We start from the raw sequence: 72089 nt of genomic DNA on the forward strand, positions 1-72089 counted from the left end.
CCAACTTCAATATTCTCATATTTTTGTGCCCATTCTTTCCCAATTATTTGTTTGTCTATTGGTATACATGTATGTTTATTCATACTGTTTGTCAAAATAACGAATGAATAAAATGTTTGAAATATTTTATTTGTTCATAACTTATTTAATATGACAAAAAGATGACTGCATTTTGTTTTATTTCACATCATGATCACTCATAGAGCGAGACTTGAAGAAGTATAGTGATATAGCCACAGGTGTTTGTCTGACTTTCTCCTACCCAAGAGGGCATGTGTTTGAATCCCAAGTTGGAAAACACAGTTCAAAGGTCAGTTGATGTATCCTGATTGCAGGCAAAGAGAAACACTCTATGATGGGCACCTGTAAAATAGAAGATACATAATTCTTTACTATTATCCATAAAACGTGAAAGTTGTTAGTAAAATAAAAAAGAAATGGTCTACCATTTTTTCAAATACAATTCTTGATAATATTTCTTGTAAAAGTACACATTTATCTTAAGAGATAAAAAAAACAACAACACTACAGTACAAATTTGTTTTGTAAAAGCCATTTCTCAAATTCAAATGAAATGCCTGCCTTGACAGTGATATTTTGTATTATGATTACATATATTGGTAACAAATCGGTAGTTTGCAAGAAGCAGTAGCAAGTATTTTCTTATTTCATACTATGTTATAATGGCAATTGCATCTGTTTTTGAAAGACTGGGTCTAATAACAATAAAAAATCTAATAATAATCCTACTCCCCGATTACTGTTTGCATAGTTTTTGCAATAGTTGGTTTAATCATATGCTGAGATATACAGTCATACCCAATGCTTTTCAGTGCTGCAACACTGCATCTCAGATGACTGAGCTTTTCTTTCAAAATATTGCCTGCAAAGAAAAACTTAATAAATCGTATCAATAACAAACAAAGAGGATACTGTAATTGACAATAGGTATACCTATTTGTAATGACAAATGCCATTTGTATACCGGTTAGTATATAGAATTGTATATTAAAACATATTTGAGTGTGTAAACTTACATACCTTAAGGAAACAGTTCAAATAATATTCGCTAACTAAACTCTTTCTTAAATTTGTACTTCCGGGGTTTTCAATCCTAAATGTGAATTCCAATAAAGTGCTCATTAACCGATAGTATAAAGCAACTGTAGCAATGATTAATTAACATGGATTAATTGATTACAGGCATGAAGTCGATAACTTTCCATATAAAGATATATGAGATCCAGAGCTGCGCCCCCTCTCAAATCGTCCAAGTTGACGTTTTATTACAATCTAGGAGACAAAGAGTAATAAAATACGCTCAACATGCACCATTTTGGACTAGAAATTGCTCAAATTTTCTTGGGGGAGCTTGTAATCCCCAGACCCACTCCCAACACTTCAAACAAAATAGATTTCGGTTCTGAGGGAGGGGCACAAGTCAAAACGTCACGCCCATTAGTTACAACCCCTCTTAATACAATTCTTGCATCCGCCCCTGGATATTACTCAAAGTGGATGTTTATAACTCAGATTGAGTACTAAATAGCTAAAGTTTATTTCTTAAATTAAATTTATCTTTTAAATCAAATTAACATTTTATATGTACATCAATTTGGTTATGCCTTTATTGTGAGCACCTTTTCTATGAAAAACCTGATATGACAACCTCAGTGTGTATATACCACGTGACAAATTGCGTCATAAATGCTACGTCGGAAGACAATATTTTGCTTCGAATGAATACTTCAAACAAATATAACTACACTATTTCTTCACCATTTTAAATGAAATAGCGCAGTCTATTCCGCGTACGGTCTTTTACCAGAGTTTGATTGAGAGTTTAGTTTCTTAAAACACTTCGACAAACTTTTTCATATTACGGCCGTCTGACGAAGCACTGTCAAAACATTATTTTGGAAAGAGGTTGTCGAAGTGTTTGATAAAACTAATCACCTTATCAAACTTCAATAATAAAACGAAGGCGGGGCTCTTTAAGTGGCAAAGACTGCCCTTTGTTTTATTTAAAATGGTGTAGTAAAAGAAATGTTATCTTTGATTTAAGTCTTTATTTTAAGCAAAATGTTGCCTTCCGACGTAGCATATATGGTATACACACACTGAACTTGTAATCGAGGAAAAGATTCTATTAAAACGCAAATGCCTGCAACGACTTTAGAAGAATATAAGCATCTTTTCTGAATTTTAAATATTGTAAAATATCATTTATTGTATTACAGTATGACATTTTATAGTGCTTTAAAATAACTCCCAATAACTCTTAGAAGTTCTTAGCTACATGTATAGTATATATAATATAGTAGGTCTTAGCAGTATTTTGTATCTCTTGGTAGTTCTTAGCAAAACTTGGTAGCTTTCAGTAGTTCTTAGCAGTACCTTGTATCTTAGCATTACTTTGTAGCTCTTAGTAGTTCTTAGCAGTATTTTGTAGCTCTTAGTAGTTCTGGTAGCTTTTAGTACTTTTTATTAGGTCTAAGTAGTTTCTTGTAGCTTTAAATACATTGTAGCTCTTCATGGCTTTTAACAGGACCGGAAAGAGACAAACAAGCAAACAAAGACATGCTTGATACAGTATATCAGTTTTTCTCCCGCCTCAGATAAAGAAGATAAAAAATAACCATTTAAGTGCTTACTTATTGTAAAATGCCCATCATTTCTTTGCATTAACACATGGCAGTGAATCAAAGCACGGTTATACAATCGCATACCATTAGTTTCCATCCATATATAGGTTCTGAAGCTGAATGTTAGTAATTTCATAAACAGGTTACACATGCTGGATCTACTTGAACTATTTGTATTGTTTTCATATCGTTTTTGTCCTCGTACATCGGATATGGTCATTTTACCGAATACAATGTGGTTTCGTTCAACCAAATTTATTTTTTCTTATTTAGAGGTAAATGCGACGTAACTACATGCCCATGCCTTATGACACTTAATTTCATTTAGAAAGTTTCTGCTCAGTGTGTCAGCAACTGGTACTTGTTAAGATTGGTAATGTTTGATGTCAATATCATATTTCTGTAGCTGAAGGAGCATACGCTGTAATCGTTCAGGAGCGTGTTGATTGATTTTTTGAACATAGAAACTAATGGCAAATGATCAGTGTGCACGTTAACCGTAAACGAAATGGTGGAACCGCTTGCAACAAACAAACTAACATTTCCTTCTCAATTTGTGCATTGTTTACCTCAGTTAATGTGAGAGGTTTGACGCATATGCATGTGGCTTCCCGTCTTGCATTATGGTTGCTCCTAGACCAAACATGGATGCATCGGCTTGCAATGTCCATGGGTTGCTTTTGCCATGGTAGTACTTGAGTTGATCCGGGTCTGTGATGATTTGTTTTATTTTGTCAAATGCATCACTTTTTTGAGTTTGCAAACATAATTCAACATCTTTTAGGAATTTGCTGTCTCAAAGCCAGGTTTTGGGGCAAATCTAGACAGATAGTTTACCATACCTCATATGTTTACAAGTTCTGATATTTTTTGAGGCTTCATTTTCTGTACATGCTCTGTCTTTGACACTGTTTCAAACTTTCTGATGTGAAAAGGCGGCCATAGTAGTCTGCTTCTAATACCCCGACCCCGAGTTTGGCTTCGTTAAAACGAATACTAGTACACTGATCGTGTGACTTCTTAAGAACTGCAATCTTTAGAAGATGGTGGTCATGTTCCTCTGTAGATGACCCATATACAAGTATATCATCCGCGATGGCAGCAGCCTCACTAAGACCATAAAACAAGTTTTTCTTTGGACAAACAGATCACCGCTTGACCTCATACCAAAGGTATCGACATATCGATGCCTTCCATAAACGGTGTTGAAACATGTAAGGAACTAGGACTCTCCCTCCAGGACTCTGTCATAAGGTACAATGCCCACAAAACACTTATAGCATAAGCTTTGTGAAGTACTTTGCACCTGAAAGCTCAGACAATATATCATTTCTTACAGGGTACTGTGAACGTTGATTAGCCTTATTAAGTCACGCGGGTCCAGACATATACGAATTTGGCCATTGGCTTTTTCGGTAACGAGCATTGAATTAACACAGCCAGTGGGTTCATTGACCTTTTCGATGACACCTAATGACCCCATGCGGGAAAACTTGTCCACGACTTTTCTTGTAATGCTATAGGGACATTTCTTGCGGATGTACCTGAAGCTTTATTCTGGGATCTAAATAAATCTTGCATTCACCAGCAAGCAGACCAATGCCATCAAAAATATCATTGTATTCCTTTAATACCATGTCCTGGTTTGATCTGGGAATATGACATAACTGTGCACGTGATATTTGTGATTTCAAAATCAACATAAAAGTAAACATTCTTTGTTTTCCAGTACCAGGCTGAGTATACCTTAAAATAATGCAAACATTTATATCCAATGTGCTAGCCTGCCTTCGTATGCTGAAAGCCTTGAATGTGAAATTTCCAGAAATGTCTTAATGCCTATGTCACTAAAGGTTTTGTATGGCAATATATTCACTTATCTCCCAGTATATATCTTGAGTTGTACGGGCAAATTGGAAGGACCTACATATAAAATGTTTGCTCCTTGCGATGGTGAATGCATTTCTCTCAGTTTCTTTTTAGCATATTCAAAACTTTGACATATTTGAATAGTCATGCTCAAAACCAAATTTTCTCCCACATTGCCGATGATGAGCTTTTCTCGGAGTTGCTGTGATAAGATTCCAAACACAATACTATCCCTGATCATTTATTTACTGTTTTTGAAATTGCAACCTTTCACCTTTACTCTCAAATAGGTCAAGAATTCTTCGAAAGGCAATTCTTCCTGTGTCATATTGTTGTAACGATACCGTTCAAAAAGCGAGGTGGGAGGGGGAGGAGAACGTCAAATGTAGGTGTTTTTGATTGCTTCACAAATAGCTGACACATTTTACTTTTCGGATGCTGACAGTTGTAGTATTTTGTCCAAGTCCCGACCCTTTTCACCCATCCAAAGTTGCAAAACTATGATGTGTACATCATCATCCTTCGCTTTAATTGGACCCTTAAAATGAAATTTCTGTGTTCTGAAAAACTAAAATGTTTAGTACTTGTAATGTCGTCAGTGTAATGTATATAGCAGACCCAAAACGGGATGGTTTAATGTAGCTTTATTACATTCATACTCATACGCACACGATCTTGAATCTCATCAATCACTGAACTATCAACATACACGCAACTGTTAGCCAGAGGCGGGCTTATCATATACTTATCAATACTTGGCTCTGATTGGCCACTACAGTACTTAAGGGGAGCTTTCTCCTAATGGTGTTTGATGTCGTGAAGCCATATAGGAATGACGTCACCATTACGTCATATGTACTTCCGTTGTGTGTAAAATTCTCAATAAAAAAAAATGTTCTTATGATTGATAGAAATGTTTTCACATGCTCAATACACTGTAAATCAAAACTATCATTATTCCTGAAACTTTTATACCTTTAGTATCTATTCTTGCTTGATTTATCATTTAGAGTAGAGATTAAAGCATAAACCGCTGCCCTATAGTTGAAAGGTCATTTTGGAAGATCTGTCTGGATCTGGATCTGGATGTATACGCTGCAGAGCCTTTCAGCATGTACGCAGCGGGAGAGAGAACACTTAGTAAGACTGTTGGACTGCTCTTCTGAAGCAGTTCACTGTATCAGCACACACAATGGAAGGGTCCAGGTTATTCCACTCGGTGAAAGTCTTAGGTAGGAACGATTGCCTAAATTGTTCAGTTTTACAGTTTATATGTTTGTAACACTTTGAGTGGTTTATTGCGTGTTTTTGCACTAGGTTGTTTGATACAAAGTCTTTAAGATTTCTGGGTTTAATCAGGCGTTTGCCACTAATGGGGGTCAGATAGGCATTTGCTGGCATAGCTGGCACCTTTCCCTCGGTCATCTTGTAGAGGAAGGTCAAACGTGACGTTCGTCTTCTATCTTGTAGTGGTGGCAACTCAAGGGTCTTCAGCATGTTCGTCACACAGCCTGGATCACGGGAAGAGTAGTCGCCGGTTATAAATCTCGCAGATCGGCGCTGTATCTGTTCAATTTTGTCGATATCCTTTTGGAGGAAAGGGTCCCTGTCAAGGCGGACGGTGCAATATTTAGAGTTTGTTTTTCAAGTGGAGTGATTTTTCTTAGGAATAACTTGACCCCCCTTTTTTGTTGGCTTAAAAGGTAATTTAAAGCTTGTACTTAAAGAATATATGTGGTTATCATAGCCTGCATTCGCTCGAAATGCCTTTAAATGTTGTCTAAAAATTGTAATTTTACATTGAATTATATAGGGAATAACAATGGTGGTGTGTAACCTAAAGCTTAGTATTATCTTCCATGCAATTGGTAGATTGACTATAGAATGGAAATTGATTTAGTAGGGTCTGACTTTGATTTGTATTAACAATCGGAACACCTCGGCCAGTATTCAAAAGGAATTGACTATCTCGAAGTTTGCCGGAGGTGACCGAGTTGTTACGAGTGCTGTAATAATTAAAATAAAAACGTTGACTGCTCTCAAATTGCAGCAGTTGACTGCAACCAAAAATGACGTCCTATTTGGAGCGCATGACAGATTACTTCAAAAACAATGGAAAAACTCGCGAATTCTCTGCACATTCTTCAAAAGTTCATTCCGTTGCATGGAATTGTGATGGAAGGAAGTTGGCATCTGGTTCCTATGATAAATCAGTGAATGTGTTCCACCTGGATAGGGATAGATTAGTGAGTACGGGAACTTACTTATGTTTCGGATAGTTCTGGTAATTTGTAACGGTGAAGTTAATTAGTAGAGTGTACAGACATTGACTTGTTCACATTAAATGCCACAAAAGTTAAAGTTTATATATATTTATATTCATAAATGAAATGTCACCTAGATATTGTGTGATCCATTCATGTGTTATATAATTTTACCCTTTACTAAAGACCCCATTGGAAATAAGTTGAATAACTTTAATGGGTTATCCTGTGTTATATATTTGTCACATTGAATTAAATCTTTATTAACGCACGTATGTATCAAAGCATTCTAATGATGTTGTGCTTTAGTATATATATCATCACTAATACTTTGTTAATCAGTCTGTGTTATAACTTTATGAGATATTTGGTTTGTTACTAGGACATATATATGCACGAATAAATCTATCTATCTATCTATCTAACCAGTTTAACGCATAATGGCGAAGCAATAATGCTCCTTTATCCATTTCTGAATGATTGCGCCAACGGGTCCCCCTTATCGATTACTGCATGATTGCGTCAAAAGGCTCTTTATCGCTTCTAACATGATAACACCTAAATGGGCCATTGTGTTGAGGGTCATTAATTTTCTAGTCCATATAAACAGCTGCTTCATAGTCTTTGACAATATTTGTTTTGGCGACTCTATGTATCCTTAACACACTTGTTGTTTTCCAAGCCAAGAATGACAGTTCCCAGCGCTTAGAATATTGAGCGGAAAAATAACAGGCACCTGCTAGTTAGTTCCAAAATGTTGATCTAAATTAGCGTTTCATAAAAAACTTAATTTTAATCAGAGAAAGGTATTGGCTAAAAATAAGTAATGCTTAACTTTAGTGTTTCTATTTAACAGCGAAGTGTTAAGTATTGTGGATTTACAGTTAAAAAGTATATTTTACATTGCTATGAATCAGTTCCCTAAATGAACATTATTGTGGCTATTAATTTTCATACCTGTTGCTTAGTGATGGGCCAATTAGCAGGTATAATCGATTAACGGCTAGAAAAGCCCAACCGATTCCAATAATCGATTGTGTTTTCTCTGAGTCGATAGCGGGTACGAATACTCATGGGTATGAACGAAGATTTCCGAATGGGAAATAACTCTGAAAGCGCGCAAAATGGCCGCTCTAGCAGACGGCAATAGAGAGTCGGAGATATTTAATTTACCACCGACGAAGGACAATTTGAATATGAACATCGCCATTTGTCGTCTTTGTAAAAAGACTAACAAAAACACCGGTTAGTTGAATTTTTTGAAATTTCCCGTTCAGTATTTTAATGTCAGGCTTCAGCATTATATTTTGGAACTCAAGAGCTGTGTTTGTGTAATCATCATTAATGTTTCGCTAATATATTGTCCCCATTAGAATAGAAAGAAAGTGTGCCTGTCCGAAAGTTTAAAGTATCCGAAATATCAGACATCATTAATGCTTAACGGTTAAAACCGAAGTATGCCGGCAAATGGTCAGCCAATGAAGCGTTAGTATTTCGTTGCAGTTATCCAATGAAAATTGATTTAACATCGTACAGTTAGGCACAACTGTCAATATGGCGGCGCCAATAGCGTCAAAAATTAAGTTCGAAAGAATTAGCAAAACTTTGATAGATTTTCGTATTTTATAACGGTATGTCCGATTGAATCTATCTGTCGACAAGGGACAAAAATGCTGTGACATTTCTATATCCATTATTATGTAATATCGGTGGAAAGAACTTAATTTTTTATGCAACTTGATTTTTTCAGTGACATTCAATGTACATGTTAAAGTGTAAAACAGTTTTTTATGTGAATAATGCTGTTGTTTTCTACTAAATATCTAGAAAAAATTTATTATAAATAAGTTGTAAACTGTCTTTGTGTTTAAATTTGTTGTTTGTTTTAAAAGGGATGTTTTTTTCATAAATAAAAAGTATCAAACTTGAGATGTAAGGGTGTAAAAAGAGCATGTATATAAAGCAGAAACAATACTATAACACCAGTCACAGGGTTTCCGCCAGGAATTTCATAAGGCATGTCGGAAGGGGAGGGTTTGGGAGGGGTGTCCCCTCTTGACGTCGATTTTTTTTTAATGTTGGTATCCAAAATGGTGCAATTTCCTGCATTTTAAACAAGTTTACAGTTATGTTCCTATGATTTAGAATTACCAACTCAAGTCCGATTAACATTAAAAATATTTGTGAAAAAGTTTAATGGTTTCTCTTCATTAATTATTGGTATTTCTCAAGTTTTCCTACAATACAATATCGACGATATCGATCGACTCCAAACTCCGCGCAGTGTTACTTCCCTTGCAGTACAGTAATTACTGTACTGCAAGGGAAGTAACACTGCGCGGAGTTTGGATCGACTCATGTTTCGTTTAGTGCGGGTATTATTTATATTGACACCGTTGACGTCACAGCAAAACGTGTAAAGCACACTGCATGCTGGAACACAAAAGAGCCCGGAGCAAAGTGACTGCTCGTGGGTGTATTCGTATTTAAAGCTGCTACAGCTAATATTTTTAAAGCCGGGTCGGCTAAATAATAACTTAAAGGGAATGTAATGTGCATTTTCAGATTTATTTATCTTTTTTTCTAAATAAATTTATAAAAGAACAATAAAATAATCAATGTTTAATAATAAGCAACACAAAATATAACTTTACACTTTTAAACTAAAGACGGGAACGCGACTCAATTACATACGACGACATAGCATAACCCTTGTTTATAATAACACAGATATCTTCACACGGTTCTCAATACTAATTTAATAATTGGTTAACAAACGGACTCGGGATTAAGAAACAAAATAAAACGACACATGATTTATGTTACCGAACTCAATTAAGACATATTGTTTACTTTGCGTTCATAGATGATTATAGGGATGAAGGTCGCAATAACGACAGTGGTGTTTTTCACACATTCCCATTTTGATAAAGAATAGGAGGAGTTTGGTTTATTGCACTGTTGAACCTCACCGACACGCCTTCATGCTGTCGTCGATCCTGAATGGCTGATACAAATGCCGTATTAGTCCCGACACGCCTTCTGGCTGTCAATCAACCGTTGCAACCGTTGCAATCGCAACAAAATTGTGTATTGTCAGAACTGATGATTGTTTTGATAAGGGTTGTCGCTAAGCGGATTAAAGCATGTCGGCATAATTAACGCATGTCGGTAATTAGCCTTGCCAGCGGAAGGCACGTCGGGCCCGACAAGCCATAAACGGCTGGCGGAAACCCTGAGTCAGTTCTCACAAATGCCAGCTATGTATACACCAGATTGTAATTTAAGTTCTTTACTTTTTCAAAAGATCATTAGAATTTAAGTAAAACAGTCACTTTTAAGACATAAATATCTTAATAGAAAATTATGAAAATAAATAACATTTAACCGATTATTTTTCCGATATATCGCATTGGTTTGCTAACCGATTCCAACCGATAATCGGTTGCAGTTCTCCAACCGATATCCCATCACTACTGTTGCTTATTCGTATGCAAGGAATGCATTTTTATGAAGTATAAACATCAAAATATAAATATTCCCGCTGAGGAAAACTACCATATTATACTATGTATAGGAAGCTAGCATAGATAAGACGCAGGCAAAAAATTTGGTGAAAAAAACGGGTAAAAACCTTTAAAGGGGCTGTCTCACTTATGATAAAATAGTGAAAAAAAAGAAAATTGTCGAAAACTGACATAAACTTGGCATCAATGTGTACAATGCATTGAAACTTACTAACTGAAGTACCACATAGTTTACAATTTATTTAAGTTTAGCAGTTATTTCGTATTTTTCCATTAAAAAAGATTACTGGGTATGTCTACCAAGTAGAATTCATTCCTTATGCGTGATTGGCTAGTCAGTGTTATCACGTGATATTACTGAGGTAGGTGTATTAGTATAGCTTAATTATGTCACCCGATTAGAATAAGCCTTTGTAGCTCAGTGAGTAAGACGCTGGACTTCAATTTTGACGACGCGGGTTCGAACCCGATCTCCGACACAATTTTTTTTTTACATTTTGGAACTTTTTTTTACAATTATGATATCAAAGCATAACACATTCTATTAGATAATTGTCCTGAGATTCGTTACAGAAAACACTTTTTTGGTGCCAATCTATGGCACAGTCCCTTTAATATATAAGATAGGACGCAGCGGAAAAATGTCAAAACAGGAGCCGAAAAATTTAGGTTGGTAAAGTATTTATAACATATATCAAAGTAAAAAGAATGAATTTGTTTGTATATAAGGCGTATTGCGATAAATGTCTTGTGTATTTCCGTAGTTATCGTCGTATTTCGGTAATTTAGCATATTTCGGTAAGTCCAGTATCTGCCATACTTGTTTTGACCATATTTTTTGGGATCGTGAAAATGGCTAAGGTCAATATAAACCATGGGATATTAAATTTTATAGAAAACTAATGTGTGTTTCTTTGTTTATTTCATGTAAATTTATACGTTAGGCTAAAAAAAAAAATGGTTTGTTTCTGGTTACATGCCCCAAAAATATTGGGTCGGTAGGTATGTTTTTTTTTTTTTTTTTTTTTTTTCTGGCAGTCAACTTCAACATCTTCTCTTCTGCCATGTAACTCACCGAAAAGGTATTTTATAGGTTGTCCTTCTTCTACACACTTTATTTGTTTGAATCCCAATGCACAATGAGTGCAAGCACAGGGGTTAGTGCAAGGGTATACATTTACTGCAATCAGGCATGTTAATTTCGTCGCCATTCCGGTCTACTCAAAGGGCATTTTGTTGTCAGAAAAAAAGGACTAATGCACCGGTTGGTGCTGGAAAAATATCTAGTTGTGAAATTTAGCAAATGGCATAAATTTCAGACAATTTTTTTCATGATACCGAATTTTTTTGGCAAGTGATTTTTTTTTGCAATAAAATATTTTGAGTCGGTGGCAAATAAATTGAGTCGGTCGGGTAACCAGAAACAAACCTATTTTTTGTTTAGGCCTTAGACACAATGCGCAAGAACAGTAACAGTAGCAGAGGTAATAATACAGTTTTATTCTGTCATCCTGATGACGCTTTTCTCGTCTTCTGATGGTGTATTGTATACAACAATGATACAAGTCTTAAAGTATGCGTGAATGTTCTCAAAAAGTCAACACCCTCAGTTAAGTATTTAAATAGTGGTAAAGTGCGAACAAACAACCATACCATCGCAATAGTTTTTTGTTCTATTGATGTTTTTCTAATGACAGACAGCGGGTGTCTTTCACACCTTCCCACATTTGAAACGATTTGATAGTGACAATAATGCTTCTTTGCGGTATGCACATTCCTTTATTATCATTTTAAAACAGTAACATACAGCAAAATAGTTTGTAAAATATCGAAACGTTAAAATTGTGAACAACATTTAATTGATATTTACATTATATCCTGATTTTCCGTTGCCGTTATAATTCAATCCAGTTAAAGCGCTTGACTCACATCAAATTCTAGTGAGACGCGTCCCTTTTATAAAAAGTAAACACTCTTGTTTGTTGTTTTCAATTTATTTCTCAATAAATCATTTTTAAGTTAACGTTCAACACATTTCTGCATGTGTTAACCTGTGTGATTTTACCTAGGTCAGTTGTTCTCTTCGGTGGACACATTGTGATACAAAAGATACAGATCGGACCAGGATTTGATTTATAGCAGAATAATCAGAACAAGTTCCTGAAAGAGTGTTGTTGTGATTGAATAAATGTTTTTACAAGTTTTTAGCTCGACTATTCGAAGAATAGGTGGGCTATACTACTCGCCCCGGCGTCGGCGTCTGGTTAAAGTTTTAGGGCAAGTTGGGATTTTCACTTTAAGTCCAATACCCTACATTCAATTGACTTAATACTTCACACAGTTGTTCAGGGCCATCACATGATGAGGTTAGATAACTCCATATTATTCTTTACACAGATTATGGCCCCTGGTTGACTATGGAACTTAGGTTAAAGTTTTAGGGCAAGTTGGAATATTTATTAATAACTTCTATATCCTTTGTTCAATTGACTTAGACTTCACACAGTTGTTCAGGACCATCACACAATGAGGTGACATAACTCCATATTATCCTAAATACAAGTTATGGCCCCTGATTGACTTAGGTTAAAGTTTTAGGGCAGGTTAAAGTTTTAGGGCAAGTTGGGATATTCACTTAAAACTCCAATACCATTCATTCAATTGACTTAATACTTCACACAGATGTTTAGAGCCATCACATAATGAGGTTAGATAACTCCATATTATCTTTTATACAAATTATGGCCCCTGATTGACTATGGAACTTAGGTTAAAGTTTTAGGGGCAGGTTGGGATATTGTTTAATAACTTCTATATCCTTCATTCAATTGACTTAATACTTCACACAATTGTTCAGGACCATCACCCAATGAGGTTACATAACTCCATATCCTTAATACATGTTATGGCCCCTGATTGACTTAGGTTAAAGTTTTAGGCAAGTAAAAGTTAAGGGCAAGTTGGGATTTTAATAAAAAAACTTCTATACCATTCATTAAATGCACTAAATAAAATTCAAAATTATTAACGACAATCTTACAACAAGAAACATAACTCTGTTTTAAGCCTAAATACAAATTATGGCCCTTGATTTTTTTTTTTTATAATATTTTTTTTTATTTCCTTTAAAAGGCATATTTGTATATTCTAAACCACATTTTCATAATGGGAAATCAAGTTATTTGAATGACTTGTGTCATTGTTTGGGCGGGCTGGTGGGAGGGCAGCATCAAAGTCACCTTATGTATTGAATAATTTTAGTTAGGTTTGACATAAAGAGACCAAACTTGGTATTATTACATCGTTATTGTATTCTAAGTCAAAGTGGCGTAGTCGAGCGCGCTGTCTTACGACGGCTCTTGTTTAATTTCTGACCACAAATTGCAGGATCATGATCAGACTTTCGACAAAATTTTATCAGGAATGGTCCTATTAAGGATGGCAGTAACAATCAGGAATATGTGACTTAGGCATTAGCCCTAACCATAATACGGTTCATCTGCTCCAATCATACTTCACATCAAGAACATCATTTATGAAATTGTGTCACACATTTATACTTTTTTGCTTGAAGGGCAAAATTGCACTTGTAGTTAAATGGGGATAATATTTGTATACAACTTTATTGCCAGAAATAAGATTATAATCAAAACAATTTACTCAACATTTATATACTATACTTTCTGATGACAAGTACAAATTTTTTCATTTTTCATGTTCCTGTGACAGCTTTTTTATGCCCCAACAATAATGGGGGGCATTTAGATTTGCCCTTGTGTGTCCGTGTGACCTTTCATCAGTAAGAATTATGCGAACCTGTGTCGCTCGAAACTCCAAAACTATTTCACCTACAGTCAAGAAACCTTAGTGGAATGTTATTAAAGTCTGCATTCAGTAAAACAAGAGCTACGTCCCTTAAACTAGCAAAAATTGGCACTTCTGGACTCCAGAATTATATTACCTAGAGGCACAAGAAAGACTATTGATGCGAAGCATCAAAGGGCGCCGTTTAATAGTTAATGCATTTGTAATATGTTGAAAAACAAGGAATGTCAAGGCCAACAAGCATATTACAATGCATCGAACCGCACCCATGAAATTCTCAAAATATTTGTATTTCTGCTTAACAACATAGGCTAAACCGTTGAAATTGAAGAGTTTCAAGTTGAACATTTCATTAGGGGTGTGGTACATTAGTGAACACGACAGAATTAGGGTGCTTGTGCACTGTACTTTTTGTCATTGCCACCTATCCATATACCATGTTTTATTTCAATACCATGAGTATTTTGAAAGTAATGCTCTGGTCAAGAAAAAGAGCCAAAGGGCAATAATTCTGTAATTAGCTGAAATACAGATATAGTCATTGTGCACTGCACTTCCTCTTGTTGTGCTTTACCATTGAATGATGTTTAATGAAATTCCTAAAAGTAGTTTTCTTGTTATGCTACAGACAGGAAAAGGAACAAAGGGAATAACTCTTGCAATTTGCTGAAATAGAGTTATTGTTCTTGTACACTGCAGTTCTAATCATTTAGGGGGAGGGGGCAAAGTCACCATGCTGGAATGACAACTTGAAGGGAAGAATAAGTTTCCTGATTATAAGGGGAATTCATCATGAAGAAGTGACATGAAATAACAATTTTTGTAGTACTTTAATAAGCATTATCATTTCGTATGAAAGTTACAAACATAAATAGAACATAATTATTGAACTGTTATATAAAAAGAGAACATTATTTACTAGATGAAATGCATATAACATAACATGCCTTGTTTTTAGCTGTTTAATAATACTAAAATGTATGAAATTGGACAAATTGCATAAAAAAACTGGTCAATGGAGTTATAATGTTAACTCCTCCATTTACATGGTAAAGAAGAGTTGAAAATGGATGTTTTTAGTTGATAGTGATATTAACACAAAAATAGCATGTGTCTTATATAGGACAATGGCAATTTTTTTTAAATATGATAAAAATAACGCATTCAAACTGAATATGTATCAGACTATGCATGAAAGAAATAATACTGTTTCTATTTTTCACAAAGGTTTTGAAATACAACAATGCACATATAAGCATAAATAGGCCAAATATGCACAAAATAATAGTAAACAATGTGTGAAAGTGATACTGAACACTTAAAATAATTTCTTTGTGCATTAAATGAATATATACCAGAAAAGCAATACTAAATCAAGTCCAAAATGTATAATAACATGAAGAACACCCCTTTATGAATATCTTCATAACAAATCAGAGTACATGTAAACAATAATCATTTATATAATAAGTATCAAATGTGTCTCCTTTAAAGTGTGTTTTCATTTGCATTGAATTAATATATACCAGAAAAGCAATTATTAAAATCCTTAAATGTATAAGAAACTGAAGACAACAAAGAATAACAAACATTTATGAATATCTCCAAAACAAATCAGAGGTCACCTAAACTATAATAATTCATACAATTAGTATCAAATGTGTCTAGTTTTTGTGTCGCCTGAAAAGACGACATATAGGGGTTACTTTTGGCGGCGGCGTCCGCGTCCCATTTTCGCTTGTCCGGGGTATATCTCCTAAACTATTAGTGGTATCAAATTGAAATTTCATATGTAGATAGATCTAATTGAGGGCAAGTGCAGTGCACAAAAACCGTAACTCTTGCATCTATATGTTTAGAGTTATTGCCCTTTGTTAATTTTCATGCTTAAAGTTTTGTCCGGGGCATATCTTGTAGAATATAAGAGTTATTAACTTGAAACTTCATATGTAGATAGATCTCATGGAGGGCAAGTGCAGTGCACAATAACAGTAACTCTTGCTTTCTTAGTTTTAAAGTTATTGCCCTTTGTTAATTTTCATGCTTAAAGTTTTGTCCGGGGCATATCTTGAAGAATATTAGAGATATCAACTTGAAATTTCATAGCTAGATAGATCTCATTGAGGGCAAGTGCAGTGCACAATAACAGTAACTCTTGCTTTCTTAGTTTTAAAGTTATTGCCCTTTGTTAATTTTCTTGCTTACGTTTTGTCCGTGGCATATCTCGTAAACTATAGGAGGTATCAACCTGAAACTTATTCCGTAGGTATATCTGATTGAAGGAAAGTGCAGTGCATAATAACAGTAACTCTTGCATCTGTATGTTTAGAGTTATTGCCCTTTGTTAATTTTCATGCTTAAAGTTTTGTCCGGGGCATATCTTGAAGAATATAAGAGGTATCAACTTGAAACTTCATAGCTAGATAGATCTCATTGAGGGCAAGTGCAGTGCACAAGAACCGTAACTCTTGCTGCCATATTTTTAGAGTTATTGACCTTTGTTAATTTTCATGCTTAGGTTTTGTCCGTGGCATATCTCGTAAACTATAGAAGGTATCAACCTGAAACTTATTCCGTAGGTATATCTGATTGAGGGAAAGTGCAGTGCGCAAAAACCGTAACTCTTGCATCTATATGTTTAGAGTTTTTGCCCTTTGTTAATTTTCAAGCTTAAATTTTGTCCGGGGCATTTCTCGACTAAAAGAGTTATTAACTTGAAACTTTATAGATAGATAGATCTTATTGAAGGGGATCGCAGTTGACTTCAGTATTTATTGTGCTCATTTTTGCTTATAAAACCAATTGCTTGCTCCTGGCTTAACGTTGTTACCTTCAGTTCAAATGCCACCTACACTTGAAAGTTAAATGGCAACATCATTGTCTATAAATGAATAAAATGCCAATCTAACAGCTATAATGTCGACAGTAAATAATTCGTCAGGCGACACATCCGACTCGCGGAGTTCTAGTTGTGTCTTTCATTATCTTTAAATGAGCATCTTTAAAGTGAAACTCTTATTTGAAATCAATACATATAACAGGGCTTCCATTAAGAATTTGAAACTGGAAGTATCAACTTCCTGTCCATCAATTTTGGAAGTTTTACACTGAAATGTGGATGTTAAAATCTCCCGAATACAACATCTTTTTCCACTATTTTTCAATTAGAATGTTAAAAATCAAGTAATTTGTAACTTTAACTCGCCAAATTCAAAGACTTATATTATAAGAAATCATTTTATCTTAAGACTGATTGAATTTGTGACCATAAAAGTAATATTGACACAAGGTTTGAATATTTTGAACTTCCATGCTTTCTACTATGGTGGTTTTCTTCAAAATTATGGAAGTTTTTGTACTTCATAGAAATCAATTTTGAAAGTTTTAACCCATTTCTAAGGAGCAATATACTTCCAAACTTCCTTTAATGGAAGCCCTGCATATAATTGAATTTATAACACACATCAAATTGACTGATAAAACAATAACCACTTACTAAATATTGCATTTGCTGAAATATTGTTTACTTATTTATAACAAGCTTGTGACCCTGTTTATAATAGCAGAAAGCATGACAAATATTAAATGATTGGTGATTGCTAAAAGATTTACTGTGGTCTTCTATAGTATCACAAGGCAGAAATACCATGTTGTATGTTCATAATTCTTATTAGCAAATTGAACTCAAAATGCTTCATTAGAAACATTGTTGTTGACATCTATCAACCCATTTTGAAAAATCAAAACAATAATATTTATTGTGAAAAGTCTTGTTTGGGAGTAAGAGTGCATCTTTAAAAATAGTTTGTGTTTTTTTCACTTTATATGAAATATGTACCAATTCAATTTGACAAATGAGACAAAAAATTTAAGATAGGAAATAGAAGTATTAATTGTACATCATACAAAACAACAACAAAAATGACAAAGCTCAATATAACAGGAAAGCTATTTGAAAACAAAAATCATTAAAGGCCATAATTATTTAAACTGAATTACGGTATTTAAGTAATACACACTTAAATAAAAGCTTTCACCGACAACATAGTTATTATCAAGGTACACTAGGGGACTTTTATCCAAATTTTGAAGATATTTTACCGTGAATTAAAAAAGTTATGCAAGTTTCATTACACCCAACCCCAAACTCCAAGGGCTACAAAGAGCGACAAGTAAATATTTTGTCTATAATTGATTTTTGTTTCACATTATCAGATCTTTAATATGAAATAAACACAACAGTTTCTGGTGAAATAAACTTCAGTTAACAGAAAACATAAGTTCAACCGAACAGCATTATTGATACACATGCAAAAAAATCGTTTTGATTGATCTTGTGAGTCTTCTGAACAGAGCAGTATTTCGATGTTTGAAAATATAAAGCAGTTTTATAAATTCATAAAAAATAATTAATAATAAGACAACCTGCTGAAATCATTTTAAATATTTTCTATGATGTCTAATGAACAATTTAAAAGACAATTTACGATAGTTTACCGTTCAATTTTGAAGAAAATATACATAATGTCATGTAACCATACATTTTTATAGCTAATAAAATGCTTAGAAATCAACCCTTTTCTTGTAAAAATTGATAAAGCTTTATTGGACTTATTCATAAAATGTAATCATTCAAATGAATGAATTTTACGTATGATACTAACTCAGAATTCAGATTTAAAAACAATGAATGTACTTTCAAATTAAAATATGTAAAGAAACAAGAACACTATGTACATGTAGGCGGTAATGCCCCTCCAAAAAGGTCAGAGTGAAAGTTCTCAACTAATTTGTCTTTTTAATATTATAACATGTAAACAGTCTCTGTAGGTAATCGATGTCTATTTGTTTTATTTTGTCAATGGTATTCTTACATTTAGAATTTTTCACAATAAGTCTTCACTCTTCAACATTTGAAGTTTGGTCTGTTCCCATGCGTTTGTACTTGTAGTGTGTGCACAGATGATAATAACTCAATGCTGAGTCAATGCTGATTTGGTTTTTATGCCCCTTCAGGTTCTTTTCCCATCTATAATGTTTAGTGCTGTAAAGGAAAAAAAAATGTACTTTAAAAGCCTTTCTAACTTATTAGTATAGATAATAATACTGCCATACATATACAAAATAAAATATAAACAGTTTAATATTTCTCGACATTATTTAAAAAAGCAAAAACAAGCTGACAAATACTTATAGTTCTATGGTAAAAATTAATAGCACCTAGCCGTTTGTTTTCGAAATAGTTTTCAGTAAGGTTAAGGTAGTTCGCGAAGAGTTTTGTTTCCGCAAGTAGTATGCATAACCAGCATAATGTTCAATGAATGATAAACATAGCAACTTTTGTAATCATTCCAAAAGCGTTAACTTTTTATATACTTCAAGTGCAAAACATACTCGATAGCGCCACCACTACTCGACAGCGCCACCTCTAGAGCAACAGCGCCACCACTTTTATAAATATGTGCATTTTTCCTTTTTAAGAAGTGCTTATTAGTTTTGTTGTGTTCCAGCATAGGTACTATACATAACAGTTATGTTTGCATGCGCGAGAATGTTCTTACGGGGTTTGTAAGCACCGAAATGTACTTGCTATGCAATCAGATCTCAAAATATGCACAAGTCCAATTCGGGAGAAAAGCTCCTGGAACCACAGTTTGCACAATATTGAAACGAAATAGTAACCAGGCTTCAGTAGAAGTGTTCTTACACGGTACCTCATTCTCCGATTTTCGAAATATGTCCGTTAAATGAAAATATCAAATAAAATATAAATCATACTCACGTTTGTTCATGTAAACATAGGGCACAGCTCCACCACGGAAGTGTCAACAGCTCTTTTTCTTTGCACCACTTTAAAGTGGTGGAGCTGGCGTTAAGAGGCCGTGAATATGTAGTTTAAACCTTAAATGCTTATACAGAAGATAACTTTAACACCATTCTCCAATGATAAAAATGATATTCTTATATAAAGCCTAATAAAAAAACAAAATAAAATAAAATAAAAAGCCTACCTACCCTACCTATTTTTGAAAAGGTTGTAACCCTAATCAAACAATTTTTATTTTAGGCCTTATAATTTCACACTTGTACCCGAACGGATGTTCCAAAATAAACAAACAATTGCCAGGTATTAAAATTTTCGCAAGTTGTAAAAATTGCAATGAAGGCAATTGGTAAGGTGTGAAAACCGTTTAACACTGTTAATGCATGACCAATATTAGTTGATATAGGCATGTTAGAAAATAATTATGAGAATTAAATGACGAGAAGTTATTTGTGAGAAATGTAAATGAGTAATAAAAATATGAATAAACACTTCCATATCGATCCAACATCGGAATCTCTGAAAAGAAATCATTTTTGTCACTTTGCTTTGCAATATGGCCATTTTGTAAAAAAAATCGATTTATTGACATTTTCTTTTACAGCCTTTGAACATATGAGCGATTTCCACAACGCAACACATAATTGGTGTCTTAGTAAAGAGACTACTTCATACTTGAAACACACTGAAATATATTTCATAACAGACTGGATAATTAAAAATCGGGTCGTTCAAAACATCGGTTCCCTCGAGGTTTAAGCTCGGTCCCCTGTGACCTCGAGCGATCGCAGTTTTAATGTAGTATTATAACACTCATGAGATCTTTCTGGATTTGATGTTGTGGAACTCATAATTTTGATGCGAAAATATGGAGAATGGTAAAAAAAATGGCCCATGCTTTTGTGACAAAAGCAGTATATTGTGGCATCTGTGTCCTATAAAATCTCTTGTTTGTTTATGATTCAATAGTTAAATGTGTATAACCTCCAATAGCTGACAATGTATAACCTCCAACAGTTGTATGTGTATAACCTCCAATAGTTGACATTGTATAGCCTCCAATAGCTGACATTGTATAACCTCCAATAGTTGTATGTGTATAACCTCCAATAGTTGTATGTGTTTAACCTCCAATAGTTGTATGTGTATAACCTCCAATAGTTGACATTGTATAACCTCCAATAGTTGTATGTGTATAACCTCCAATAGTTGTATGTGTTTAGCCTCCAATAGTTGACATTGTATAACCTCCAAGAGTTGAATGTGTATAACCTCAAATAGTTGACATTGTATAACCTCCAAGAGTTGTATGTGTATAACCTCCAATAGTTGACATTGTATAACCTCCAATAGTTGTATGTGTACAACCTCCAATAGTTGTATGTGTATAACCTCCAATAGTTGTATGTGTATAACCTCCAATAGTTGTATGTGTATAACCCCCACTAGTTGACATTGTATAACCTCCAATAGTTGTATGTGTTTAACCTCCAATAGTTGTATGTGTATAACCTCCAATAATTGACATTGTATAACCTCCAATAGTTGTATGTGTATAACCTCCAATAGTTGTATGTGTATAACCTCCAATAGTTGACATTTTATAACCTCCAATAGTTGTATGTGTATAACCTCCAATAGTTGACATTGTATAACCTCCAATAGTTGACATTGTATAACCTCCAATAGTTGTATGTGTATAACCTCCAATAGTTGTATGTGTATAGCCTCCAATAGTTGACATTGTATAACCTCCAAGAGTTGAATGTGTATAACCTCCAAGAGTTGACATTGTATAACCTCCAATCGTTGTATGTGTATAACCTTCAAGAGTTTAATGTGTATAACCTCAAATAGTTGAAATGGTATTATCTTCAATATTCCAGTCGAAAGATGTCACATTTAGAGGACATAGTGACAGTGTTGACCAGCTCTGCTGGCATCCCAAACATCCAGACCAACTAGTTACAGCCAGTGGTGATAAAACAATTCGTCTTTGGGATGCAAGGTCAAACAAGTCTATAGCCACAGTCAATACTAAAGGTATGGTTTATTAGATTTTCATTTAAGCTTGATTATGAAGATGACTATAAAGCCAATACTAATCTTGGACAAGTCCATTTCCTGCTTCTAGTACTGGTATTCAATTTTAGGTGATGAGAATATGCCCCTGGTGGATCTTAGTTTAAATTGACTTGTTTGGGAGGTGGATGTATACCACCTGACCAGTCTCTCACTTGAAACAGGCTAATTCTAAGATTTCTTAATATTATATAGTTTTAAATTTCAACATTCAATTTAAGTTAATGCATTTATGACCTGAGAGGTTAAAATGATTGAAGTTTAGTAACTTTGATATTGCATAAATATTTTAAGTAATATCAAAGAGTGTAAATTAAATTTACTAAATGAAATGAATTTTTCGTGATGTTAGAGGAGGAAACTGATAGCAAATCTTACCAAGTATTCTTTTGTGATTGAATATCTGAAATAATCGCCAGCATTAAAACATTGAAATTGATCGAATCGTCTGTCTCAGGGGAAAACATCAATGTTTGCTGGTCACCAGATGGTAACACAATAGCTGTGGGAAACAAAGATGACCTCATCACATTTATTGATGCAAAGACTCATCGGTCTCGACTTGACCAGCAGCACCACTTTGAAGTCAATGAGATCTCGTGGAATGTTGATGGGGACTTGTTCTTGATGACCACAGGGCAGGGAAATATACATGTCCTCAGGTATCGTAGTACAGTAACGTTATGCATGATAAAATTGGTGTTATTGTAAATTCATTAATATAAACTATTTTAAAGATAAATAAAAAAAAACATGTCTAAAATGGAAATCAAAAACTAGTGTATGTATTTGAAAAATGTGTATATACAATGATTGCCAGATAGTGTATTACATGTTGTGAAGGTGATATTGCTTTTTAAAAGTTCTTAATTTATGTGAACAGACTTATTTGGATTACAGTTACCCAGATGCCAAACCTCAAACTGTCCTAAACGGTCACCCTGCCAACTGCATCTGTATAGAGATGGATCCCAAAGGTGTCTACTTTGCTGCCGGAAGTGCCGACGCTCTTGTTAGTATCTGGGATGCTAAAGAGCTGGCGTGTGTCAGGACTATATCGAGGTAATGTTTATTGCAGGAGTTAAAATTGAATTTGGAGTTTGCCTTAATGTGATCTGATGCAGTTGTGTGTTTCATGGAATTAATTTTGATTGATGTTTGTGTTTATATCTGTGCATTGTCGCCATTGTTGATTATACTTAATTTTGTTGATAAGAAAATATAAATACTTTCGGTAAAGTTATAAGCATTGAAGTGCATTGTATTGAAGTCTTATTAGTTGCTCAAAACATGCCACAACTGTCTTTTACCATAAAACCAAAACATCCAACTACCAACTACCATATTGCCAAAAAAATCCAATTACCAACTTTTACCATTTTACCGAAAACAACTCAATTTTAACCATATTACCAAAAAAAAAAAAACTACCAACATTTACCATATTACCAAAAACATCCAACAATCATTTTTTACCATATAACCAAAACAACCAATCACCAACTTACCATATAACCAAACGCATCCAACTACTAACTTTTACTATATTACCATCATTTTTTTGTAGCACATGTTTCATCAATACTTTCCCATATTCCAGGTTAGAGTGGCCTATCCGGTCCTTGAGTTTCAGCCATGATGGGAAAATGTTGGCATCAGCGTCAGAAGATCTCATTATTGACATATGTGAGGCAGACACAGGTAATGGTTGGTGAGGTCAACTGGGCCCTGTTACCTGCCAGCCTGATCCTATACAGCTAACTCAAACTCAGCTTATGATATATTAATGCTGAGGCCAGTAAATGCAATTTTGTATAAACAGTCATATGAAACAGCTCTTTAAAAAGACAAATTTAGTTTGAACATATAAATACTTCCTTGTCCAAATATATTGAGATGTGGTTGAAAATAAGGTGCATGAAATGTGATTTCTGGCATATTGAAGACTACAAAATAACACTTGTTATGTACACTTTGCGGACTCTACACTTAACAACCATCAATATTTAAAACAACTTTCCCCTATTCTGACATGTACTTTAATGTTTTGATCTTTCAGTTTCTGCTTTGATTATCTAAACATCCCCGCCGATAGCAAATTAGAGGAAAAATAAACAACTTAAAAAAATGGATAAACAGTTAAGGAAACTTTCATGATGCAGTTTGTGGATTCAGAAATTGAGAGGTTTTAATATTTGTGGGTGCTTTTTCAACAAACTTAGAAATGCATTGAAAGCAATGACTAAAATCAGTGGACAGATGTTTTACCTTGGAGATCATATTCAGACTTTAACAGGCTTCAACGTTTTAAATGGAACATATATTCCCAGCTCAAGTGAACAAAGCTATGGTTAAAAACTACCTTGGTGAACGTATATGATAGGTGAATGAAAAAAATTGTATTTAGCAATGGTCAAAACGTGATGTTAATTTTGCAGGTTTTAAGAAAGCAATGGAAGGTCTGCATTCTTGTTGTCTATTCACAGTAACACTCCCCTCAAATATTGAGTATTCTTTGTAAGAGTCTTCATAAGGTTTTTACCTATTCTTTATGAAAGTTAAACGGACAAAAAAATGCACAAAAAGAGAATGATAAATAAACCTTCCCACTGTGTATGTACACTGCGGCTAAAATTTAAATAATGTCTTCTTTATTTTGGGCACAAACATCATTGAATACTTTATTTATCAGGCCAAGTTTGTAGCTGGGCTTTTTATTGAAATGTAACTGGACAAAAATGACTCCCCTTTATTATTTTTATCTCAAAATTACATTACATGCTTAGATATGATTATTAAGTGTTGAATCCCTTTACTGTTTCTTTGTTTTTGTAGTGTTGTGATCTATCTTAATAATGCATCAAAAGCTGGCTTCAGCTAGCTGTATGTTCAGATGTGGGATCCAACGAAACGAAAGATTTGCAAACATTGTGTTGCTTATGCTCAATATCGTCATTATACCCCCGACAAACGAAGTTTGAAGGGGGTATATTGGAGTCACCCTGTGGTCAGTCTGTCGGTCGGTTTGTCGGTCGGTCCGTTGCAATTTACCTTGTCCGGAGCATAACTTAAAAACTACTGGATGGAATTGGATTAAACTTCATACAATGGTAGAGCATAATGAGAGGAAGTGCAGTGTACAATAACCATAACTCTGTTTTTGCTTATTACTGAGTAATTGCCCTTTGTTACTTTTTTTGTCCGGAGTATAACTTGAAAAGTACTGGATGGAATTCATTGGAACTTCATACAATGGTAAAGCACAATGAGAGGAAGTGCAGTGTTTAAGAACCATAACTCTACTTAGCTAATTACTGAGTTATTGCCCTTTATTTTGGTCTTTTTGCTGTCAAATATTTTTCCAGACATTAACTTGCAATCTTCTAGATGGAATTTATTGAAACTTCATACAATGGTAAAGCACAATGAGAGGAAGTGCAGTGCACAAGAACCATAAACTCTATTTTAGCTAATTACAAAGTTATGGCCTTTAATACTTTTTTCTTGTCCCGAGCATAACTTGAAAACTATTGGATGGAATACAATAAAACTTCATACAGTGATAGATCATAATGAGAGGAAGTGCATTGTACAGGAACCACAATTCTATATCAGCTAATTGCAGAGTTTCTGCCCTTTGTTACTTTTTCTTGTCCGGAGCATAACTTGAAAACTATTGGATGGAATTTAATAAAACTTCATACAGTGATAGATCATAATTCATAATGAGAGGGAGTGCAGTGTACAGGAACCACAATTCTATTTTAGCTAATTACAGAGTTACTGCCCTTTGTTACTTTTTCTTGTCCAGAGCATAACTTGAAAACTGTTGGATGGAATTTAATAAAACTTCATACAGTGATAGATCATAATGAGAGGAAGTGCAGTGTACAGGAACCACAATTCTATTTCAGCCAATTACAGAGTTATTGCCCTTTGTTACTTTTTTCTTGTCCGGAGCATAACTTGAATACTACTGGATGGAATGTAATAAAACTTTATACAATGGTACAGCACAATGAGAAGGAGTTCAGTGTACATGAATCATTACACTATTTTAGCAAATTACAGAGTTATTGCCTTTTTCTGTGGTTTTTTTTGTCAAACTTTTGTCCGGACAGTAACTTGAAAACTACTAGATGGAATTTCATAAAACTTCATACAATGATAAATCATAATGAGAGGCGGTGTTCGGGGGTATTAATCACTTTCAGTGATAGCTCTAGTTTTCATTACTTTCAAAACTTTGATTGTTGTTTCGTAAATAAATGTGAATAGTCTTTTCTTGCTTGAAGGACCACTCAAGTTTCTCATTAAATACATGTACGTATAATTCAAAGAAATCTTTGATGATGAACAAACCCCATTTGTTATTACAGGTAATAAGATTTCGACAGTTCAAGTCGAATCTCCGACATTCACCATTGCATGGAATCCCAAGAAACCGTTGCTGGCGTTTGCTTGTGATGATAAGAGTGACAGAGATCGGGATAGAGATGCTGGTACAGTCAAACTGTATGGTCTTCCTGGGGACCATTAGAGTTGGGTGACTTGTTGTGACTGCAATATGACCCCCTATGGCATAGGATCTGAGGATGCCAAGTTGACAATGCGATGATGTAAGGAGCTGGCTCAGCTAGGGAAAACGCAGTTAGAACAACAGACTGTATGCAGAAGTGAAACTGATTCTATGACACAATTAAGTTGTAAAAGCTGTGTTTATTTAAGCTTTGAATGGTTCTGTGAATGATACCATATTAGTGAAGATCTGGCTCTGGTCCAGTAACCTGATATGTGTCAGGTGACCACTGAGTTTATGGTAACCTGTACTGTCCATTGATAGCAACATGAATCTGATATTAGGCAGGTGGTGTGCCATCAGCTATCTATAACAAGAAGTACCATATGTGTCTTTATAGTGTGAATGCCATAATAGAGGAGCTGGATTTCTTTTCCTGGGCTTTTTCACAGATTTGTGGACATTAAAAATTCTTATCCTGATTCAAAACATACTGAAATTGAGCTTCTTGGCTATAAAACAATCAGTTTGTGAACATTTGAAACTCTTATTGTTACTATCAACATGTTCCAAAGAGTACTTCTTTGATACTTATTCTTTTTTAGTGTAAAGGTGCACACAAAGTGCCTGTTAGGACAAATACACAAGCTATTCATGATGCTGGGTAAAAGATGTTTTTGCCCTTTAAGTCTTGAACAATTGTGAAAATATATTTTCAATTAATTTCTTCATATTTCAAAGCCAATTTTTAGAATGACCAAAGAAAGGAATATTTCTTCTGCTAGTTTGATTGGATTTAGTTGAACTATGGTATTGAAAGTTTGCTATAGATCATATTGTTTATTGCACAGTTTTGTATTATGTATATAAGGTATGTGAAACAACATGTAGTATTTTTAAAGTTAACTTGTAAATTCAATGATAGTAATAAAGTAAAGAAACAATTCACAACTGCCTTATAACATATTTCAGTTCACTTATTTCAAATCGATAAGAGGTGAAGGCTTATAGTTGTGCCATTCTGTTGAAAACTCATTCACTATGTGAGGAAAGCATGAAACTGTATTACTACTCTTTGTAGAATTATGTCTGTTTCAGAGAAAAAATAGCCAAGTCTCATCATCCAAAATGGCTGTAACCATGCGTTTTCATGTTCAGCATTTCAAAGGGTTTTAGTGGTTGGAATTTATTGGAAATATCTTGTTATATACAGTTATCTAATGGTTATGTGGGTAACATTATAACCATATACATTCATCTCATTGTTATGTGGGTAACATTATAACTCTTTACATTCATCTCATGGTTATGTGGGTAACATTATAACAGTATACATTCATGTCATTGTTATGTGGGTAACATTATCACGGTATACATTCATGTCATTGTTATGTGGGTAACATTATAACCATATACATTCATCTCATTGTTATGTGGGTAACATTATAACTCTTTACATTCATGTCATGGTTATGTGGGTAACATTTTAACCGTATACATTCATGTCATGGTTATGTGGGAACATTATAACAGTATACATTTATCTCATTGTTATGTGGGTAACATTTTAACCGTATACATTTTTCTCATGGTTATGTGGGTAACATTTTAACCGTATACATTTTTCTCATGGTTATGTGGGTAACATTATAACAGTATACATTCATGTCATGGTTATGTGGGTAACATTTTAACCGTATACATTTTTCTCATAGTTATGTGGGTAACATTATAACAGTATTCATTTATCTCATTGTTATGTGGGTAACATTTTAACCGTATACATTTTTCTCATAGTTATGTTGGTAACATTATAACAGTATACATTTATCTCATTGTTATGTGGGTAACATTTTAACCGTATACATTCATCTCATTGTTATGTGGGTAACATTATAACAGTATACATTCATGTCATGGTTATGTGGGTAACATTTTAACCGTATACATTTTTCTCATGGTTATGTGGGTAACATTATAACAGTATACATTTATCTCATTGTTATGTGGGTAACATTTTAACCGTATACATTTTTCTCATTGTTATGTGGGTAACATTTTAACCGTATACATTTTTCTCATGGTTATGTGGGTAACATTATAACAGTATACATTTATCTCATTGTTATGTGGGTAACATTTTAACCGTATACATTCATCTCATGGTTATGTGGGTAACATTATCATGGTATACATTCATCTCATGGTTATGTGGGTAACATTATCACGGTATACATTCATCTCATGGTTATGTGGGTAACATTATCACGGTATACATTCATCTCATGGTAATGTGGGTAACATTATCACGGTATACATTCATCTCATGGTTATGTGGGTAACATTATCACGGTATACATTCATCTCATGGTTATGTGGGTAACATTATCACGGTATACATTCATCTCATGGTTATGTGGGTAACATTATCACGGTATACATTCATCTCATGGTTATGTGGGTAACATTATCACGGTATACATTCATCTCATGGTTATGTGGGTAACATTATAACAGTATACATTCATGTCATGGTTATGTGGGTAACATTATCACGGTATACATTCATCTCATGGTTATGTGGGTAACATTATAACAGTATACAACCATCATTTATTTGATGGTTATGTGGGAAACCTTATAAACGTATACATTCATCTCATGGTTATGTGGGAAACCTTATAAACGTATACATTCATCTCATGGCTATGTGGGTAACCTTATTAACGTATACATTCATCTCATGGCTATGTGGGTAACCTTATTAACGTATACATTCATCTCATGGCTATGTGGGTAACCTTATAAACGTATACATTCCTCTCATGGCTATGTGGGTAACCTTATAAACGTATACATTCATCTCATGGCTATGTGGGTAACCTTATAAACGTATACATTCATCTCATGGCTATGTGGGTAACTGTAAAAACTGCTATCCCGAGGTGGGTGGGATGACGTCTGAACTGTTGCCTGAGGCCGATCATATTTTTTTCTTCATTACATATCTCAAATATATAAATACAATCTATTATTTTTTACTGACATGAAAGCTTTTGATTTGTTTTGATCTGAACTTTTCAAGGGGAGGTGTCGGCTCACCTAGTGTGAACATGTATGGATGCCGCTGGTCAACATCGAACCGTCTGAGACGGAAACAAACAGATACCTATTGTTCTTGTTTACATCAGTTTTCAATATTTTAGGTAATGGATTTAGGAAGTCTCACTTTGGACTTTTTTCATTTGTAACGTTTACTACAGTAGTGTTAAAATATAATTGTTGATTGAAGAATTGATGGTGAAAGTGAATGTTGAATTGGAGCTTAGTATAATTTCTACCATCGAGTCAAAACGTCCCCACTCAAAGTCAAAACGTCCCCAGTAGCTAGTCAAAATGCCCCCACTAATATTTTATTATATATTGTTATTAATAATAATAATATTTACATATATAAAAAACGAATTTGGGCAATTTGGGAGTTATATACGTAACCTACTGTTCTTTGTTGTTTACAAGGTAGATAGAAATATATTATTAACGAATTTATTACTTTGTTTTCTTTTTTCATTTAAAATGTCTTTAGAATTCTCATTAATTCAAAGAACCCACAGATCGATGTAAGCCTCATTAGTTTAACTAACCGACGGGTTTGATGTACCTTAATTGAATTAAATTAAAGAAGTGTGATCGCAGTTTGTAGATTTTAAATAATTATATAGCTTGGCCTCATTCATTCAAAGAAACCGAGGTAATTGAAGTACCTTAATTGCATTAAATATACAGAACAGAAAATTTATTTTGAATTAAGCATATAAACAGCTCATCGTCGCATTAGACAACATACACAATAAGCATACTCATACAAACAAACAATAAATAGATGAATAAATGCATGAATCATTATTCAATTTCTATATATAGTGATAGAGACAAACAAAACAACAACAGCTTTCATCTCGCCTATAGATACCTGTGAGAGTGTTCACTCCCTACTCTCCATAGAGGAACGTTTAGGCAAATGTTAGGCAAAGGTACTTTAAAAGAATACAGTGGTTTAATAACGGTGCTAAATAGTTTTAAGTGCAAAGATAACAGTACAAATACAACTAATCTTAAGACATATCCAAAACACATGGAATAACATCCAGTACAGGGATATAAATATTTCTAGAAAAAGCATATATGTATTCAAACATAATCATTTCTTTCTTTGAAAGCTTTTAAACAATAAATAGCTGGTTTAACCAGAAGAGATTTATCATCTGTTTGCAGTAGAGTAATACATTTTTCCATACTGAGTGTCTTGAATAGTAATTTGGCAAATACCTTCTACGAATATCAGCATATAGTGGACATCTTAAAACGAAATGGTACTCCCCTAGAACGTCCCCAAAATACATTTCACTTATGACATTTTATATTCATATTTTAATTTTATACATCAATCAGTTTGGGTAAATGTATATATATTTTTTTAAAACAAGAAATACATGTAATTATTTCCCAAATATGTATTTGATAACAGGCATAATAACAATAATGATAAGAATTATACTAACATCGACTACAATGATACTAATAATACAAATTATAATAAAACTATAATGAAAATAATGTTGAAGGCAATACTAATAATGATAAGACTAGATAGCAATACAATTAACAGTTAATCTTCATCCTCCAGTTCCTCTGTACTGAGCACTGATGTCCATATATCACAGATTCAGGAGCCCTGACGTGGAGATGTCCCCGGCCGTGTAGGCGTTCCTGGATATGATAGGATATCATACTAATTAATGGAAATATTAACAGCATGAAATGTACAACTCATTTCTTTGAACAAACATATTTAAAAATATATTTTTTAGTCAGATGAAGATGAAATAAAAAAAAACAGCGTCCCTGAACAATGAAAAAGGGTGTGACATGGGCCACGGGTGTCCACTTTAGTGACACTAAACAGAAGTGGCCTTGTAAACACAATGGCAGGCACGTGCCTTAACATAATATATACAACAATGATGAAGGTTTATCAGTATTTGACAACATGTTGTTAAAAGCTAACAATTGCGTTTTGCAAAATTCTTGATCAATAAAATATGGTTCATGTAAACCATCAAAAAAGCCAATTGAACGTGTATCTATGCCATACTACTACATTCAAGACAACATAATATTTTTGTGACTAAAATAAAATAGCGATAGGAGATCGGAGACTAGACATTTACCACAAATAATAATAATAATGAAACGTGGTGTATAATCTCCACTAACCTGAATTGCACGTTCGGTGCTGCCATTCCTCACAGCTTTCACACTGGATCCCATGCTGATTACGTCGCACGTTGTTCCCACATTGTCAAACACAAATAACTATATAATCCACACAAAAAAACATTCATAATTTGCATGACACTATTAATATTTAATCCTCAAAATATTTCAATGACAAATGCTGTGAATATTACTGTAACGAATTAGTAGTACGACGCCAATACCCAAAGGAAGGGATTCATTAGGAACATATTAAACATATGTCACACTTATTGCAACAAACTGCTATCATACTTTACAATTAAAGGCCATGATGCATAATTATTGCAACAAACTACTATCACACTTCTTTAGAATCTCACTGTAAATGTTGAAAAAACTAAAATTGTTGTATTTATTTTAGAAAAGGCGGTAGATTGTCACAAAATGTTGAATGGAAATATAAAGGTGTTATTGTAGAAATCGTTAATTATCTTGGTGTTGTTTTCTCATCTGGTGGCTCATTTGCTCAAGCAGCTAAAACTTTAGCTGGCAAAGCTATAAGGTCTATGAATAGTTTATTTGCGATTATAAAAGATACACTTGCCCCTGTCCATATTCTTTTTAATCTGTTTGATGCATATGTTATGTCTATACTTAATTATGGATCTGAGGTATGGGGATTTGGTAAGTATGAATGTTTGGAAAGAGTGCAAAAAAGGTTTTGTAAATGGATCCTCAAAGTGAAAAGGTCGACAAATACTCTTTCGCTATATAGCGAGCTGGGCCGGTTCCCATTATATATTGAAAGATACATGCGATGCATTAAATATTTTGTTAAATTGTTTACATGCAAATCTAAGAATTGTATTTAAGAACTATCATTTTAAAGGAAGTGAGTGAAGTAGAACTAAATCCTATTGTCATAAATTGGGCCTCGAATGTTCGAGATGTATTACAACGCTCAGGTTTAAATGATGTTTGGTTATTCCCCGAATCAGTGAATATGTCTGCATTTGTACCTCTGCTTAGAAATAGATTACGAGATATTTATATTTCAGAATGGAGAGTGGGTATGGATAGCTGTAGTTCATTAATTATATATAAAGAATTTAAATGTAATTACCAAGTTTCTAAATATATTTCTTTATTGGACAATATCAAATACAGACAAGTGCTTGCACAATTACGGCTATCTTCCCATAGCTTAAATATTGAAGTTGGCCGACATAATGGTATTGCAAGACATGATAGAAAATGTACCTATTGCAACCTTAACGATATAGAAGACGAGTACCATTTCGTTTTAAGATGTCCACTATATGCTGATATTCGTAGAAGGTATTTGCCAAATTACTATTCAAGACATCCTAGTATGGAAAAATGTATTACTCTACTGCAAACAGATGATAAATCTCTTCTGGTTAAACTAGCTATTTATTGTTTAAAAGCTTTCAAAGAAAGAAATGATTATGTTTGAATACATATTTGCTTTTTCTAGAAATATTTATATCCCTGTACTGGATGTTATTCCATGTGTTTTGGATATGTCTTAAGATTAGTTGTATTTGTACTGTTATCTTTGCACTTAAAACTATTTAGCACCGTTATTAAACCACTGTATTCTTTTAAAGTACCTTTACCTAACATTTGCCATAAATGCTAATGTACAACTAAAGTCCTTTCACACAACAGCACTTCAAACAAACACCAGACCTTTCCTTTATCAAGAAACACTAATTGCTAGTACCCTAGTGTGTGATTATAATTGAAACAACAAACTATAACAGAAGTGTTTAATATTTCGTATAACCTTTCGGTTATATTTTGTAATATTGGCTTTGTTGCAGATGCTTATCAAATTTTGAGGTTGTCACAAGAGGGCTTTTTCAGCTCAAAGGTAATATTTTGGTTACCGCTTAAATTGGCAGCCGAAATATAATATTCTCAAGCGCTTGTCTTTACCGAAATGACCTACATGAACAATGTTTTAACATGTTTTCATGGGATACCTTGATATAACAACGTTGAAGGAATAATTCTGAAGGAAAACAAGTTGTCAAGTTTTTCTGACCAACATTTTTTTTCTGTTGTTAGGTCAACTTTTGCAAAAGTACTTGCTTTAATGGGACAAGTTGTGGGTCTTTGTCTGTCGTATATTCTACCCAAGCTTCATTTTAACGAACACACATTTGTAGTTCCTTTGAATTGTCTACCCGAGCTTCAATGTATCTAACCGTTTTATGGAAAATACATTACAACTGTATGTTGTTTTCCATAAACACGAAGAACGCAGCATACTGCATAGCAGTGTAATAGTGCATGCTAACTCTACATACGGGACAGAAATTGTATCGTGTTTTTATAATTTAATTGTGTTTATCTTTCTATAATTATGAACAAAAACACAGTTGAATGTGACGTCCATAACCATGTTTTATAGAAAATGAACAAGTCTTTGTTATACACAGTACACTATATATCGGTACGTATATTATACAACACTTATTCATATGCTTATAACAAAAGACATTCTAAGTAAATGTATTACATTAAACATATATATATATGTTTGCTGCATAGTTTGAACAAGTTTTTTCATAAGAACGCTCACAGATTTAATCATCATGTTTATAATGGTACTCTTAAATACATTGTTATTTGTGCACACGTTTCAATTGTACAACATGTTTAGGCTCACCTCCATAACTACCCCCATATCCCTCTCTGTAGTCTCAATATGGTACATTAACACCAAACTGCGCTCCGCCAATGAAGCCACCGTAGGGTCCCTGGATGTAACCTACGCGACCGACTCCTCTAGACCCGTATCCTTCAATATAACCCCCGCGGAATCCATTTGTGCCTTGGCGATAACGATCTTACACAATATTAAATGTTCGTATTAAAAATTTAGAGATTTTGAAAATATGTTAAATTGTATAGAATTATAAAACAACATTTATTTTGTTTTAAAAAAGTGTGTACTTTGTCCAAACGAGAGCAAGTGTTTGAAAACGATTGAAAAAAAGAAATACCATATCGCTAATAAACGGTATTTTTATTTTCATTTCCAAAGAAAATCTACAGTTAAACGTATATTTTTTTTTTAAATTAAATCATTTTGACGGATAACTTGCTGTTTCAAAAGTAAAACTAAATTTTGAACAAAATGAGATCTCTGTAACTAACTACAATTGATAGTAAAGTAGTCCTTTAAGATTGTATTTGTATTACTCAGGCTACAGCATAAATTTATTTGTTTGTTAAGAAGAACACAGTAACTGAATCAAGTGCTCTTATGAATACAAAGATACATATTAATTATTAGTGCACCTCTCTATATCTGTATAATTATGTATTTATTATTATAATTTATCTATATCATTGTGTTCATAATTTGTGTTTATTGTGTTATTGCTGCTTTTGTCGCCATTGTATGTGCATGTTTTGCCAGATGGGTCTATGACCTTCTTGGAAATAAATGTTCTGTTCTATGATAGGAAGTTTTTTCTGACGTCCTGTTGTTCACATTTACAAATATCTTTCGAGACCACAATCTGACAAGATATAATAGATGTCGTCAGAAATACATCCTACCGTAACATTCCGCTTATAATATGCCCCCTATGATTACGCCCACGATTGAAAGCACTGTTCGAAGTTTTAACTTACGAATTTTACTCGACATTTCCTGGAATTTACAGTCAGGAAATTACGTCATTAATCAATCGCATTAATGATTGAAAACATTTTCTTGAATATAAACACAAATCAGCAGATGGACATTTTTTGTAAATATTCTTTAGTAAAAACATTACGTTCCTGAAAATTTGTTATTGATGTATAACAGTGTGTGTATACCACGTGATAAATTACGTCATATATGCTACGTCGGAAGGCAATATTTTGCTTAAAATAAAGACTTAAATCAAAGATAACTTTTCTTTTACTACACCATTTTAAATGGTATACACACGTGTACACAGTATAAGTAAATATCGTAATAACTATGAATAAACACAGCCGTGTGTAAAAGGAAATACTGAAAACACGACAGTTATAGGGAAAAGATATATGTTATATTATTTATTAATTTTGCTATTTACCTCATAAGCAATGATGTTATTATGTTATTGTAATAGACTAGTGTTCAAAACGTTCTTCTGTCTTGTTTATTTTTCTAAAGCATCTTAAACATATAACCCGCTATTTATTAAACCTATAGTCTTTGAAATACCTAGGAGGACATCTTTAACACCATATGTATATATGTGTACATACAGCTGTGTTCTTAAAACCGATCGAAATAAGAGAAGACAATAAATCATAGGCATTAAATTGGCATTTCCTCAGAACGTATTATAAACCATAACAACATTTTCTTCAGCTGATTTTTGCAGATGTGAAACATTTACTTAAACACATGTATAGTACTCACTGTAACGGCCTGAATATGTTGCCATGACAACACACAGGAGCGCAGCGAACAACAGTAAAATTCTCATCTTGTGTTGCTTGAAATTATAAAACGGGAAAATATGAATTCATAGATATATATTGATTTCATAGTACCATTTAAAATCATCAGTCATGATCATTGGAAGGGAAATGTGCAAATTGTCAATAATTCTGATATTTAATATTTGGTGATAGAAGGGCGAAATAAAAAAAATAAGCAACTATAGGTTATTTTCATTGATACTGTATATTTAGTAAATTGTCATAACATTAAATTAAATAAGCTTGTCGTATGCAATAAACTTAACCGTATTAACCTCAAGTCCTTCCAAGTATATGTTAGAGTTCATTTTGGTAATCTACAGAAAATGGAGTGAGCGCAGCGAGGCCGTTAACTGAAAACGACGGCCCTATTTTTGTACAACGCCAAAAATGCACTCTACTAAATTTGGTGTTCGCACTTATCTGAACAACTAGCTCCGCCTTCTGTGTAGTCACGTGGTATTTTGGCGCAAACGTTAAACCACACAGGGGTAAGTTTCATTAGAACGCAACCAACATGTTCAGCCAATGAAATTGCAGATAGTAGTAGACTTAATCTTGACGTATAACTTTCGGAGGTGTTTACAGGTCCGCCAATTAGGTCCGCCCGGTTAGCTCAGTCGGTAGAGCGTTGGACTGTTAATCGGACAACCCGGGTTCGATTCCCGGTTGGACCAGGTCACTTCTGTTGTGATTGGTTATGAAATCCTTTCTACGACCATTCGCACTGTACCACTGCCCCTGGCATGTACAGAAGTTGTCAGTTCCTTGCAGAAGTGAAGGCACCTAGTACTGGTTCACCGCCCAGGATAGGTGTGCGGTGGTTGAACTGTCACTCTGGGACCCTTCAATGTGCTCACGCCGGGACCCGGAGTATAAACTACTAACACCACCACCACCACCAGGTCCGCCAATTGCCACTCATCCGATACACCGTTGAGTCCCCGAGTCAGAATTTGCGTTGACGATGTATTAGACAATGCTGTTGTATTTTAAGTCAGTTAGATGACCTTAAGCAAAATCTTAATGATTAAGAAGGGCTTATCACAATCACTCCGCACAAACATTATCATTGTTCATTAATAATTTACTTCATGCCATCTAACTATTACTTAAATGAAAGACGGGCGATGGTTAATTGTTTCGCCTTTGTCACGGAACATGCAATTATAGCAAATAGCAATTATAGCAAATAGAACGGATTGAGATTTGCACAAAAATTGAAAAGCACCGAAACATGAACGTTTATGGTACTTTTCGTTTAACAATCAACAATTAGTTGATATTTAAATTATAATAATTATCTAGGTATGTTTGCATACTAATGAACTTTACTAGAATGACATCTTTAAGTTTGTTATTATTTCTGATCCACAAAAGAATGCAGATTTGTGAACTGTATTTGCTTTAAGTATTGTAGTTGTGTACTGAATAGTTTTCAATACGATTTGATAGCTATTGATTTCACATATATTTTAAATTTTGCTTCAACTGTCTCCAGACAACCATATCCGTAACTGTCACTCAATAATCACAGGCATCTGAATCATTGTTTGTCACTAAAATGTTGTTTAAAACCATTTTTGGTACATACAATGAGATAAACAACACATCTGAAGATATTTAGTGCCTTTGATATACAAAAAAGTTTCCAACCCAAAATGGTTTTAAACAACATTTTAGTGAAAAACAATGATTCAGATGCCTGTGTTAATAATTACCCAGAGTGGAGAGCGATCTATAGAAATAAACTGTAACAAGTCACGTAGACCGAAAATGCTCTAAGGATTATTATTGTTTGTGTTCACTGTCAGATTTGCTCTAAGTGATATGGAGCTACAGACAATTTGGATAATATGTTAATTTATTTTGCTTAAAAATAAATTTTATTATTTTCGCGAGATTGAATTTAAGGTCTGTTGTTCCGTTGCTAAGCAATCGGAACACTCTCGGCCTCTATCGGTCAAGTCAATGCGGACTGGTTCTCGATATTTGACACTAGTTTAAAGTGCCCTTTTGAATTAAATTAAACCGGTCTATTAACGGGGAATCTTTCTTTGCTAGCGAAATCTCGTGCGGAGAGGACCGAAATTAAAAAAACCCGCCCAGCCCACCCAGTCATAGATTGTTTTCCCCATTTACCTTTCGTTTAGAATTCACCTGTTATATAAGTTTTAAAGTAATTCAGTTTAAATTTTGCCGCTTAGAAATATACTTTCATGTGTTGCTGCTTTCGTATTTTGTATGTTACAGTATGTATCGCAGCGGTGGTTCGAGTCTGGTCCACATGCATGCTATGGCGGATTGATGTCTCTCCAGGGGGCGTTCGTTTTGACAGAGTTTGTTAGAGTGTTGGTTTCACTTACATGGACATTCGGTCTGTGTTTCTACTCCTGGTACAGTGTCTGCAGGATCCTGGACCAGCTTTTCTCTGAATTTTTTTTTTTGTAATGTTGATATATTTTTATGCAAATTTACACAAAAAACTGTATTATTTCCGTGTAATAATGTTCTCTTCAGTTCTTTTGAGTGTTCTGTTCTGTAACATACAAAATACTTGAATTAAAATATATGTAACTATAATGCTGTTGTTTTGTATTGAAAAAGGAACAGTGGCATTATAAAAGTGAGTAGAAGTCTACAAAATAATACAGTCTCAGTTAAATGGTACATGTTATTCAATCTTTCGCGCACTCGATAAAGATAAATAAAACTCTAACGTACAGGCATGTGATATCTTGTATTAAATGCATACACTTGCATTTTGTGTATAAATGCTGCCATAAGTTTCCTTTCCAAGTGACCGCTTTGTGGGGAGTTTTCTTGAAGATTTTATTCTCCAGCCATCAGCTGATTTATAATGGGTCAGGATACTCTTTAGATGGTCCATTTCCTCCATGAAAAAGCTTAAATATGCATAATAGTAAAATATAATTAGTGTGACAAGACTCCACAATGCCAGTCAGTAGCATAGTATACAATAAAACAGTAGTTTAAACTTGACACATTCATAACCTGATGGAAACTGTTTAAGGTTTCAACTAGCATGATCATGGAGGTCAATATTTAGGTCACAAGAAAGTAAACAAAATAAACATTTGCAGAATTCCGAATTATAATTGAAATGATTGTATTTTGATCGTTTTACGAGAAAACCAAATTTTAATATACTAACCTTCGAGCAGACATCTTCGTGCTGGTTTATCCTGTTAACATTCAGTTTCTCGTGTGGCCGTCCACAGGCTTTAATCCAGCATTTGCACTTCTCAATGTCGGATTATAGGTCGGAAATCGTTTAAATCGGCCTCCATTTACTCCCTCCGGATACCTTTCATCCGCATAACATATTCCCCATCCGCATCGTTTAACCATTTTCACAAATAAGTCTTAAAACTTCAATAAAATGTCCGGTTGTAAACAGTTATCGCTGCTCTGTGTGTGGGTAAAGATGGCGGACGGGACTCGGTGAATAATTTGCAGCTTTCTCATTGGTCAATAATGATTAGTTTGATTGACAGGTCGGATCGATGTATACCCTAAAACATGTCGGGGAGCAACGGATCACAAATCGCCATCTGAATCTGTCTAGAGTGCCAGGAATATAGAGTCGCTTCTTAACGTGCAACCGCTATATGAACATTGCTTGTGACCATGTTGTTTCGCACCATCAGACTGAATTACTATCTTGTAGTCATGGTGATTTATCATAACTGGAAACTCGTGCGGATAGGAGTTTAGTATGGAACAATTGACTGTTGCCATACAGAGGCCATGAAAGAGTGTCGACCCTCACTTTAGTGGAAATGACTTTGGTTATAGATGCATTGGACTGGACCAGACTTGTGGACATTATGTACTTTCTTCACATGTTGTAAATATGCACATATTTTGTTTGTGATTTAAGAATGTATAAATATGGAGCAATGGACATCGGAAACTACTTTCTGTTTGAAATTATTATTTATTTATTATTTTTGTTTCAATAGCTGCTTTGTTGCTTAAATGGTTAACCAGCGTAATTTGGTTACCGGTAGCTTGCATTTGAGGTAGTATTTATAGAAGTTTGAGGTATGAGTGCCGCTTTCCAAGGTTCCACATGTTTTTGTTTTTAGAATACTTAGTCAGTCGTGAAGGCGGCGGGAAAAAATCGCAAGCCGAGAGCTGGCTAGGCTGTCATCCATTTCAATTTAAAAATGCATACATATATAATTTATGATTTAGATGTATTTGGGCTTGTTGAGACCTTTTACCTTGGTCGAGCACCTCGGTGCTAGTTATCACTCGGTAAGGGAGTCAACAAGAGGGCTATGCATGAGAAATTGGGAATTATAAACTAAAATCAATTAATTAGGATGGATATAGATATAAATAACGTTTATTATCCCGTTGCTGGAATAACAAGTTCTTAAGGAGTCTCTTGCAACGTCCTAGTACTTGGCGTCCCGGTGGTTGCGTTTTTGCGTTGCATTGCGTTGCGTTGCCATGAGATTGCGGAGATATATTGCGGATGTTGCATTGGCTGTTGGCAATTGTGGGTTGCATTGTTGCGTTGCGTTGCTAGGAGATTGCGGGTATATTGCGGGTTTTGCAGTTGCTTTTGGTAAGAAGCATTTGCACGTAGACCGAAGTTGCTGGGTTGTAGCATTTTGCCAAACAGTCTATTCCAGCACGGGCATATCATAAGACACTATAGTATTTATAGAGTACACTTTGAATATACATTTAATACAACGGCTCAGCCTAGCCTCTCTCGGCTTGCGTGGTTTTTTCCATTCGGACTTCCAGGCGTGTGTCACTATGACCTATCATAGAGTCCGTTTTCACGGCCATATTTGGCCAATCCTTTTATTTTTGTTTGTTAAACTGTTGTACCAATTGTAGTTATTATATAGCAAGGCTATTATACGATTATAATATTTATTATGCAGAAGTAAAACTTTGGAAATGTCAATGTTGTTTATTTGGTTTCTATTCAACGAACTGGTAAAATAAGTGCGAACACCAATACTGTGTATTTATGGTAAACAGTAAAACAATCGGTTGTACTCATATAACCTATGAATTTGTTTTCCCAACACTTCATATTAATAAAGTAATACTTTACCGACAATGTCACTAAAGAGACTTACCTGTGTTTACCCTGAGTAGATCTTGCATGTAGAACTATTTTCTGCTCACGTTTATATACCTACAGGGGATGATAAAAGCCTGGGTTTCGGCATGTTTTCTTGGTAATCATACTTTTGCCTCATAACACAAACCACAGATGAAATATGTCATGTCATATCAATCATCGTCAACACCCATGCTCACAAAAACTCACGTTACGGTTGACTATAAAACGTTGACCCTAAATGACAGGTTGAATTCAGCTTTGACAAGAAGTTTTAGAAAAACAGGCTCACGAAACTTTCTATTTATTCTTTCATTGATTGTTCGATCTCTCGAGTGAAGTTCACTCATTTTTTTAGAATTAATTTGTATATATATAAAACATATATATCGTTTGACGGTTACGGAAAAACCTTTTTGTTTTTAAATTTGGGCGGTCCTCACATTAGAAACAGAAATGGTATTTCGTAACCACCAGAAGGTATTAACAGTAATAAGAAAAAATAAAAATGCACGACTGAAAGGTATTATCTAAAATAAAGATAACTTTGTATGAAATCCATTAAAAACAAAGAAGTTTGGAACAGTTCATTATGCTTTCGCAAAATTCTCAATATCATCGCTGTGTCATCGCTAGGTCATTTTGACGGATTTCTGTAAGGAGTGAAGTTGGCGTAGAAATATTCCCTCACACCACTTTGAATTTCATTGCAATATAATAATTATGCCTTTGGACGTTATATAATTGGAAAGTATTATAATAAAATAAGCTTCGGTGCGTTGAAAATGAAACAAACCAGTTCTGATTTTGTCGCAGTAATCTCTTGTGACTGAACAGCTAAAAATGCACTCTACTAAATTTGGTGTTCGCACTTATCTGAACAACTAGCTCCGCCTTCTGTGTAGTCACGTGGTATTTTGGCGCAAACGTTAAACCACACAGGGGTAAGTTTCATTAGAACGCAACCAACATGTTCAGCCAATGAAATTGCAGATAGTAGTAGACTTAATCTTGACGTATAACTTTCGGAGGTGTTTACAGGTCCGCCAATTAGGTCCGCCCGGTTAGCTCAGTCGGTAGAGCGTTGGACTGTTAATCGGACAACCCGGGTTCGATTCCCGGTTGGACCAGGTCACTTCTGTTGTGATTGGTTATGAAATCCTTTCTACGACCATTCGCACTGTACCACTGCCCCTGGCATGTACAGAAGTTGTCAGTTCCTTGCAGAAGTGAAGGCACCTAGTACTGGTTCACCGCCCAGGATAGGTGTGCGGTGGTTGAACTGTCACTCTGGGACCCTTCAATGTGCTCACGCCGGGACCCGGAGTATAAACTACTAACACCACCACCACCACCAGGTCCGCCAATTGCCACTCATCCGATACACCGTTGAGTCCCCGAGTCAGAATTTGCGTTGACGATGTATTAGACAATGCTGTTGTATTTTAAGTCAGTTAGATGACCTTAAGCAAAATCTTAATGATTAAGAAGGGCTTATCACAATCACTCCGCACAAACATTATCATTGTTCATTAATAATTTACTTCATGCCATCTAACTATTACTTAAATGAAAGACGGGCGATGGTTAATTGTTTCGCCTTTGTCACGGAACATGCAATTATAGCAAATAGCAATTATAGCAAATAGAACGGATTGAGATTTGCACAAAAATTGAAAAGCACCGAAACATGAACGTTTATGGTACTTTTCGTTTAACAATCAACAATTAGTTGATATTTAAATTATAATAATTATCTAGGTATGTTTGCATACTAATGAACTTTACTAGAATGACATCTTTAAGTTTGTTATTATTTCTGATCCACAAAAGAATGCAGATTTGTGAACTGTATTTGCTTTAAGTATTGTAGTTGTGTACTGAATAGTTTTCAATACGATTTGATAGCTATTGATTTCACATATATTTTAAATTTTGCTTCAACTGTCTCCAGACAACCATATCCGTAACTGTCACTCAATAATCACAGGCATCTGAATCATTGTTTGTCACTAAAATGTTGTTTAAAACCATTTTTGGTACATACAATGAGATAAACAACACATCTGAAGATATTTAGTGCCTTTGATATACAAAAAAGTTTCCAACCCAAAATGGTTTTAAACAACATTTTAGTGAAAAACAATGATTCAGATGCCTGTGTTAATAATTACCCAGAGTGGAGAGCGATCTATAGAAATAAACTGTAACAAGTCACGTAGACCGAAAATGCTCTAAGGATTATTATTGTTTGTGTTCACTGTCAGATTTGCTCTAAGTGATATGGAGCTACAGACAATTTGGATAATATGTTAATTTATTTTGCTTAAAAATAAATTTTATTATTTTCGCGAGATTGAATTTAAGGTCTGTTGTTCCGTTGCTAAGCAATCGGAACACTCTCGGCCTCTATCGGTCAAGTCAATGCGGACTGGTTCTCGATATTTGACACTAGTTTAAAGTGCCCTTTTGAATTAAATTAAACCGGTCTATTAACGGGGAATCTTTCTTTGCTAGCGAAATCTCGTGCGGAGAGGACCGAAATTAAAAAAACCCGCCCAGCCCACCCAGTCATAGATTGTTTTCCCCATTTACCTTTCGTTTAGAATTCACCTGTTATATAAGTTTTAAAGTAATTCAGTTTAAATTTTGCCGCTTAGAAATATACTTTCATGTGTTGCTGCTTTCGTATTTTGTATGTTACAGTATGTATCGCAGCGGTGGTTCGAGTCTGGTCCACATGCATGCTATGGCGGATTGATGTCTCTCCAGGGGGCGTTCGTTTTGACAGAGTTTGTTAGAGTGTTGGTTTCACTTACATGGACATTCGGTCTGTGTTTCTACTCCTGGTACAGTGTCTGCAGGATCCTGGACCAGCTTTTCTCTGAATTTTATTTTTTGTAATGTTGATATATTTTTATGCAAATTTACACAAAAAACTGTATTATTTCCGTGTAATAATGTTCTCTTCAGTTCTTTTGAGTGTTCTGTTCTGTAACATACAAAATACTTGAATTAAAATATATGTAACTATAATGCTGTTGTTTTGTATTGAAAAAGGAACAGTGGCATTATAAAAGTGAGTAGAAGTCTACAAAATAATACAGTCTCAGTTAAATGGTACATGTTATTCAATCTTTCGCGCACTCGATAAAGATAAATAAAACTCTAACGTACAGGCATGTGATATCTTGTATTAAATGCATACACTTGCATTTTGTGTATAAATGCTGCCATAAGTTTCCTTTCCAAGTGACCGCTTTGTGGGGAGTTTTCTTGAAGATTTTATTCTCCAGCCATCAGCTGATTTATAATGGGTCAGGATACTCTTTAGATGGTCCATTTCCTCCATGAAAAAGCTTAAATATGCATAATAGTAAAATATAATTAGTGTGACAAGACTCCACAATGCCAGTCAGTAGCATAGTATACAATAAAACAGTAGTTTAAACTTGACACATTCATAACCTGATGGAAACTGTTTAAGGTTTCAACTAGCATGATCATGGAGGTCAATATTTAGGTCACAAGAAAGTAAACAAAATAAACATTTGCAGAATTCCGAATTATAATTGAAATGATTGTATTTTGATCGTTTTACGAGAAAACCAAATTTTAATATACTAACCTTCGAGCAGACATCTTCGTGCTGGTTTATCCTGTTAACATTCAGTTTCTCGTGTGGCCGTCCACAGGCTTTAATCCAGCATTTGCACTTCTCAATGTCGGATTATAGGTCGGAAATCGTTTAAATCGGCCTCCATTTACTCCCTCCGGATACCTTTCATCCGCATAACATATTCCCCATCCGCATCGTTTAACCATTTTCACAAATAAGTCTTAAAACTTCAATAAAATGTCCGGTTGTAAACAGTTATCGCTGCTCTGTGTGTGGGTAAAGATGGCGGACGGGACTCGGTGAATAATTTGCAGCTTTCTCATTGGTCAATAATGATTAGTTTGATTGACAGGTCGGATCGATGTATACCCTAAAACATGTCGGGGAGCAACGGATCACAAATCGCCATCTGAATCTGTCTAGAGTGCCAGGAATATAGAGTCGCTTCTTAACGTGCAACCGCTATATGAACATTGCTTGTGACCATGTTGTTTCGCACCATCAGACTGAATTACTATCTTGTAGTCATGGTGATTTATCATAACTGGAAACTCGTGCGGATAGGAGTTTAGTATGGAACAATTGACTGTTGCCATACAGAGGCCATGAAAGAGTGTCGACCCTCACTTTAGTGGAAATGACTTTGGTTATAGATGCATTGGACTGGACCAGACTTGTGGACATTATGTACTTTCTTCACATGTTGTAAATATGCACATATTTTGTTTGTGATTTAAGAATGTATAAATATGGAGCAATGGACATCGGAAACTACTTTCTGTTTGAAATTATTATTTATTTATTATTTTTGTTTCAATAGCTGCTTTGTTGCTTAAATGGTTAACCAGCGTAATTTGGTTACCGGTAGCTTGCATTTGAGGTAGTATTTATAGAAGTTTGAGGTATGAGTGCCGCTTTCCAAGGTTCCACATGTTTTTGTTTTTAGAATACTTAGTCAGTCGTGAAGGCGGCGGGAAAAAATCGCAAGCCGAGAGCTGGCTAGGCTGTCATCCATTTCAATTTAAAAATGCATACATATATAATTTATGATTTAGATGTATTTGGGCTTGTTGAGACCTTTTACCTTGGTCGAGCACCTCGGTGCTAGTTATCACTCGGTAAGGGAGTCAACAAGAGGGCTATGCATGAGAAATTGGGAATTATAAACTAAAATCAATTAATTAGGATGGATATAGATATAAATAACGTTTATTATCCCGTTGCTGGAATAACAAGTTCTTAAGGAGTCTCTTGCAACGTCCTAGTACTTGGCGTCCCGGTGGTTGCGTTTTTGCGTTGCATTGCGTTGCGTTGCCATGAGATTGCGGAGATATATTGCGGATGTTGCATTGGCTGTTGGCAATTGTGGGTTGCATTGTTGCGTTGCGTTGCTAGGAGATTGCGGGTATATTGCGGGTTTTGCAGTTGCTTTTGGTAAGAAGCATTTGCACGTAGACCGAAGTTGCTGGGTTGTAGCATTTTGCCAAACAGTCTATTCCAGCACGGGCATATCATAAGACACTATAGTATTTATAGAGTACACTTTGAATATACATTTAATACAACGGCTCAGCCTAGCCTCTCTCGGCTTGCGTGGTTTTTTCCATTCGGACTTCCAGGCGTGTGTCACTATGACCTATCATAGAGTCCGTTTTCACGGCCATATTTGGCCAATCCTTTTATTTTTGTTTGTTAAACTGTTGTACCAATTGTAGTTATTATATAGCAAGGCTATTATACGATTATAATATTTATTATGCAGAAGTAAAACTTTGGAAATGTCAATGTTGTTTATTTGGTTTCTATTCAACGAACTGGTAAAATAAGTGCGAACACCAATACTGTGTATTTATGGTAAACAGTAAAACAATCGGTTGTACTCATATAACCTATGAATTTGTTTTCCCAACACTTCATATTAATAAAGTAATACTTTACCGACAATGTCACTAAAGAGACTTACCTGTGTTTACCCTGAGTAGATCTTGCATGTAGAACTATTTTCTGCTCACGTTTATATACCTACAGGGGATGATAAAAGCCTGGGTTTCGGCATGTTTTCTTGGTAATCATACTTTTGCCTCATAACACAAACCACAGATGAAATATGTCATGTCATATCAATCATCGTCAACACCCATGCTCACAAAAACTCACGTTACGGTTGACTATAAAACGTTGACCCTAAATGACAGGTTGAATTCAGCTTTGACAAGAAGTTTTAGAAAAACAGGCTCACGAAACTTTCTATTTATTCTTTCATTGATTGTTCGATCTCTCGAGTGAAGTTCACTCATTTTTTTAGAATTAATTTGTATATATATAAAACATATATATCGTTTGACGGTTACGGAAAAACCTTTTTGTTTTTAAATTTGGGCGGTCCTCACATTAGAAACAGAAATGGTATTTCGTAACCACCAGAAGGTATTAACAGTAATAAGAAAAAATAAAAATGCACGACTGAAAGGTATTATCTAAAATAAAGATAACTTTGTATGAAATCCATTAAAAACAAAGAAGTTTGGAACAGTTCATTATGCTTTCGCAAAATTCTCAATATCATCGCTGTGTCATCGCTAGGTCATTTTGACGGATTTCTGTAAGGAGTGAAGTTGGCGTAGAAATATTCCCTCACACCACTTTGAATTTCATTGCAATATAATAATTATGCCTTTGGACGTTATATAATTCGAAAGTATTATAATAAAATAAGCTTCGGTGCGTTGAAAATGAAACAAACCAGTTCTGATTTTGTCGCAGTAATCTCTTGTGACTGAACAGCTAGACAAGTGAAGCAGTCATGTTTTCCCTACTGTGCAGTATAAGTATTGATAATTGAAATGAGCTGTATGGTTTTTGCAACAGCGGCTCACATTGAAGTACACAAAATAACAATAACACCATAAAACATGAGTGAACATTTCAACAATAATATGCGAATGTCATGACGTTTACGACCTATGGACGAGAAGGTCCTTGGTCCCTTAAGCCTAAGTCACACATTCAGGATTTTTACTGCCGTCCTTGATAGGACCATTCCCGATTAAAATGTGTCAAAAGTCCTGTGATTCGTGGCTGGAAATTCAAACTTTTTTATTAAAATTTGTAAAAATATTTATTTAATCACGACAACAATCAGATACTGTTCAGGAGGCGTCCCGATCCAGCCGTTTCCAGCAGAATTCGTCCCGATTATCCCGTTCTCAATCCGATTCTGATCCGATTTGTATCTTTGTCATGGTAAAAAACGTCCCGACAGCGTCCCGATTCTCCCGAATGCGATCCGACAGAGATCAGACAGTGACCAGACAATGAACCGACGCTGACGGCAAGATCTGGACGCAATCTGGACTCAATCGGCAAGAAACGGCAATGCAAAATTTCTCCAGATCATGCCCGTTCCACAGGACAATGACCAGACAACACAGGACATTGTTACGATTTTGATCCGATACAACAGAATCTGTCACGACATAGTCACGATTGTAATATGACTAGACAAAATCGGCTGAGTTTCCCGAATGTTACGGGACGCACCTAACTGTCGGGAGTGCTTGGCCGACCTCTCCGGACCATTCCCGATCCGTAGGACTCTGTTACGAACATATACGACTGCGTTCAGACAATGATAGGACATTCCAGATCATTGAGGATAGTAATCCGACTTTTTCGCTTTTCGTGTCGTAGCGCTGTCTGATCTCAAACGGGAGCTATAATCGGCACTGTGTGAACGCCGCATTAGTCACCTAGAAAGATGTACTTTACGTCTCAGCGATCGATTAGATGGTTTACCAAGAAAATGAGTATATTCAGCTATCTTAATTTTAATCAGTATTCAATGCATTATAAAATAGCATGTTCATGAACTACATGGACTGTACTGTATACATTGATGATTAATAAAAATACTTTAACTATTTGCTATAAAAAAACAGCTATTTCTGATTAGTTTTTATTTCAGGGTAATGTTGACTATAAATGGTTATATTTTAGAAATGAAAGATAAACACATAAAGGTGAGATAATTGCAAAGTAACGGTTGGATATACACAATGAAACACCAACACCAATAATAAATACTAGAACATGAATATAATTACAATACAATGCGCCGATGACGTCAACAGCGTTGTTAACTTTAACATAGTTTAAAACAATCGGCCCAATATTCTCTAAACATTGGATATTATTGTTCACATTTTGATTTCGAAAAAGTTAGGAATGAAGCTATCGGCCTGACTTAATTATAAACTGCACATGACATTGACACAGTATAGTATTGGTTGTTTCAGACCGATATTAACATAAAATGGATGGTGTTTCAAGGCAAGTACAGTGGTGTTATTTGTCAAGGTCAAAGCGTGACGATCACTTCTACACAATAGTAAGAGTACCGTACAGCATCGTGATGATGTGAAATAAAAATACCAACCCAGATAAATTAAATATCAAACAGTTGCAGTTCCACAAAGTTCAATATAGTACAAATCATGTCTAATGGCACGCCAAGAACGTTAAGATGAGAAGTCGATGGCCCACAAACTACGCCATAAGTTGAAGTCAAGAGTTCGCTTCAACCAACGGTATATGGTGATACAGTCGATATATATACCGAGCGGGCCGTTTTGAGAATAATGCCCTAATAATTGTCAGAGAACTTACATAGTTTGGCAAAACACAACATTCGCGCTGACAGTAATTTCACAGACACAGAAGACTTCACCTATACCTAGTCGTCCAGCTTAGGATTATATCTCTGACAGACTGGTATGAACCGTATCCACCGAAACCTTTTCGTGATCCGATTAAATCCCGGAATTACATAGAGAATCTTGATGAGTTTGCTCCGTCGATCTGCATCGGCGACACTAGTGGGCTTATTTTCCATGATGGTTTCATCATCTACACCGGTTTCTAATTCCGTCTGCCAGGCTTTGATACCGCGCTCTTTTAGAGTTCCTGTCAAAGTTGAAAGAAGTATTGAATGCTATATGGTATTATATGAATGATATTATATTTTCCAACTAGTACATTATTTACTGTTCTCTACATAACAAACAAACTAGATAATAGACAATTACACATTGACACGGTTGGTACACAACCAAACGCTACGAACGCTAAGTCCGTTACTCTACAAAGGGTATGGTAGAAGAAATTGGAAAGATTGCACTTATATTATTGCAAAAATGCATTTACCTGGCATAGTATTGTCGAGAAAGCAGGCCAGAAAGCCAGCCATGAAGACAGGGTTTGCCAGGAGCATAAGTATCGTGTTGTTCAGCTCCTCAATACCTGGCGTAAGGAAAGAAAACGTGACTACTTGAGGCCTTAATTATGCAGAAAAATGGTTTAATAAATCATTATTTACTCAACGGATCTACTAACGGCCCCATTTTATGACAGTTATAATGTTGCTAGTACTTTCATAATTTAGCCTCTTTTTGAATTTCGCTACAATTCTAACTCGGTGGAAAATACACTTTGGTTTCACTTAGACTATGTCGCAACAAACCATTCATTTGTGTAGGTACATACTATCAACCTTGAACCATTACTAAATGCATGTGATACACTTTTACAATTAAAATCAAAGCACGTAAAGCGTTAACAGACTTTTGGCCTGCTACGACCAGTGAGATGTCATGTTTGCCGATTTTGTACACGAGCGACAAAGGTTGAGGACAATATAAGATACATCAATACATACAGGCAATATAGTAGGTGGGTGATTCGATCCAGCGAAATTTTTCGCGAGAATCCTACTTTTTAAGAAAGAACCCTTTAACATTAACTTTATTAAAATGTCCAATGCATTTAGTTGGATGTTTTTTTTAGTTTAGCGGACATACCCTCGACCTGGTAATAAATGAAATACTACCCGGTCATGTTTGACGTGTAGAGTAGATTTTACTAAAATGCCTAAATGCTTTACCCGTGGCAGTGCATTGTTTGTAAAACCAAAGTTCCAGATAAAGTTGCATATTTAATTGCAATTGCTTCATACTTTTGAATGAATATTTCAAGTGACTGATATTCCATGGTCATTAATTGAGTTTCATCATAAAAATCAATAAGAATTTGCGAAGGAATTCATGAGCATGCATATATTATTTTTAGATGTTAATATTAATTTGCTTTACAATTACATCATTATACTCACTAAAACGTAGCAGACTGAAAGCCTTTTCAACGTTTTAAGCACTTTGATTAAAATGATAAATAGCCTACGTAATGTATATTCATAACTCCATATTTTATAGAAAAGGATGAAAAAAATAGCATAACTCGTATTCCTTTTGTAGTGCATGGTAATTGTAATAGTTCTTGGAAAAGTAAACAAATAAAACTATTATATAAGATGTGATGTCCATTTCCTTAATAAAACCTCCAGTGCTGCACAGCAGGACAATTAGATCTGAGATCTGATAGACAACAGAGGGCAATACAGCATGGATTTGGTCCACGTATAGAATGCCATTTTATATAATCAGCCTGTACTTTCATTTTCATTGTAAATGTATCCTGCCTCCTGCAATAAAACATTCGACACAATGCCGTATGGTTGGCAGAATGTTGTGTAGGTGTTGACAATTTACAGAAACGTCGGTTAACATATTGAATAAACTGATGGCCAAGTATCATACTCAACAAAAGAGTTCCTTCGTAAATTCAACTTATAGGGTATATGGAGACGTTAGACCTCCTGTTTCATCTTAAAATGCTTGTAAATAGTAAGACTATATCAAGAAAAAGTTGATGCACGGCCGCTGGAAAAAGCCATGTGTGAGTGTAGCAATGAAAATGTCTTAAAAAATACTGACCTCAGACCAAAAGGCAGTATTTGCTTTCTGCTTTTTCAGTAACTTATTTGTGTACATATGTTAACTGCGTTGTCGCCTTACCTGCGCTATTATATCTACATGTCTTCAGCGTTATATATCAAGGGACCAGTAATTGGTTGTTATACATTTTACTGACACATTAACATTATATGTATTTTTCAAAAATAAATAACTAAACTATTATACTCAAAAACGATGCATTTCAAATAAATACAAATCCATACGTTCTTGATTTTACCAAAGACCCTTACAAAGCACTCACTACATTCACTTGGAGTCATTTGATGAACATTTTTGTGATGTGTTTAGTCCTAAATCAGAGAAGTATACCAGCAGTTAGCATGTGCTAACGTTTATTTAGAAGAAAACCAACGGCGCCAGCCTTTCCACGATTGTAGATAAGGACACACAGAGTTACATTAACGTGTTCAGAAGCTGTAACATATCTTCTTAATATAAGCGTACTTTCAATATTAATTTCTTTCTGTAAACTGATTGAATACGGTTTGGTCGTACGCCTTTTAAAGTCTACAAAAGAAATAAAAAATTAACTAGTGCACTTTAAAATCCTGAAAATGATGGCATTGAAGTGAAAAATATTGTATGTATGCAAATGCCAAGTAAAACAAAACCATGTCCGTTAAACATTACGCTTCACAGGTGTTACAGCGGCCGTTTAGTGGATGTAAAGACGGTCATTACAATAGTTGTATTACTATATCAATATCTCGGTATTCTATGATCTCTAGCATACAGAAATCAATTAAATATCCTATCTTAAATAGTAATTCTAAACGAGCTTTAATTGCATTACATTCTGAATTTCTCTTGTACCTGTGTTGATAGGGTTTTCCGTAGTTTTCACCCAATGTGGCATCATCATGGCCACCAGCATGGACATGCCAATAATGGTGACATTCCTCTTCGACCCGAGATCAATAAACTGTAAATTTGAAAGCATGACGCCTGCCAGTACGCCAAAGTTGATGATCTGAAGTCCGCCAATCACTGAGTACGGTATAGTGATGAACACCGCCCCTACCTTGCCGATCACCCCCATTATGATGAACAGAAGCCCCAGCACTTGGAACACACGTAAGCTGGCAACCTGTCAGATATAAAGGATTTTTTTAGTCTTCTTTGTTAAAACTCATTTTCAAAATTCGTGTGGCAGTTAAAACGTTGATTGTGATACCGTAATACACGAAAGTTGTACGAATGAGAATGATAAGTGACCATTACATGATAAGCCTGTACAAAACAGTTGTTGATATGGAATGGTCATGCATTTTGTTTTAGATATACGTGTACCATGTGGTTAGATATACATGCAAATGCACCATGAGGTTAGATAAATATGCACCATGAGGTAATATGTACATCTACTATGAGGTTAAATATACATGTACCGTGAGGTTAGCATTTATGCTCTAGATAGTAATTTCTAACTCTGACAAAACTTAATTATAAAACGGCTGTAAGTATTATAAAACGGAAGTTTTATTTTTAACTGTACCCTCGTGATGCCAATAGCCCCAATGTTTCCTCCAAAAGTTGAGGTTGCATGTGCCGCACCTGCCCACCCCGCCAAAATGGACATAAAACCCTCAACTGCTATTCCTCGATTCACCGCGTGTTTTGGAGGAGGCGGGGCTTCAATCACTTTCACGCATGCGTAATAGTCGCCAATGGAATCGATAATAGAACCAATCGTCCCGAGGATAAAAGTGATCAGTGCGCCTGTGTCGTATCCAGGTGGGCCGAATTGTCCTAAAGTAGGACTTCGTAGTTTATTGGGTGTGCCATATTGGGCATACAATACGATTTAGTGAAACATATTAATTGTATATTTAAAGCTATCCTCTTATACAAGTAAGTATCATAAACATCATGTTTTTTTTCCGTATTTTCTACTTCTTTAGTTGTAAATGCAACTTTAATACTAGCTTTAATTATGTATAACAATAACAATATTCTGCAAGTTTGTTCCCTCTAATAGCATTATTCGTTTATTCTAAAGCCTACGTGTATTCACTTACCGGGGTATGGAAAAATGAACCAATTTGTCTCATATATGATGTATGTTCGTGTGTCTGTACGCGCGTAGTAATCTCGACTATCTTCACCGCCCTCTTGGAACACCCCTGTAGTTGTCAGAATGGCCGACAGCGCCCATCCGACTAGTGTCGCAATCAGAATCTACAAGATTGAAAATGAGTCTATAGACAGTACTTGAACAGGTATGTCTATGGGTGAAATGACATGTACACAAGCAAAGGAACGTGATTTATGCTAAAATCAACCAGCCCACAAAAAAAGATATTGCATATGAGTTTTAAACTCAAATAAATGTTTTATTTTAATGTCAACTACTCGTTATCGTACACATGTAGTGTTTCGCAACCTGTCTTATAATAAAAGTGCATCCGGTACGCGCGTAGTAATCTCCATTTGCCTCTACGGAAGATAAGTGTAGTCGTAAGAGTGGGCGATAGCGCTGTAGGACCTTATTATTTCCCGATCCTATTTTTCACAGATCTGGGAAATATAGGATCCTATTCTTCACAGTTTCAAACTGTGACATATATGATTGACCAAAATGGTGGTAAGCAAGAGAATCATATTCTTCACAGATTTTGTCGATGACATTGCTGTTTGATAAATTTGATTAAAAATGTAATAATAAAAATAAATAGAAAATAATAAAAAGAAGAAGAAGAAGAAGAAGAAGAAGAAGAAGAAGAAGAAGAAGAAGAAGAAGAAGAATAAGAAGAAGAAGAAGAAGAAGAAGAAGAAGAAGAAGAAGAAGAAGAAAAAGAAAAAGAAGAAGAAGAAGAAGAACACCAACAACATCAACAACAATACCCCAGACCCAAGCATTCACTAGTTATCATCACACAATCTTTTACTGTATACGGTCGTTGTGACATTGACCTTTGACCTGGTGACCCAAAACCATGCCAAGTTTGAGCATCATAAGCCCAAGCGTTCCTTAGTTATCAACCGGACAAGCTTTGGTATATATGCAAAAAGCTACAGAAACATGCTCAGTAGCAAAAAGTTTAAACATAAGCCCGGTTTAGTGGCAATGGGCAACGCCAAAGACATAGAACACAAATTCACAAACAAGAAACATAGAACAGCACACAACTCTACAAACAGCACAGTGCATATATAAATAATTGGTATGTTTATCAAGAATTGTTAGGTACCGCCTTGGAACAGTCAGTAAAATGTAAATTTCCTGGGGGTTTAAACCAGTCTATGTGCACAAACCTCACTCTTATCCCAACAATTCTTAATGAAGATAAAACGCAAAAGATAAATCTTATCAAAGTATGCATTAACTTGAGGAAACTTATCAATAAAACAAATAATAATAAAAAACAATAGGTAAACCACAAGTACTTCAATGATTAGAGATCCCAACTCAATCTGCAGACGGAGGGAAACAATTCAGAGCACCTAATGCAAATACCTTTCAAAGATACGATGCAGTCATCGTTAGAAACCAAAAACATCGTTGGTATACCGACTGACCGACCGACGGGACGACCTACCGACCGACTGATATGTACAAAACAATATAAACTATATGTACTTCTTTGAAAGAGGCATACTTAATGCAATGAGTTATTTGGCTTAACGAAAGGCTTAGATTTTTTTATACTTCAATATACGTTATATTTTTGGCAAGCTACGAGGTTTATATAATATGTCCCCCAACGCCGAATACCTACAATAACCACTTCTACGCCATTGAAACAAACAACAACACATATTCTTAAAACTACGCCTTATACAAGAACAAAAAACATATTCTTACAACAACAATAACAACAACTCCACCACCAATTCTTAAAACTATTTTTTTTCTCTATATGTATCTTTGTCGGATTGTTTCCGCGAGGGTGAATTGCTACACTATCGTAAATGCCCGACCATATCAGGCAAGCTCGGAACAGAACTATCTTTAAACCAAAGCTCTTCTAGCACTGCGGTATTCACTGCTTGCCCGAAATTTAGCCGTTGAAAGCGTTGGAAATACTTTTTCCAGTACATCTGTCTATACCAACACAACTCACAACAAACACAATGCCATCTACCTTAAATAGGCATACACCAACTATTACGGTGCAAACAAGAACCAATACTATTCCTACTTATACCACTAATAATCGTACAGCAACAACATAAAAAATAAAACAACTATCTCTACAACAACCGCCACTGCGCCTACAAGTGCAGCCAATAACAGCAACAGCAACAAAAACGACAACAACAAAATCAACGATTCTTTATGACAAGAATGTATACTCATACATGTATATCAACAAAATATATCTGCAATACTGGAAATAGCAATCTGTGACAAATGTAACTCAGTTGTAAAATTTACTTTTTTGTTAAAAAAATGATGCAATTTTTGACCTGTGAGGAATGTGATTTCATGGTACATAAAAAAACGGCTTCGATCACAAATTTCCCAGGAGCTGTGACATATATGTTCGAAATGTGTGACAAATGAGATCTTATTTTCCCCCGCTGTGAAGAATAGGATCCTTTTTTTCCCAGGTGGGATTATTTTCCCCCGCTGTGAAGAATAGGATCCTTTTTTTCCAAGGTGGGATTATTTTCCCCCGCTGTGAAGAATAGGATCCTTTTTTTCCCAGGTGGGAAGAATATGATCAGGGAAAAATAAGGTCTTACATAGCGCCAATCATACTAGTGTAACTATCAGAAAATACAATGAGCTAAACATGGCTGTATGGTCGTGGGTCGGAGGCGAATATGTCCATGGGTCTGATGCGCGTAGACATATCTCCTGTTCTCGCGCATCTAAGAAGAACCCTGTGATCGTCTTGGAGTATAATATTTTTCACCATTGCTCAAATATATACACATGCATTGACTTAACTGTTTGAAAAATGAGATTACCGAGAACATCTTGTGAAAGTGAGACCAGCGGATATGAAAGCCGCGAGCAGGCGTCCAGAACGGTAATGGCGTCCGGAACTTCTTTAGGTAGAACGACAAAATGAGAGCAATAGCCACCGTTCTGAAACAGATTGAGATGCCATGGGGAAATTATATTATATTTTACATTCTAGTAGCATCGTATTGTTAAGTTTTTTAGTGGACGATATTCCTCAGTGCTCATTTCGTGTAGCAGTTCGAATGTTAGGGTTATACTGTACTAAACATATTAGTAAAGTTAAATTTACCACAGTCTTGCATTGAATGTAAAAGTGTTTTGTTTTGTTTTTGACAACCGCCTGACTCCGCTACTGTTAAAGGAAAACAACCAAGAAGACCCCTGTGACCGTCCTACATCCTCTCAGGGATATGTATTTCAAACCGAAAACTGACGTTTATTGAAGACCGCCATCAAAATACCTACTTTGTTTAACATATAATTATTTGTCCAGGGTTATCAAATCAAGAAAGCATTGTATTGGCATATTCAATTAGAACATTGCCAATACCCAAAGAACATGCTTGATGGAATTGAGTGACACTATAATTTGAGTAAAATATAAATAAGAATTCAAACATTATATCGTAAGGAGAAAAGTCACAGCAATACGTAACATGTTTAAACATGTACATTAAAGCTAAGTAGTGTTTTATTTGTAGCTTATGATCAACTCAACTGCATTTACTACCTATGTAATACATATTTTATACGTAAGTCCTTATGATGTGGACATACTAATAAAAACTGATATTTGTTTTCTACAACATTTATTTTGCATTTTCTATATTCTCTGTACATGTATACATGTCTTTACCTTCCTTCTTCAATAATAGGGTTCTCTGCCGTAATCAGAATGCTGTAAGAAATATCATTAACTTATTGCTATTGATACAAAATCAATAGTTTTTCAAGTGCAAAATCTTGTTTAAAACTACTGTTTAAAACTAACATGACATTGGGGTTTTCTGAATCTCTAACTTTTGTAGAAAGCTGTTGTAAGTGACTATCGTATATATATATATATTTACATATATATATACATACTCTTCTAAAAACAGCTTCTATCTGTAAATCCGTAACATTTTCACATCTAAAACGCACATTCGACTTTCAACAACAGTTTTAAGTTAACTGACCAAGTATTGATATATTCACCGTTAACAGATTTCATGGTAAATACCATACACATAAGATGCTCAGGGTATCATTTAACGTAAAGCCAGTGTTTAAAAAATCGTATTTTCCTGAACAAACTGAAAGTGAATTTAGCCCATTGAAGCATGGCATGTTTGCTGGCATGCCCAGAATTTTAGTTGAACTCTCTCGATATCATTCACTCTATGGAAACCCCCATACCATTAGTAAGTATAGGGCTCATCATAGCATTGAATATGTTAAGCTTATCACGTATATCTTAAAGCATAGCATCAAAAAGTATGTTCAATAAGAATAAAGAACGAAAACAATCGTTTAAAAAAGGTGCCATTTTGTGACAAAGCAACAAATCGATAGGTAAATTTGTAAACAACATCCAATTTATGACCATCATAAAGCAGAATAACTTTTTCAATTATATAATTCATTTTACAAACAGTAACGTTGTCTTTGCTAAATAATTGTTGAAGTACATCTTCTGTGTATGAAATAAAAACAGTAACATATGCATAAACATTAACATTTGAATTTCTTCAATGGTGATAACAACAATTGTATCTACATGATAAAATAGGTCCATCATGTTTGACACCCATATTACTGTCAAGGAAAATACTTAATGTCGATCAAAACCAACATCGTCCACCTACAATTACAGCGAAAGCATCATCGGATACTTACAGAACAGTGATTCCCCACTGCGCCTTGGCGAACCTGACCGTAGCGCTGAACACGTACAGAGCCATTATTGTCAGCGCCGGGACGACCGTGATCGGTCCAATAAAGCGAAGAAGAAGTCCAACAATCCCCGTCAGCCCAACCAGCACGTGCAGAACGCCTGCGATCATCAGACTGCCCTCAAGCTGCAAGGTAAAAGATCGGAATTATAACTGAGAATTATCAACTGTCATGAAAATGTGAACAAAAAAGGGGAGAATTTACGATATAACTGTTTCTCTAACCCCGAATCTCTCATCTCCTATTTCCGTTTACTCGGATTTACTACCACCCCTTTCTCTCATTTGCTGACATCACTTCCTGGTGCTTCTCATTTCCATACATCATACCCAGGGGGTACACGTATTCCGAATCTGCAAAGGTTTAAGTGTCTTGCATCTTGCATATCAGACTCCAAAACCTCACTTAAACCGTTGCAGATTCGGAATACGTGTACCCCCCTACCGTTCTTCCCTATTCTCGCTTCCATTTTTCGGCCATTCAGTAAAACTAAAAGCAAATACCCTGAATTAACAGATTTGCCAAAAAAGTAAATAGCATTTATTAATACTATTATTATGTTGAAGGAACGGGGCCATACATGTTGTTTTTTATCATCAACATCTAAATTACAGGAAAATTGTTACAGATTTTACATTGCTAGTATAGTTATTGCTATAAACGTAATTACTAAACAAAAAATCAGTCGTCATTTTACTGACACACATATAGAGGTAAGTGTGCCGGCAGTGTGGCAACGTTTCGGTACTACTTGTATCATGATTACGGACCATGACATAGCCTAAACTGTATACAGCTTATAATACATTTAATAATATTAACTTGTTTGATACTCTTGAAAATGACATTTTGCTTATGAAAACTTAGGTTCAGTGTTTCTATGTGGGGATTTTAACAGTAGAATTAGTAGTAAAAACGACTATGTAATTCACGATAAGTGTAATATGTATGTTGATGACATTGATTATGAACCGGATAGGACCCCGGTCAGGGCATCTGTAGACAAAAGTCACAATAGTCATGGTATTAAATTATTAGATCTTTGTAAATCATCATATATACGTATTGTTAATGGTCGCATTGGTGATACAAATCAGTTCACTTATTTGTCTCGTAACGGTACTTCAGTGATTGACTATTTGTTATGTAATGAACGTCATTTTGCAATGATCAGTGGTTTTCTATTGGGCAATTTAATGAATGGAGCGACCATGCCCCGTTACAATTTTCATTGATTTGTAATAATCCGACAGTAAATGATGCTAGCTTTTCTGAAGTACGGTATAAATGGAATGATGTTTATAAAGATCGATTTCGATCTGGTATAATAGGTAAATTACCAGAATTTAATAATATTGTATTTAATTTAGATAACTGCACCAAACAGTCATTAAACGATGCATTAAATAATTTCACTGAAATTGTTCGAAGTGTCGCAGATCCTTTATTTTTAAAACGTACTTATTTTGACAATAAACCTAGTTTTGAGACAGAGAGTTATATGAAAAATACTGACTGGTTTGATCAAGAATGTGTTAATGCTCGTAATGTTTATTTGAATGCATTAAACTTGTATAATTGTGATAAAACAAATGTAAATAGGTTAGATTTATGCGAAAGTAAAATGCAATATAAGAATATTATACACAAAAAGAAAAATGCATTTTATGTACGCAAAATGTCTAAAATAGAGAAATTGAAGAAAGCTAAACCAAAAGATTTTTGGAAATATTTTAAAAATAAGAATAAGTCGGTTTCTAATAAAATAGAGTTAGAATCCTTTCGAGAATATTTTGAAAATCTTGGCAGTAATGTGTTTGATTGTTCAAACGAAGAAGCGGAAGATTTTTGTGAAAATAATGATTTTAATAAACAAAATGAAACGTTCCCAGAACTTGACCAACCTATCGTTGTAGATGAAATTTTAAAAGCTGTTAAGTCTCTTAAAAGAGGAAAAGCATACGGCAGTGATTGCTTGCTAAATGAATATTTTATTGAAAGTATGGATTTATCATCGGCACATTTATGTGATCTATTCAAGTGTATTTTGAACTCGGGTATTTATCCGGATAAGTGGATGGATGGTATTATAATCTCTTTGCATAAAAAAGGCAATGTTAATGGTGTAAACAATTACAGAGGTATTACCCTTGTTAGTTGTAAGTCTAAGTTATTTACCTCTGTGCTTAACAAACGACTTGAACTTTTTTTGCAATGAACATAACATAATTTCGGATGCACAATTCGGATTTCGCAAAGGCAGATCTACGCTTGATGCAATATTTATACTTATGTCATTAGTACAAAAATATTTAAGTGAAAATAAACGATTATATGTTATATTTGTCGATATGATGAAATGTTTTGATTCCATATATAGAAATGCATTATGGCTTAAAATGTATAAATGTGAAATCCAAGGCAAAATTCTTAAAATTATACGCGATATGTACAAACAAGTTAAATCCTGTGTCAAATCATGTTCTAATTATTCGGAGTATTTTAATTATGCTGTTGGTTTACGCCAAGGGGAGGTAATGTCCCCTCTTTTATTTTCTGTCTTTGTTGAAGACTTTGAATTGTATTTACAAAACAATGTTGAATCCGATTTACAATTTGATGATATAGTATTGATGTTACTGTTATTCGCAGATGATATGGCCATTGTAGGTAAAACACCTAAAGAATTGCAAGATCATTTAGACACATTATTCGAATAGTGTAATACATGGGGATTCAAAGTGAATACCACTAAAACTAAAATCATGGTTTTTCGTAATCGTGGTGGATTATTAGACACTGAGTGTTGGACCTATAATGGAAACGCTATTGATGTAGTAAATGATTTTAACTATCTTGGAACTTTTTCAACTACACGGGTAATTTTGCACTTAATCAAGAACATTTAATTGGCAAAGCCCTTAAGGCTATGAATTTTCTATTATACAAATGTAAAGATAATGACATTGATCCAAAAACGTTTTGCCAATTGTTTGACGCTTTTGTTTTGTCTGTTTTGAATTATGCTTGTGAAATTTGGGGAAATTCTAAATCAAAAGAAATAGAGAGAATACGCTTAAAATTTTGCAAAAGACTACTGAAGGTTAGGCCAAATACCTGTAATGCCTGTATCTATGGTGAACTAGGAAGATATCCGCTTTATATACATAGATATATGAGAATAATGAACTATTGGTTTAAAGTAGTTAAAACTGATAATATTATTTTAAAAACTGTATATGAGCAAGCTTTGTCAGATTGTAATAATGGTAAAAGAAATTGGGTATCAAATGTTAAGAATTTGTTAGACGCTCATGGTTTTTCTTATATATTTGACAATGTTGCCAATATAGATTGTAATTTTTTTTGTATGAATTTAAACGTAGACTGCTAGATATTTTTCAGCAAAATTGGCTCGGAACACTTAACAATAGTACAGTTTTAACTATATATAAAGAGATTAAATCTTCATTAGAATACGAAAAATACCTCGATATTTTACCAACAAATTTACGCTTGTACTTCTCCAGACTAAGGTTATCTGTATTTCCTCTGAGAATTCAGAGTGGTAGATATGCCAGAAACCGAATACCTTGAGAGGAACGGTACTGTTTAACTTGTTGCAATACTAACGATATTGAATATGTATTTCATTTTATATGCATATGTCCATGTTATTCCGATGTTAGGAAGAAATATTTAAAACTTTGTTACTATATGCACCCTTCTGTATACAAATTTCTACGATTATTGAAATCGAATGATAGAAATGAATAAATTAAACTAGCTTTGTATATTAAATATGCTCTTGTTATTCGAAATAATTTGTTGAATGTTGAAAGATAAATATTAAGTTCAGCCTCCATTTTTTTGTTACACATAGTAAATGATAGTATGTTGCTTTGTTACACATAGTATGTTGTGTTATATAAAACAAAAACGTATTTACCATTACATGTTGTATATACACGTTGACATGCTTTATGAAAATATATATGTTTATGTAGATGATGTACATTGTACAAGTCTAAATAAAAATGTCTGTCTGTCTATATATTAAAATATTCACACATGCATGACCGTTCTCTTATAAGATAAGCACTTTGAACATAATCATACAGATACAGAAGAATATATACATGTCTTCACTGACGAAAAACCAATGAATAAATCATCCAGTACGAAAGTACACCACAGAATGATAAAAAAGTAGAAGGCTTGTAGGTTATCCATATCCCAAGAAAGTATTAACCCTTCTGCAATCAAAGGAAATCTAAATGGAAGGGCAAATAAAAAAGTAAAAATATAAAGCTGTCACAAAAGTTATAGTTTAAAAAGCTGAAATGCTAGTTGATCAAAACCCATGATAAGATCATTATTGAGATTGAAATATGTGTTTCAAAAATCAACAGACTAGTAGCAAAAGGGGTGCCATGAAAGAAATCAACAGACTAGTAGCAAAAGGGGTGCCATGAAAGATGACGCGCTATGCAATGATGATCCATTTTTGGACAAAGTTAACAAATAAAAAAATAAATCTAAATCGAACAAATCAATCAAACAAATGAATGAATGAATGAATGAATGAATGAATGAATGAATGAATGAATGAATGAATGAATGAATGAATGAATGAATGAGAATCAATCAATCAATCAATTAATCAATCAATCAATCAATCAATCGCTGCAAGTAGTACGAGTAAATACTTTAAAAGATGTGTAAAGTCTGAGTAGTGCCTGCGTTAAAACTGTAAATCTTAAATCTTAATCTTAACGTACCGTACGTTCAAATTTCCTTTTGTAATAAATATTGACATGTGTTACAGCTCGTGTCTTATTTACACTGTTATTTATGCATGCATATTCTGATTCTGCTTCACACAAAAACTGCATAAAACTTCGTCGCCCAACATAAAAGGTGTTTAAACATAAAAATATCGGCCGTATAGTGCCCATGTAAGTGCACTAGCCGCCGAAATGATAAATAATGCAAAAAATCAATGACAAATAGCTAAAATAGGTAAAAGAATGGTAAACTTGGACTGAAAACACAGTTTCAAGTCACGCAATTTTCTATTTTCACTTTGTAAACAATCAATCGTTCAGCTTATACACTCAAAAACTTTTTTGTTAAGGCCTCACGAAACATAAGTTAAAAAACCGAGAGACGCTTACACGTGTGGTCTCCGGGTAGGCGTATTTATATTGCAAGAAAGGTGATATAACTTATGCACCAGTCATTTGTAACCACGGCCCCCAGGTCCGGGGAATAGCGGGGACTTTGACTTTCGGTCCAGCCAAGCCCGGGCAAAATCTTCGCTCTGCGGGGACGATCTGCTGGTAAAACCCCCGCCAAATGCCCCCGCACCCAAGGGACCCCAGATAAGGCCAATTTCCCGCTATATTTTGCGTGAAGACAAAACCACCGCAGTCACCCGGCAGTGCGGAGCCACCTGGAAGGTAAAAACACGGCCCATTTCCCCGGCTATCACCGGTTTACCCCCGGACCTGGGGGCCGTGGTTTCAATTGACTGGTGCATTACTTACCAGGTGAAAATACCTTCCTGAAACACCGAAATTCCCTTCAACGCCGCTATTTCATTCTGCTTCACACAATTCCCTCACTTAAAATTCGGCAATCACAAAACACGTTGGACCCCCTACCCCAATGTTTTCCTTCTCTATATATTAAGTTAAATTTGTGCCACAACAAATGTTGTGATACGTGATAACTGTCCCTTTTTGGGGTGACCATGTTTTTGGCCCTTCAGGTACTGGTAGCAAAACCTCTAAATACAAGTAAAATTGCAAGTACTCTGGCCATTGCGTGGCACAACTAGGACTCCTAAGGAAGGCAGTACTCCATTCGAAAATATATCATCATTTTATACGTCAGAAGAAAAAGGTACAATATGCAATCGCTGGATAAAGAAAACGCTTTACCATTTTGTTTATTTTTTTATAGTCCTTCACATATCAATTTTCCTCTTATTTCGTATTGACGTATTTCTGGATTTAATCAAGGAGATAAAATGATACCTGCATTTTTCATTTTCTTATAAGTTATTTCCAGATAAATGCAAACATCCGAAAATGAACGAAACGCCCCTTTTGCGAATCGTACGCGTAGTGCTTCAAGCTATGGCCAAATTTTATTTCCTCCCGATTCTGGAAAACGCTTCATTATATACGGTAATAGTCAAACGACACGAAAATCACATCGGAATTTCGGGTTTAACTGTGACTTTACTCTTTAAACAGGTTTGTTAGCAAAGGCTAGTGAAATCTGAATAAATGAATGTAAATAACTAAGCATTTGTAATGAATTGTATCCCTTTACAATCAAACATGGATAAACGGAAAATCGAGGAGTCGAGTACAGTACATATGCTGGGGCATATCAGAATGTAATATTTTGTAGCATGTGTACTACATGCAAAAAGCCATCGTTCATTGACATTATATATCATACATTTTTATAACACTGGTAATGAAATGTAGATTGTTAGCAAGTTTAATTATCTGGGAACAGTTTTTCTCCCGGGGGCCCTTTTTCAGATGCCCAAAATGCAATTGCATGTCAAACTTTAAAGACAAGTAAGTACTTGTATACCTTAAGATATGTTATTGTTAGCCTTAAGTTGGATTTGTTTGATGAGCTTATTTCGCCCTTTTTTGTTATGGTAGTGAAGTCTGGTATTTGTTTAAAGAAATGCCATAGAGCGAGTACCTGTAAAATATTGTTGGGTGTTTAAACGTATATATAAGGATATTATTCAGGGCGAACTTGGATGTGTAAACTACAAGACAACTAGATACCATAATTGTGTAATGTACTTAGTTAAGTTATTAAGTACATACAATATATGATAATAAGTTCAATACTTTTGTTATCTTACTTTATTGAGTAGTTGTGACAGGTACACTAACAAAAACTGTTGGTATTCGTTATTACGATATTTCTTTCGGCCATGCACGTTGAAGGAAATAATAAATTAACAATTAGTGTGTAGCAGAGACTAAGGGATTAGTTCATAAACACTTATGTGGAATCTTAGAAGACTCTAGTGTTGCATTTTTAGACAAAATAACATGTTCTATGTTTCTATAGCATATGTAAAAAAAATCGATTTAGTTTATTGAAGTAACGTGCATCTGCATGAATACTTAATAATGAGTGTAGAATATCTTTAACCCTTTGATCAGAGGATATGTAACATATGCCAAGTCGTAGAAGTAGATTTTTTTCGAGTATATGCCCATTTTTATAGACGTAGAACAAACGTGCTATTTTTGCTAAAAATTGGTGATAAAAATCTATTAATAAAACTTAGTATAGTGATATGTTTACAATGCATTTTAGTTAGCTTAGCTGACTAGTTTCTGTCTAAATGAATTGTCTATTCGTTTTTATTAAAATGATGTTTTTTGATTTTGTAAATTTATTATTTTGATTTACTTAACTATTTTAGTTACTCAATGTATATGTTTAATCGATATCTACGCTTATTTTTGGTTAATACTTAATATATATGCGTTGATTCATATGACAACTTTATTGTATATAATTGTATTGTATATTATTGTGTCCTCATGGGCTATACCCTCCTGGATATTCTGTAAATAAATCTTAATTCTTGATTATCATATACTTTTCCAATAAAAGTAGGGTTTTCCTTTAATAAACTTGTATTTTTGTAAAGCAGCTTTTGGGTTCACACAAACGATAGAATAATTTCTTCCTACCTTTTGAATTTTATCGTCAACTGTCGTTGTCGAATTTACAGGTATCGTTCCTGAAATGTTGAAAAATAAAATTTACATTTCCAAATCGTTTCAAGACACAAACACAAGAACTGACTGTGCAATAAGAACGGGGCTGTGTTGCTAGCACATACACTAGACAACAAACGGTCAAATTGTAAACCTAACGATGTCTGACTTTATTCTCTCAGCTCGTTCTTCTTCATAAGATCGTTGTTTGTAAACTGGTGAGACTGTGTTTATAATAGAAAAGGTACTCATAGTATGAATACCAAATATATACCAAATCACCTTAATGCATTTATTGTAGGATATTCCTTACAGTTTGAGATGAATGCTTCGACTAGCGGATACGCGGGAGCATTTTATAAACACCATATATCGGTTAACAGCGCAGTTGCTTTTAGAACGACGACAACGACGACGTTATGTCGGTCACATTTGTCTTCATTTTCCCACACTTTTACAAAAACACATATACTAAGTTACATATTAAGCAACATACAAAACATACAATCACACTATCACTATCATACATTTCTTTGACAAACACAACTCAGTTTAATATGATGATTATAAATTACAATAATTTCATACTGTAAATAATGTAGATATATTCAGTAAAACCACATTCAATCAATATATTTTCAACATTTACATATTTGGTAGTATCCATTACAAGTTGTTGCAAGAATATCATATACGTACATTAACACAATTCACAATTCATGTAAACAATGAACTTTTTATTTTAATGTGAATTAAATAAAGTGTCAAGATTTTTTTTATATGTGATAAAATTATTCTGCCAATAAGTAGCCTTTTAATGCATGTTTAAAGGCTGGTAGCTTATCTTGACATTTAATGTATGTAGGAAGAGAATTCCAAATTTTCATTGCTTTATAGGCAAATGTATTTTTGATATAGTTTGTTCTAGGTTTTACAACAAAAAGATCCTTGTTTTCTGAAGAACGCAAGCTATAGTGCTCATTTTTGGCAAATGTTAACAATTCTGTGAAGTACGAAGGAGTTAAACATTTCGTGCTTTTAAAAACAAGTAAAGGAAGATGATAATAGCACCTGTCTTCAAAAGAGAGCAACCCTGACAGTTTGAATATGCTTCCACAGTGGCTAGTTCCCGACTTCATTATTAGCTTAATCGCTCTTTTCTGAATATAAGTGATTTTTGTGGTATCTGAGAAATGTGTAAGTCCCCAGACACTACAACAGTACTCCATGTTTGACATGATATATGCATTATAATACAATAATTTCATCTCGTCTGTTAGATAATATGCTATTCTTCTTAGAAGTGCCAATTTTGAATTAAGCTTATTCACTACAGTCTTAACATGTGTATGCCATGACAATGTCTGATCAATATGCACCCCGAGGACCTTTTGACATTTCACGTTTTCTACTGACAATCCATATATTGATACTTCAAGTTGCAATGCATGTTTTGCCTTATAATTAGTACATAGAATCATACATTTGGTTTTTGATTCTATGTACTAATCAAAATGATTAAATGAAAACACAACTTATTTATTAATATAACAGAAGACTTACGGTATAAAACGTGTGTACGGTCAAGTGGCCAGTGCTGGAAAATAAATGTATTACCCTACGCGAGTCTCGCGCAAGAACGCGCCATTTGAAGATATTTGGTTGTACACCATTCTGCAATTTAAATATTGCAAAATAATTCAAACTCTAAAAGAGCGATGTTCTTACGAACTACTTGATGCCAACTGTCGCCAGTAGTCGCCAGTAGTCAACCCATCATGCACACAACCACTGAAGCATTAAACAGAGGCGGTAATCACGTGGTACATTGTTTTGATACCAAGCACTAAAAATGGCTGCGCCCAGTGAGACGGTATGTATTTTTGTTTATTTTCTCTCCATAATTAAACAAATAGACCATGTTCCAGCGCCCAATGCTCCCTGTAATATGGTACCTTCATTTCGTCAGACAGTTCTGTAGTTTACATGGAATGCGTGTCACAAGTTTTCAATCGAGGCGAAATGTGCTGAGGAAATCTTTGACCAAGCATGAACTGTCCATTGTTTTCAAAATTCGTCTTTAATATACGCAATTTCGTTTACATAACTATTTATAAACCTTGGCCGTACACCTATAGATATGCCCTAAGTTATGTTTCCATAGCAACGTACGCATTTTGCGGATATAACGCTACAACCATATTTCGAACCAAGCACTTACGAAATATAATTCGAACCAAGCACTTCATCATTTTATACGCTACATGTATTTCTTTTTCAGGCTGATAAACAAACCGTTCAACAGCTAGAAACGCATACTACTACTGTAGCATAGTACTATAAAGGTTGTATATGTATACGTATCATGTACAATACCATTTAATTTCAAGAAGAATTTTATTGAACAGTCCGAGCATCGTTATTTTTATGGTAAAACTCTTATTTTTAAACAATATAACACAATTTTTCCGCGCAGAGGTATTTGAAAATCATGATCAATTAAAACGTTCATCGAAGATATGGATTTGAAGTTATATAAAAAATATATCAGGAAATGTTTCTGCAATGACTGCACCATGTTGGCGGTATTTTATTTTCGTCCATACATTAACTCGCATAATATAATGGCCATTTCTTTGTATACGTCACAACAATTAATTCCTAAGTACTCTTTTGTTGTGATCGTTTATTTTAACTTATAACTAAACTCATGTATTTTCAATTAACAGGTATCATATGCATTTGACTTATCAGCACGGAAAAGGTTGCCAGGCCGGAAAATATACGACTGTTTCAACAGATAGAACACTAAAGGGCAATCTGGATGTGCGTTGGGAGAAAGCCAGTAGAAATGACTCGAAAATGGTTACTACAAAAAGGATAGGCTTGGAATAAATTTACCATAGTATTTATTCATTGTGAAGTGTACTGAACATCATTGTACATTGTATCTCTACTGGGTACAATATTTTCGCATATTTTAACGTTTAAAATAAACCAAGAGAGTATATGTTGCTTTACATTTTAGCTATTTTTGTATGCGTCTGTCGAATTGTCTCTTATTGAGCTGCATACCTTAAAATATTGCATTTTGTAGCATCAAAACTATATCAATTAATAGTTAGCTTATAAATTTCGTATACTTTAAGAGTATTAGTTTCGGGAAATGGCTGAGGAACAAATAATCAATTCGAATAAATGTTTATTATTTTCATTATTTTTATGACAAAAGCATGCAGTGTGAAAACAACACACATTACTAACGTAACAGTATGAGTGTAAGTATAGAATGTGTATAAACCATTGTTAACATGAACATGCTATATTCATATAATAAATATTGTATAATTATACTCTGACTTATGCAAATACATACAACCTTGAACATATAAAAGCAATTAAACAAAAATCGAGGACTGTATCATTAACATAGTAATTACAAATCGCAAACATAAACTGAAGATTATCACAGATTAAATACATTCAATTGGGTTAAGAACCGATCATTGCAAGCAGATGATAACATTATGCACCAGTCAATTGTAACCACGCCCCCAGGTCCGGAGAATAGCGGGGACTTTGGCTTTAGATCAAGCCTACCCCGGGTAAAATCCCCGCCCTGCGGCGACGAACTAATGTTAAAATCCCCGCCAAATACCCCCGCACCCCAGGGACCCTAAGTTAGGCCCATTCCCCGCGATTTATGCGCGAAGACAAAACCACCGCATTCACCCGGCACTGCGGGGACACCTGAAAGGTAAAAACACGGCCCTTTTCCCAGGCTATCCCCGGTATACTCGCGGACCTGGGGGCCGTGGTTACAATTGACTGGTGCATAAGTGTGTTTAAAAAATATAAAAAAACAACAGTTCACTCAATCACTTATTTGCGCACTTCTGGACGCTTCTATAGTAGCTCAGGCCGAACGTGAAGCGTATTCTTTACCACAGCTACGTTTCCTCCCCTTGGTGGAATAACAGACGAACCACCAGATCTCGTCGAATGTGGTATTTAGCACCACACATTTTCCACACACATTCGATCTGGGCGTCTGAATGTACCATTCTCCGATGGTTAAACAAATCCCCATTTGTGGCGAACGCTTTGTCACAGTCGGTACACTGGCTCTGCATTTCCTCACTATGGGCACAACCTCTAAACTATGATTTAATAAATATTTTAAGAATATTTGTATCCTGTATTTGCAAATTGTAACATTTAAAATATTTCTTTATATTCAAGTAAATATTTTATATGCATAAACATAAATGTAACGACTTCGAAATATGGCAATCCTAAACGGATAGTTTACCTGTGGGGTTTTGAGTTGCTTTGGATAAAGAACATAAGCTCACAGCATCTGTATGGTGCTGAGCCTGTATGTTTCTTTAATGTATACTTAATGCGCCTTTGGTCTTGTATGATTTCCCACAGTGTCGGCATAACACATTCTGCAACAATATATAAATTATATAGTGCTTGGTTCGAGTTATATTCCGTAAGTGCTTGGTTCGAAAGACGGTTGTAGCGTTATTTCCGCAAAATGCGTACGTTGCTATGGTAACATAACTTAGGGCATATCGATAGGGCTACATGCAATGTTCATAAATAGCTCTGTAAACGAAATTGCGTGTATAAATGACGAAATTTAGAAAAAAATGGACAGTACATGCTTGGTTCAAAGATTTCCGCAGCACATTTCGCCTCGATTGAAAACTTGTGACACGCACTCCAAGTAAACTACAGAACTGTCTGACAAAATGAAGGTACCATATTACAGGGAAAATTGGGCACTGAAGCATGGTTGATGTTAGGAAATTTGATAGTTTAATTATGGAGAAAAAATATACAAAAATACATACCGTCTCACTGGGCGCAGCATTTTATTAGTGCTTGGTATCAAAACAATGTACCACGTGATTACCGCCTCTGTTAAAGCGTACTCCAAAAGCAGTCGACTCCACACTCTTATGCATAATGCCGCAGATATCCAGCTCCGCCTATTCGAGCATCGGGGTCGACAAAAGCGCACTCATGTATGTATGAACAATCACGTTAAGAATGGAAGCATCGTTAATGCTTAATTTCCGGAGTTTTCGAAGACAGGCTTCATGTTGGTAATAATGCCATTCTGAACGGTATTTTGATATACTTGTTTGAGTTTTGTATATCGTTTACCATAAAAAAAACTTCTCAACAAAACTGCGAACACATTTTTTAAAAGTATATAGCTCTGAGAAATATCACACGTTCAAGACTGGTGGGTTGAATCAGTAAAATTAGTAAAGTTCACGCTAGGGTTTCCACCAAGAACTAAACATACACTGGACACTTTTAGATTCACTGGTTGGGATCTGAGTTAAGGAACTATGGAATAACGTAAAACAAATTTCCGTTTGTCAAAAACATGACGCCTACGTTTATTCATATCTAGGATCGACGTAAGATCCGTCATGCTTTCCTAAAATTTATGACCAAACGGTCTTCGACCAGCGTAAATGCTGAAGTCAACAGGCAAAACTTCCAGGATATCTCCTCACAAATTAAAC

General features: G+C 34.7%; 2 protein-coding genes and 1 long non-coding RNA gene across 3 annotated transcripts in view; 1 reads left to right on the top strand and 2 right to left on the bottom strand.

Moving 5' to 3' along the window:
* Window positions 1-110: 110 nt before the first annotated feature.
* LOC128210317 (uncharacterized) lies at window positions 111-1079 on the bottom strand. Its single transcript, XR_008257143.1, has 2 exons — window positions 820-1079; window positions 111-363 (listed from the first exon to the last, which is right to left on the bottom strand). It is a non-coding gene; the product is annotated as an uncharacterized LOC128210317 (long non-coding RNA).
* A 5493-nt stretch (window positions 1080-6572) lies between these two features.
* LOC128211410 (THO complex subunit 3-like) lies at window positions 6573-28275 on the top strand. The gene is made up of 6 exons (XM_052916177.1): window positions 6573-6760; window positions 21841-21997; window positions 22494-22698; window positions 22937-23098; window positions 23637-23737; window positions 26416-28275. The coding sequence occupies exons 1-6, from the start codon at window positions 6584-6586 to the stop codon at window positions 26574-26576; spliced, it is 963 nt and encodes a 320-aa protein (XP_052772137.1). The 5' UTR covers window positions 6573-6583; the 3' UTR covers window positions 26577-28275.
* Window positions 28276-49778: 21503 nt separating this feature from the next.
* Window positions 49779-72089, bottom strand: part of LOC128210594 (solute carrier family 23 member 2-like) — a 25030-nt gene continuing 2719 nt past the window's right edge. The window contains exons 3-10 of the mRNA XM_052914945.1: window positions 58709-58890; window positions 57687-57728; window positions 56833-56953; window positions 53934-54093; window positions 53411-53664; window positions 52729-53002; window positions 50249-50344; window positions 49779-50008 (exon numbers count right to left, since the gene is read on the bottom strand). Of these exons, the coding sequence (XP_052770905.1) occupies window positions 49779-50008; window positions 50249-50344; window positions 52729-53002; window positions 53411-53664; window positions 53934-54093; window positions 56833-56953; window positions 57687-57728; window positions 58709-58890 (1359 nt within the window). The remainder of the gene's footprint in view (window positions 50009-50248; window positions 50345-52728; window positions 53003-53410; window positions 53665-53933; window positions 54094-56832; window positions 56954-57686; window positions 57729-58708; window positions 58891-72089) is intronic.

Source organism: Mya arenaria, chromosome 12 (assembly GCF_026914265.1).
Source record: "Mya arenaria isolate MELC-2E11 chromosome 12, ASM2691426v1".
In the NCBI taxonomy this organism is placed as follows: Eukaryota; Metazoa; Mollusca; class Bivalvia; order Myida; family Myidae; genus Mya; species Mya arenaria.

What these genes read in the sequence shown, in the direction of transcription:
- LOC128211410 (XM_052916177.1), top strand. Translation starts at nt 6,584, where the DNA reads ATGACGTCCTATTTGGAGCGCATGACAGATTACTTCAAAAACAATGGA. An exon ending in ACCTGGATAGGGATAGATTA is followed by an intron (nt 6,761 to 21,840) that starts GTGAGTACGGGA and finishes TCAATATTCCAG; the next exon opens with TCGAAAGATGTCACATTTAG. An exon ending in CATATGTGAGGCAGACACAG is followed by an intron (nt 23,738 to 26,415) that starts GTAATGGTTGGT and finishes TTGTTATTACAG; the next exon opens with GTAATAAGATTTCGACAGTT.